The 72,089-nt window shown below is 34.2% G+C and overlaps 5 protein-coding genes across 6 annotated transcripts; 4 read left to right on the top strand and 1 right to left on the bottom strand.

The window, feature by feature from the left end:
• The first annotated feature begins 17,873 nt into the window (after positions 1-17,873).
• LOC128953513 (uncharacterized) lies at positions 17,874-19,335 on the top strand. The gene is made up of 2 exons (XM_054298997.1): positions 17,874-18,961; positions 19,315-19,335. The coding sequence occupies exons 1-2, from the start codon at positions 17,874-17,876 to the stop codon at positions 19,319-19,321; spliced, it is 1,095 nt and encodes a 364-aa protein (XP_054154972.1). The 3' UTR covers positions 19,322-19,335.
• A 32-nt stretch (positions 19,336-19,367) lies between these two features.
• LOC128953489 (hornerin-like) lies at positions 19,368-20,311 on the top strand. The gene is made up of 2 exons (XM_054298971.1): positions 19,368-19,402; positions 19,522-20,311. The coding sequence occupies exons 1-2, from the start codon at positions 19,368-19,370 to the stop codon at positions 20,309-20,311; spliced, it is 825 nt and encodes a 274-aa protein (XP_054154946.1).
• An 828-nt stretch (positions 20,312-21,139) lies between these two features.
• Positions 21,140-23,996, top strand: LOC128953488 (uncharacterized). The gene is made up of 4 exons (XM_054298970.1): positions 21,140-21,212; positions 22,058-22,121; positions 22,233-22,621; positions 23,728-23,996. The coding sequence occupies exons 1-4, from the start codon at positions 21,140-21,142 to the stop codon at positions 23,994-23,996; spliced, it is 795 nt and encodes a 264-aa protein (XP_054154945.1).
• Positions 23,997-34,922: 10,926 nt separating this feature from the next.
• LOC128953563 (uncharacterized) lies at positions 34,923-38,848 on the top strand. Of its 2 annotated transcripts, none has more exons than XM_054299052.1 (2): positions 34,923-37,859; positions 37,893-38,848. In XM_054299052.1, exons 1-2 carry the CDS (start codon positions 35,006-35,008, stop codon positions 38,672-38,674), a joined length of 3,636 nt encoding a protein of 1,211 aa, XP_054155027.1. In that variant the 5' UTR covers positions 34,923-35,005; the 3' UTR covers positions 38,675-38,848. The 2 variants fall into 2 exon arrangements, with proteins under 2 accessions (XP_054155027.1, XP_054155028.1); XM_054299053.1 differs by having other exon boundaries at positions 34,923-38,048; positions 38,082-38,848.
• Positions 38,849-50,997: 12,149 nt separating this feature from the next.
• On the bottom strand, positions 50,998-51,728 carry LOC128953487 (uncharacterized). Its single transcript, XM_054298968.1, has 2 exons — positions 51,678-51,728; positions 50,998-51,591 (listed from the first exon to the last, which is right to left on the bottom strand). The coding sequence occupies exons 1-2, from the start codon at positions 51,726-51,728 to the stop codon at positions 50,998-51,000; spliced, it is 645 nt and encodes a 214-aa protein (XP_054154943.1).
• Between the last annotated feature and the right edge of the window lie 20,361 nt (positions 51,729-72,089).

Raw genomic sequence — 72,089 nt, 5'->3', positions numbered from 1 at the left:
AACAATATTTGTGTTGTTGTTTTATTTATATATATATATATATACAGTATGTACTTATATTATATTTAGACACTATAAATCAATTTTATGTTTATTATGCAATTAAAATTAATTTTCTGTTACTTTTTTGTTGTTGTTTTTTTTATAAAAAATTTTAATACTAAAATTTATTTCTTATTTTTTTTAAACAAAATTTCAGAAAAAATAAATATTAAAATATATTATAATTTAAATCAGATAAATAATATTTAATATATAAAAATTTGTATATAAAATAGTAAATTTGTTTTAATGAGTTATCAACATTAATAATAAAATAATAATAATAATATAGTATAGTAATAACATATAATATAATATATAATGATTTTTGAATTACTATAGTTTTGTTTATTTATTATAAAAAAATAAAATTTATATATATTTTTCGTTTAATGATTTATAGCTAATAATAATGTATGTGTTTATCTCTTTTTACATTATATATGCAATAATACAGTATATAATATATTTTAATGCATATTATTTTATTATTATTATTATCATTATTATTAGTACAGTATTAAAGTATAAATTATCTTAAAAATATTAATATATATATATATATAAAATAAATAAATATATGTAAACACATTGTAATCATAAACTTTGTTTATATTCATATAATTATATACAATATCTATATAAATGTATTTATAAAGTATTCATATGATATTTAAAAAAAAAGTTTTTAAAACACATACAATAAAATAATAATATATACTTTAAAATAAATAACTATATAATTTGTTTGAAAAACAAATAAAAACTTTTTTTAAAAAAAAAATAATAATAATAAAATTTATCTCAAATGGTATCACGTTTGTTATTTAAGCAGAGCACCGGTAGTTTTTTTTAATAGCCATACTATGATATAAATTATGATATAATATTAGCATTTATTGACCCGAAATCGATAACTAAGATAAGTATAACTTATTTTATTTTTTTATTTGACTCAAATTTAATGTATAAAATTTTAGGACATTGACAGAGAGAGAGAGAGAGAGAGAGAGAGAGAGAGAGAGAGAGAGAGAGAGAGAGAGAAATTAATTGATAATAACATATATATATGTGATAATACAGTAATTGTTTGAAACATTGGTAACTAACTATTATATATTCAATATATAATATATATATATTTAGTGTATATATTGTTAGGTCAAGTGGTATATACTGTATATATATATAAATATATGATACATATGTAAGTTATTCTACAATATATATGTGGCATAAGTGTATATATATATGTTTGTCATTGTGGGTATAAGTGCTGATTATGAGTGAGTGAGTGAGTGAGAGAGAGAGAGAGAGAGAGAGAGAGAGAGAGAGAGAGAGAGAGAGAGAGAGACCGTAAACCGGGTGCCCTAAAAGTGTCACAACAATAATAACACAATAATAATGACACAGAGGAAGCACATGTAGTTGACTATGACAGGCCCTGGATTGTCAATATATACAGTATATATAGTATATATATATATATATATATATATATAGTATTGTCAATAATATTGAATGGCAATGGGAAACGTGTGTCAAACAAACAAACAAAAAAAATATCAAACGATAATATTTATAACACAAAATCAGGCATTTTTTTGTTAACAGTTTTTATTTTTCTTTTTGAAGAGTCGACAGTTTTTTTTGTGAATGTATTAATATATTATATATATTGCATTTTGGGTGTGAATATTATTTTTAACAAAAAAAAACAAAAAATTCAAAACGAAATGTTATTTAAATTTTTTTTTTGGTGACTAAAAATTTCTTTTTTTTATTATTATTATTACTATAAGTTTATGATAGATATATGACAACAAAAAATTATTTTTTTTTATTTGTGTGATAATAATAATAATTATTATTTATTCAATGATTCATAACATCACATGTATATTTATCCAAACGGTATATACAGTATAGTATGTATTGATATAAAAAAAATAGTTAACACACACACACACACACACACACACATATATATATATATATATATATATACATACATACATATACACACATACATACATACATACATACATACACACACACACTCATACATAGACAAAATAATAGTGATATCAAACAAACTAGTAGTAGTAGTAGTGACAGTAATTGTGATAAATTTGTGACACTTTTTCTCAATTATAATATATGTTATTAAGGGCTCAGTTATGTTGACACTAAACACACACACACACATCCAATCTCACACACAAATTCAAGTGACTGTACAAAAAAAAATTATGACTATCTTTCTCTCTATCTATATATATATACAGTATGTGTATGTCGTGTCAATTGTAACGCCTATCGGCTATCATGCAAAGGAAATGTCACATTTATCATCATTTTTTATTGACGCACTCACTCACTCACTCACATTAATACATACATACATACACTCACCCACTCCACTTAGGCAAACACTAACTGTCCTCCCCTTCCCATTCAAGTCATACTCTATCCATAAAATACTGTCAATTGTTTAGCTATCTGTTTATATATACAGTATATTTGACAGGACTATGATATGTATGTGTGTGTGTCTATGATTTTAGTTTCATAATTAATATGGGGATAGTTTCATATACACTGTATATATTGTATAGTATATGGTATAGCAATTTATTTTTAAAAAATTCATTGACACTACACATACACCCCATACATCCCCACACTTACTGTAATAAAATTGAAAACATTTGAAAATAATTGTATTATTTATTAGTTGGAAATAAAAATATATTTCTAATATTCAACTGAATCAACAAAATAATAAGTTTAATCTAAATATATATATAATATATCATATAATGTATTAATCACCAGAATATTCCATCTAATATACAGTTTATATACAGTTTTTTTCATATAAACAAAATAAATCAAAAAAAATATTTAATCAAAAATTTTTATGTTTATCAATTTTTTTTTTTTGAAGAGTTAATATTACAGTAAAAGTTAATTTTGTTAAAACAGAGAGAGAGAGAGAGAGAGAGAGAGAGAGAGAGAGAGAGAGAGAGAGAGAGAGAGAGAGACCACCAGCACTGGGAAAGTCAGTGTCTGAATATAAATAATTATTATATAATATATATATTTATATCAAATGCCGACATGAGTCCCCCTTCCGACCCCTCCTCTCTCTCTCTCGTTATATATTAAATCCAATATCTCATTACGATATGATAACTCGTAAATCGTTTTTTTTGTTTGTTTCTACATATACTATCAGTTATGATATTGTATATGATATATAAATTATATATATATAAATTATATATATATATATATATGATATATGCTGTATATATGGTTATGTTATGTATGTTAATTGGTATGTATAGTTTGAATCTCGTATCGCTATTATCATCGATACCACCGACTGTGGAGGTCTACGATATGATATGTCCGACACAGTCGACTGTCGGCACAGTTATCTATTAATTTTATTTTTCATTTATATATATATATTACTGATGATAATGGTGTTTAATGGCATTTAATTTATTTGATAAATTTTTTAATCATTAAAATTTCAAGTAATTAATATATATATTTATTTAAGAGGACAGACACTCCTCTAGAAATTAATATATATTTTTTTAAATGTCTCGGTTTATCACATAATTTGTTTTAGTTTTACTGTCAGTCAAATAAAATAAAAAAATTACGATAAAATTCATACTATACGACAATGCCCAATAATTTCCAGTATATATGTTATCTATTGGGCACATGTATGTATAGTGGGTGGGTGGGTGAGTGTGTGTATGTGTGATCCTCTATTAGTTTATGTTGTTGTTGTTGTTGGTTAAATTGTATTATAACATATATAAACACACACACACACACACAACATTATCAAGACAATTATGATAAAAATAAACTACCAGTGCGTAGGTCGGCACCTATCGATTAAATACCAAAAAATGTTTTATTAGTATTATTATTATATGAGATTATTAGGTCCTGGGCTATGTGTGATATACCGTACCATTTACCCCCCCCCCCCCCAATACCAATAAAAATAAAAAATTATTGCCAGACTAGATTTTATTTTTTTTTATTTAAACTTATATATATATATATATAAAACTTAAATAATAGTATTATAAAAAATATAATGTTATTTATTTTAAAATTGTTGTTTAAATTTTATAGTTATTACAAATAGTTTTTATATATTATTTAAAAAATTTCTAACTATCTATAATATAAACTAATAATAATAATAATAATGTTGATAAAAATAATATAAAATAATTAATAAATAAATAAACAGTTTATTTATTTCAAAAATAAAATATAAAAAAATCATATAGAAATTTATATATATAGTATATAAATTATTTTATAATAATTTAATATTTTATTTTACTTATTTTTGTTAATTTTATTAAAAAAAACAATAATAGTTATAATTATATGATATTATTAACCATTTTTTTGGGTACATTATATATAATATAATATATTATAAATATATATACTGTATATACAGATAGACTCGGAGACGGTATGTATTTTTTTAAATAAACAAATAAATCAAAAATAAATATTATTTTTTTATGATATGAAATTTGTCGTCCAAAAAAAAATACAGATAATGTGTACGGATTGAACAAACAAATAAAAAAATCAAAAAACATTAAACAAAAAATATTATCTCAAAAAATATATATATATATACTCTTAATATATGATATAAATTAACTGATATTTATATTCAAAGCCATACAACAACAACAACAAAAAAATTTTTTTATGTGGCATATAATCGTTTGTAAGGATCGGTACTTTATATTTTACCAGTCCTTATGTATGTACAGTATGTGTGTGTGTGTGTTAGTGTATTAAATGATAAATAATATATATATAAATATATTTTTTTAAAAATAATATTTATTTATAATATATATGTATTGATGTATAATATTGATATACATATATATATATATACAGTAAATTTATAGTATATCTCAAACACATTATGAATATATTGATCATAAGTATTGGTCATAAAAAATATTATATAAATATATATAAATAATAGATAAATACTGAACTGATATAAAAATGCAATAATATTTAGATTAATGACTACTAGTACACACACACACACACACACATTAATGAGTAGTCATAAATTTTTATATCCCTGTCCCCTTATGGGAGACAATTTAGTCTATGAGATAGGTAGTTCCACATACAGTATATATATATATGCTAAAAATATTTTTATTATTTTTGTTGTTGTTGTGGTCGGTTTATATATACTGTATATGAGAGGTCTCCGTTAATAATAATAATACTACTATAAAAAAAAACTAACATAACATAAGTTACCCGATAAATCATTGCCCCGAAAAAAATAAATATATATATAAAGCACTTATATAAATAAGTCAATACCGGAGTCAATAATAATAATAATAATGTGTGGGTACGGTATCTGATGAGGTAATGCCTACTACTATCATAGTATATGCCTTCCAGATATCATTTAGACTGTTATATATATATRTRTGTATAATATTGGTCTCCTCTTTTAGTTATCAAAACTATRTATATATATATATATTATTTTTATGTGGTGTTTCTATGTATAGTATATATATTATTAAGGGATCAGCTATCAGACACATACCTACTGGCAACCTAACGATGCTCTAGATATTATAGACTATGTGTTTATATATATAATTTATATATAAAGTACTGTATATATCAATCAATGATATTTATTATTGTGATTTATATATATACAATATTAGGCTTACGACATACATATTTATAGTTAACAAATATATATATATCTATCATAGTTGTTGTTGTTTTTTACATGATAGATAAGGTACAGTATATATATATATATATATATATTATGATTTGGTATAGGAGCTCACACAGGTATATTAATCTAGTAGTTAATAACTAAACAACTACAGTATATATTGATATATATATATATATATATATATATATGTCTGTAAATATTTTGTTGGCAATGTATCCGTAATGTCAGTATAGAAATATAGGTATATATATATATATATATATATATAAGATATATTGTATACAATAATTAATGATATATATTGACAAAATAATTGTGATTTATTAGTCGACTAGTTTTGTGTTGCGCACCCTTACTGTACATACTGTACCCTAAGCGCCGTTAACACATTTACTATGCTAACTGTCCACCAACTCAATAGTGTTATTTATAAAAATTAAAAAAATATATATTATATATTGATATATAGTTTTTATTATATAATGTCTTACTTGAATATATATATATATATATATATATATATATATATATATAATAGCCAATTATCAAAATTAGGTGATCTATACCTATATATACTCTATTATATACATATTAATTTTAATCATAATAAATCATAATCATATTGATATATATTGATATATATATTTTTAAAATCAAAATTGTTAATCAAAATTGATTAGTATATAATTATTTATTTTTTTTAAAACTAAAATTATAAATTATATTTATTATTCGTTGATTATAATAATAATAATAATATAGTATAAATAATTATATATATTAATATATTATTTATTTATGCATATATCAATTTAAAAAAAATTGCCTAGCTAAATGATTTATTAGTTTTTATTTTATTTTTTTCTCTCTATAAATTGTATGCAAATGTACAGTAATTTTATTTTCTAGACATTAATAATTATAATTATAGTAATTATATAATTATTATTTTGACATTTGAATATAATGTTGTCGTTTTTTTTAATTATAATTGTGAAATAGGATATAACCCAATATATATATATAATATATATATATTTATAAAGATTTATTAATCAAAAAATCACATCAATGACTGTCAAATTGTATAAATAAATATATATATATAAGTTATAATTTATTTAGATTATAATTGATTGCATTGTTATTTAAAATAAAATATTATTTATTTTTTTTAAAGACAAATAGTATATTAATAACATTTTTAAAATAATTGTATCAATAAAAACATTTAGGCAAATGTCAAAAAAATAAAACAATTGAATTATAAAAAAAATATTTAATTTATTATATTATTATATTATTAATAAAATATAATTTATTTAGTAAAATCGTAGTAATTTATTATACTAAAAAAATTTTTAATTAAAAAACATTTATATATTTTTTTAAAATAAAAGATATTTTTTACTAATTTATAATTTATTAATTTTGCATCAATGTAAACTATTTTAATTTAATTTAATTACATTTTATATCCCAAATACAAATACAATATAAAATTTAAATAATTGTTACATTTTAGATTATTATAAATATATATATATATACTGATATTCAAAATTGATTATTTTGTTATTTATAATAAACAATACATTAACTTAAATATCAAATCATCAAAAAAAATAACATTATCGACAACAACAACACCAAAAATAATTTTTTAAAAAATAATTTTGTATTCAATAAAAATTTACAAACATTTTTTTGTGAAAAATAATTATAATTACTAACATTAAAATTGATGGGAAAAAAATCTATGTTTAGATATTTTTTTTTAATTTTGAATTTGAATTATTTAGACCTATGGCCTGTCATTAATTATTTGTGAGTATGTTTTTTTTTTGGTGGGCCATAGCTTTATCGATCCCCGATTGATATGCCGTTCCCTAATATGTCCTAACCATACAATTAGTATGGATATCACTAAAAACACACACATATATTATACTAGAGTGCTTATGTAGATATTTAGGTAATATATCGATAAATATATGTATGTTTTTTTTTGCCAGAAAATTTTTATTAATTAATCCTAAAGTATGTTAGTAGTAGTAGTAGTAGTAGTCTAAGGGAATGATAGATTATAGAGCACATACATACAGACACTGGTAGATATAGATTGATGAATAGGATAGACAGATAAATTGTAGGAGTATGTAATACTGGAGGGGGGAGGGGGTGGTGAAGAGGGTCATCATAGAGTAGGGTATGGCATATATATTTTTGGAGCAGCATCTCTCTCTCTCTCTCTCTCTCTCTCTCTCTCTCTCTCTCTTAATTTATTATACTGTGCCAGATATCTACCGTTCCCCACAACATACCCGTGAGAGAGAGAGAGAGAGAAAAAAAATCAAATAAAAACAAATGATTAGTTGAATTCCTGTTGAAAGCCATTGATTAATAATCTTATAAACAATGATCTCTCTCTCTCTCTCTCTCTCTCTCTCTCTCTCTCTCTCTCGTGATATTATTAGAGAGATAGATAGATAGATAGATAGAGAGAGAGAGAGAGAGAGAGAGAGAGTAAGCTGAGCACTGGTGGCTGTGTTCACAGTTTGATCAATGATCCACTGGCTGACTGACATCACTGTTCATTATAAGCACTGGTAGATGGGATCATCAATTTATTATATATACCGTATATACACACAATATATACCGGCATAATCTTATATACTGTATATATATATATATATTGTATATAATGCCGTCTGAGACCTTGCTTATTGTTAACTGAATTAATAACGAAAAAAAACTGTATATTATATTTATTATTGTATAATATATATACTAAACAATAAGAGAGAGAGAGAAAGAGAGAGAGAGAAAGAGAGAGAGAGAGAGAGAGAGAGAGAGAGAGAGAGTCTTAATATTCATGGGAATCATTAATAATGATAATAAATTATAGTTGACTATCATTTAATATTATTTGATAATTATTTATTATTAGTTAAGTTTTTTTTTTGATTGTTTAAAACAAATTGTTTAGTATTATAATAACAACACCAACAAAGTCAGAGTAATTAATTGTTAATAAAAAAATATTTATTATTTTTTTTGTTAGTATAAAATGTTGAGTTGTTTTTTTTTAAATATATTATAGTATGCGTTTTGATAATACATAAAAAAAGCTATTAATTTTGTTTAATGTTTTTTGTGTTAATATTTTTTAAAATATTATTTTTAATTATTAGTTTAATATGTATACTCTTGTATAAAACAAAAAAAAAACAAAAAATTAATTTATTATTAATTATTATTATATATATTTAATAATTAATGATGATGTTGATGCTAAATATAAACAATTAGTATCATTAATATCACCAACAAATAATTAATTTTGTTTAATTAAAAAAAAAAGTTTTAAATTAAAAAATATATATTTTTTAAATAAATATTTCTACAAATTATTTGACTAAAAACTATACAAACATCAAAATTTTCTCACACGCAATCAAATAAATATCATTTAAAAAAATCATTAATATATATATAATTATATATATATATATATACTGTATATGTGTATATAATTTTATTATAATAATAATAATAATAATAATAATATATTTTTAGCATTAAGCAATGAGATACATAACAAGTTGTATTCATAAATAATGATTATACATTGAAAATTTCATATAAATAATTTACAAATTTTTTATAATTAGATTCGTTTCTAATATACATTGGTAATGAATTAAATAAATTTATACAATAATTGAAAAAATGTTTATCAATTAACACAATACGTTTAAAATTTGTTTTAATTTTTATACCATTACGTGATGTGTTATAAAAGTTTAATATATTAAACCAATTGTTAGGTACAGTGTTGGACATAGATTTGATTTGAAAAACATGTTTTAATATTTTAATTTTATTTCGATTATCTAATGTGTTTAAACCTAAAATTTTTAATCTATTTTCATAATCTATATTAACATAACCTAATTTATAACATATATATCTAGTAATCTTTCGTTGTATTGACTCAATTAAATTTGATTGTGTTTTAGTTGGAGTCCAACACATATTTGAATACTCAATGATCGGAAGTATATATGTTTTATACATATTTAAAAATGTTTTTCCGTTTACTTTTTTACAAATATATTTTAATGTATAAAATTTAGAAAAAGCTTTTTTATGTAAATCATTACAATGAGAGCTAAAAGTCATTTTATTATCATAGGTAACCCCTAAATGTTTGTGTGTTATAACAGTATCGATAGATATATTATTCATATAATATGTATTTAATTTACAGTTTTTTAATGTAATTCTCAAGTGTTTTGTTTTATTTACATTTAATTTCAAATGTTTATCATTACAATAATTTTCAAAGATATTCAAATCATTTTGTAATAAATTAATGTCATTTGTATTTTTAATAATCTTAACAAATACCGTATCATCAGCCCATTGAAATGTAGGACAGTTAATATAATTAGGTAAGTCTGATACATAAAGATTATATTCAATAGGACTTAATACACATCCCTGGCCTACACCACTACCAACTTTATTAGGAATTGTATATAAATTATTATATTCTACAAACTGTTTCCTATTTGTTAAAATATCTTGTATTATAGATAAATATTGTCCAGTTATTCCTAATTCACTTAATTTATTTATTAGTTTATCATGTGGTACTGTATCGAAACAATTAGATAAATCTGTAAATATTAAATCTACACAGATACAATTTTTATCATTTAAACCATTAAATATTATATTTTGTATATCAATGTGTTGGTTATGTAAACTTATATGTTTTTTATAACCGTACTGTTCGTACGGTATCAAATTATTAGCAATAATATAAGGTTTAATTTTGTTTAATATAATAGTTTCAAACAGTCTTAATATGTTGGGTAATACGGTAATAGGTCTATAAGATTCAAACAAATGTTTATTTTTTTGTTTTTTTAAAATAGGAGTTACTTTTGCTAACATCATATTTTTGGGCATTTTATTGTAAAAAATAATTTTATTATATAAAAAATATAACAATTTTGTCGACCCATTCAAACAATTTTTTAGAATTTTGTTGTTAATAAAAGTAATACCATTTGATTTGTTAAATTTAAAAGTTTTATAAGCATTTAATATATCGTTATATGATATGTCAATGTCTGGTAATTCATTATATGTATTAATATTTGCAATAATTGTATCGTTATTTATATCAGAATTATAGTTAGAGTTAAACTGTTTATTAAAATTTTCAATAATCTCTTTGATTTCTATTATGTTTTTTGAATCTTTTTTAAAAATAATATCATTGTTGTTATCTGTGTTTATGTTTTTTATATGTTTGTAAAAACTTGAAAAACTTTTTGATTTATTTATTAAATTATTAATTTTCTCTGTTTCATAAATCTCTATTTGTTTATGTATATCATTGTTTAGTTTTACAATAGTAGATAAATGTTTGTGTTTTTTGTTAACTTGATATAGCTTAGAAAGTTTACGTTTTTTAATAATTAATTTATGTATATATTTTGGATATTTAGTATTATTTCTACATTTTATAACTTTTATTGGAAATGATTTATCAAATAGTAATTGAAAATGCATTTCAATTTTGTTATAAATTTCATTAATGTTTATACAGTCAATACAAACTGTTTCCCAATTAATCTCATATAATAATTCATTAAATTTTAATAAATTATTTTCATTGATAATATTAATTATTTGAGTTTTAATAACTGTATTTTTAACTTTCTTAACATTAATATTAAAATTTAAAGCTAAATGATCACAATTTTGTGAAATATTTTCAACAGTATTTACATTAAAAATATGATTTGAATTACAAAAAATAAGATCTAAGATATTATTACTTTTTGGATATGTTATGTCATTTACGTATTGTTTGAAACCATAACTATTAAACAATTGATTGATTTTTATCGCAAAATTATTTGATTTTAGATCATAATTAATATTCAAATCTCCAACTATTACTATACTATCATATTTTGTTAATTTTTGTAATTTATTTATTTCATTATCTAAATTATTATATAGATCTAAATTTGATTGTTTATTTGGAGGAATATATACCGTAATTAACAAAATTTTCAAATTTTTAATTATAAGTTCAATTGCAATACTCTCTTGTTTATCAAATAAATTAAAAATTTCTATACATTTATATATATTTTTAACAGCTATTAGACATCCGCCGCCTTTTGTTTTTTGTCTATCTTTACGAAAAATTTTATAATTAGTAGAAATAAGATTATTAGGAAAATTGTTTGTAAACCAAGTTTCATTAACTATTAATATATCTATATTTAGTTCAATTAATTTATATTTTAGTAAATTAATTTTGTTGCATAAACTCCGAGCATTAGTAAAATATACATTTATGTTATTATTGCTTACATTTTTGTTTAATTCATTGGATGTAACGTTTGTGGGCTTATGTATTGAAAAACTTGAGGATTGATAGCCGACATCACTGATTGATTTGGAAGATATGACATGTTTGGTACATATTGTTGAAACAATTGATTGTTTTGAAACGGCATCACTTGATATGGTTTTGTGTTTTGATTGTGAAACACACGAGTGTTGGGCAAAAAATCCTGTTTTTGATTACCATATCTGTTGAAGTTTTGTTTGAATTGATTTATGTTTTGTCGTCTATTGTGATAATTATCTCTTGAATCATGTCTTGAATCATGTCTTGAATCAGGTCTTGAATCAGGTCTTGAATCAGGTCTTGAATCAGGTCTTCGATCATGTCTTAGATTATGTCTTGAACTTGAATTTAAAGTACTTCTGCATTGATTAGCTTTGTGTCCAAATTTAAGACATCTGTAACATTGAAATGAATGTCTTCTGGTGTCTTGTTTTTGGCTATACTTTGTCTTGAAATTCAATAGTATTTTCTCTAATGTCTTAAGTCTGTCATCAATGGTGTCAATGTTTACCACTCTTTGACTAGAAATCACTTCAATTTGGCTGTCGATGTGGTTATTGTCTTCGAGGTCGTTAAAATCATTGTCTTCTATTGATTGGGATATCACTGGTGTTTTGTTGACCGTATTTAATGTCATATTTATCTCTGTTTCTTCATATTTAGTCTTCTCATTGATGGCAATGTTTACCATTTCAGTGATATATGTCTTGATATCATCCTTCTTAATGTTACCACTCTTTTTGTCGATGACATCAAACAATTCATTGCATTTAGTTTTATCTCTCATTTAGTTTATTATAATAATTTATAAATTTTTATGTATCAAATCAAACATGAAATAATTATTTTTTGCGCAAATATTAACACTTGATTTATAAGCCACACACACACACACACACACACACATATATATATATATATATATATATATATATATATATATATATATATATATATATATATATATATATATACACAAACATACATACATACAAATACATACATATACACACACACACACACACATACATACATACATACATACATACATGAGTTTACAATTTAATGATAAATAATTTTTTTTTCTGACAAAATTTAATCTAATTTAATCTAACATTTTATTTCTCAAATAAAAATTAATTACTCAAACATTTATTTATTACACATATAAAAAAATATTTTTTTTTTATAGATATTTAAACTAAAAACAGCGATAATTAAAACTTCGTTAAATAAAATACATCGAAAAAAGTATACCAACAAAAAAAATCGTAAAATAATCATAAATTAAAAGCAATAAAATTGATAAGACATTTTGATGTTTTAAGTAATAATATTATATATATATATATATATATATATATATATATATATATATATATCTAAATACTGTATAAATATTAGTTTTAAAAAACTTTATTTACGATTTTGTTTGTCAAAAAAATAACTACCTCTTAATAATTATTATTATTTTTTATAAATTTCAGTTTATAAATGATATCATATATACAGTATATATATATATATATAAAGAAGTATTTCATTAATTATGTCCGAGCGGTTTTCTAAATAACTTTTGATCTGGTAGAGATAAATTATTTCTGTAAAAAGTTTATAATTTAGTTATTTACGCGTGATAATAACCACTTTTCATTTTTAAATTTAAATCACGTGATCACATTTTTAACGGGATGTTTGCAAACCACTATGTCAAAACCTAATATATAAATGATAAGATAAAAATTTTATAGCAAATTTGTAAAGCTTAAATTGATAATTTATGGGAAGAAAATTTTTTTGAAATTGGTCAAAGAATAAATTTTCTATGGCTTTTCAAATTTGTGGAAAAACACATTATATAAAATATTCGAAAATAAAATGACTTTATTTATGGATAGTAGACAATTATTAGATAAAGATTTTAATACTATTACTTTTTCTAAAAACAAAATTTTTTTATGTCGAATATTTTTTTAGATAATCAAATTTAAATAAAAATTACATTATCATATTACAATGTTGCGTTTTTTAGTATAATTTAATTATCTGAAAAAATATTTGACATAAAAAAATTTTGATTTTAGAAAAAGTAATAGTAGTAAAATCTTTATCTAATAATTGCCTACTATCCATAAATAACGTCATTTTATTTTCGAATATTTTATATAATGTGTTTTTCCACAAGTTTGAAAAGCCAAAGAAAATTTATTCTTTGACCAATTTCAAAAAAATTTTCTTCCCATAAATTATCAATTTAAGCTTTACAAATTTGCTATAAAATTTTTATCTTATCATTTATATACTAGGTTTTGACATAGTGGTTTGCAAACATCCCGTTAAAAATGTGATCACGTGATTTAAATTTAAAAATGAAAAGTGGTTATATCACGCGTAAATAACTAAATTATAAACTTTTTACAGAAATAATTTATCTCTACCAGATCAAAAGTTATTTAGAAAACCGCTCGGACATAATTAATGAAATACTTCTTTATATATATATATAATAGTAATATAACAGATTAAGCGCTCATTAAAAATGTTATGGTTTTTACAAAATTAAAAAAAAAATTCTTTTAAATAAAAATGTCAAATAATTTTTAAATGTTTGTATTAAATAAGTGCTATAATAAAGTTAAATGCAAATAAATATATGCAAAAATAAATTATTATTATTGTATATAAATTAGAAACTAAAATATATATTAGTAAATAGTAAATGTATTTATAAATTTAAATAAAAATAATAATGTTTAAAAATTTAAGTGTATTTTATGTCATAATATTTATTATAAATTTTTTTTTCAGTATTGAATTGTCATTAATTTTTTTATTGGTTTTTTAAACGATAAATAAAATTTATAACTTAACAAAATTTGAAGTATAACTTATAATATGAATATAATATAAAAAGTTTTATAATAAATTAAATTAAATTATATTATTTTTTGTTTTATTAAAAAAAAACAGACACTTAAAAAATAATGAAATTTCTTAATAGGTATTATTAGTTTATTTGGTTTATTAAATTTAAAAATAAAAAAAAATACAACTCATATATATATATATATATATATATATATATATATATATATATATATATATATATATTAAATATTAATTTATAATAATAAATAGTAAAGTTTTTATTATTCAATAAATTTTTATCAAAAATTATAATTCAAAAGCAAAACTTTAGTATTATTTTTTTATTAATATTTTCATACAAATACAGTTATATAACTCTCTCTCTCTCTCTCTCTCTCTCTCGCTCTCTCTCTCTCTCTCTCTCTGTCTTTCTTTCTTTCTTTCTTTCTCTCAATATTTATAATTTATAAATTTAATAAAAAAAACAATTAATTTAAATAAAAACCAAAATAATTTTGTTTTTGTTTGGATACATGTACTATATATTGATACATTTTTTCTATTAATTTATAATAATTAACTAATAAATATATATTTTTGAATGTCTATTGAATATTATAGACTAAAATAATACCTGAAATTTTTTTATTTAAATTATTAATTTTTATTTATTTAAACATTAAATTAATGACATGTATTTTCTCTGTATGAAAATTGGATAAAATTTAATTTCAATTAATTACAATATGTTATTGTATTATAGATAATACTATTGTTGTCTTAAACTTATTGTTGTAAAAAAGATTAAGACAATAGTTATATATAAAGTACTATAAAACTTAACGATTTTTAATTTTATTGTTTATTTAACCTTTTTTTTATAGATAACTACTACTATAATATAATCGGTTAGTATTACGGGCCAGTAGTGGCCAATAATACTGATCTGTATTATATAGATACAGTAAAAATGATTAATTTAAATCTTAAAAAAAAAATTTACAAATTAAACAATTTTAATAAACGCGATAAAAAAATATTTAAAATTCAATTGTTTAGTTTGTTATTTTATTTTTTAAAAATTTGAAAGTAATTTACTAATAGGAAAAACCAACCGTTGAATTTAAATACCATTTTTGTTTATTGTTGAATACTACCACCTAATAGTCAAAAACCATACATTCCCATTGCATACCTTTCCCGCTAGCACTGTACAAACGGACACACACACACACAGACAAACCAATCACACATTCAATCAGACCATACAAACTCATACACAGATACACAATACCTAACGATAAACTGATTGAACACCACCACCACTACCACCACCGCTGCCATCATCAGCCAGTGACTGGCCTATGAATCCGATCGTAAACAATATGGCTGACAACGATTGGCGATACAATTACTTCAACCTAAACAATGAAACAGATATCTGGATACGGGAGACACACTTTGTGAACGATGCGGGACAGTCGGATTTCTGGACACAATCGGCCTATCATCGGGTGTTCGGTTTGTATGTCAGACGTGCGAAAATCCGTAAACAACAAAAGACATACATGTTGTCCGTGTGTACTGTTAGTTATAAGCGATTACTTCCCGGCGACTATCATCGGTACGCCTTGTATTGGCCATACTATGTTAGCTATCCGGCCGATCCACTTAGGTATTACTATGACGACACGGATCAGATAAAATTAATGCCAAAAGGTTCGGTATCGGAATCCACTTTCCATCAGTCGATAACATCGATGCTAACCATGTCTGGACTACGGGGCAATCTAGAGATCAATAGTCATCAACAACAACAACAACAACAACAACAACTACAACAATCAGATCCAAATATACAGATCGACCAGCACAGGGAATACTTTAGGCTATCGGCTCGCAAACAACTGGGCCAACACGTGTTTATCAGTACAGACGGCTTCATAAATACGGTCTACTGTTCAATTTATTTGTCCGGCAATAGACAATACGACTATTTTGTTGGTCCCCGAACCGGTACGACTGCCATCTATCCGACCGTACGTAACGAATGGTACGAAAGAAAACCGAATACCGCCGATGAATGGGAAGTGATTTGGTCACCGAACGGTTTAGATCTAGTACTGGTCCGACAAGTATTTACAATGGGTCTGGCATTCAGACGATTCGGTCCGAACCAAGAATCGCTTATCTATATGGTCCGCGAAACCGGTCAATCGGGTACTACTGATCGGTGGAGAGGACCTGAATCGGCTGAACAGACATACGAATCATTCCTATGGAACCATTCGCCAGACGGACGAAATGATAATCGTTTGTATACACGATTTCTTGGCGAACGCAGATGGCATCGGTTTGGCGGTGGCTATGATATGACACAGGAGTTGTTTAGTAAGATTAGCAAACAGTACGACACTGACACTGACAACGACGATGGACAGGCAGTGCTGCCGGCGGGTGCTGTCGGCGGAACCATAGCTGATCAAGCGTTAGCCGATAACACTGTATTTGCAGTCTATGTGTGTGCCGGCGCTAAACTAATAGTTACCGACAACTACCAGGAAGATATTAATATTGAAAATCATAATCGATCGCTGTTTGAACAGGGATCGGTAGTCATTGTCGAGGATCAACTATGGATGAATGTGCCCTACAATACAAAAAAAAGGTATTAGACTAATCAAATGGCCGGAATTTTGCAACAACTATATGACCACTGAAATGTCTGAACGGGCAAACAAGTTCAAAAATCCGGTACTGTTTTTGGGGGCCAATGAGTCCGACTATAATACTATTGCTTGGAATTTGATGATCGAGAATATGGGCGAAAAAATAAGTAGCCAACCGATCGTAGATCCACAGTCACCGCAGCAAAAATATTTGGTTGGATTTGAACGCCGATGCTTTTTGGAAGTACCCGAAGGCGGTTATATTGTCGGAGTCGAAGACTGGCCGGACGGTATCAGAGAGATTGAGTACCGACACCGATACGAACAGTTGCATCGGGCAATTGTCAAACATCAGATGCCCGAACGGAACCGATACACTGGTCCTCACTCGTATGAGTTACCGCCCGAAGTGAAGTGGCTAAACAAAATTATATTGAATATCAATACGGATATAATTACAATCGTAGATCGACTGACAGGTCAACCTATACATCATCCCGATAGATACGAACGGGACATCCATATCGATATTGTTGACAATACACCACAGATTAGACAGGCCTACAGTGAACTGATTGGGCAACGGTTCGTTGAAAGTGGACACTCTATTCGGCCAAAAGAATTCAATTTTAGCCGATTTTCGGGACTACCACTGGATCCGTTGAATCCGGCCTTCGACACAATTATCGAAATGTTCAAAATATCGCCGCCAGCCTATCCGCCCGTCAAGATTCAGACCAATCAATCGGGCGATCAGTATCGGCTGTTTTATTTGCCACAGTCGATACGTTTCAAACGACAACTATACGATAATACCGGCGCTGTCACCGTCGGCCAAGATATTATCGATTTGAATCTGTTGACTGTCTTCAACAAATATCACATCCATCCGATTACCTATAAAACTGTTTACAACGATACGGCTATATATCCGACCCCAGCCGACGACCATAATTTTAAACAATTTAAACTAATATTAAACAATTGTAAATTTAAATTCCCGGAATACGATTGGTGGTGGCGTTACCCGAATCCCTATCTCGACAAACATCGACTTACGAATGTCGAAAACATACGGCTAGGAGTTGATGGACACTTCTACGAGAAATCAGGGAGCCGATCTATGTTGTAAGCACCGTTTTTTATATTATTTACACGCGCTATTGTTTCAATCATTTTAATTATATTTCACGCGATATTTACACGTATTTTTATAATTAATAAATTAAAAGTAAATAAGTTTAAGCAAAAATAAGATCATTTTCTATTTAACTAACCTAACCTATTTACACAATTGTTAACATAACCTAATCTATTGTATTAGTGTTCGCTCCGTTACCTAACCTGGTGTTCGGACCGCAACCTTAACCTAATTATAATGGTAGTAATGTATTATAATGTCAATAGCGCGTGAAATATAATTAAAATGATTGAAACAATAGCGCGTGTAAATAATTTAAAAAACGGTGATTACAACATAGATTTTAGCCGAAATCAGGCCAAACAACTATCGGTTACATTCAAAGCTCGTACTATGAGTTATTTGATTGTCGGACTAGAACTAAGATTGTGGCCAACTTTGATGGTATTCTGGATGAGCCGACAAATTCTGGACAATCGGACATTGGTTTCGATCGGATATCTGATACAGAATTGTATGATTTAGTTTACAACAATCCAAATGGCAGAGTATATCCGTTTGTTCCCAATCCATGGTCACAAGTGGCAACCAGTGCAAGTAGTCAACCAAGTGGTCACCCAAGTACTCAACCAAGCGGTCAACCAAGTAGTCAGCCAAGTGGTCGCCCAAGTATTCAACCAAGTGGTAAACCAAGTGGTAGTGGTAACCAAAGATATAGACAATCACGAGGTGGCAGTGGTCGCAATAAAAACCAATTCACAGGAAGCAGCGGTACTCAGAYCAGTGCTAGCGGTAAATCAAGTACTCAATCAACTGGTCAACCCAGTGGTCCCAGCGGTAACCAAAGTGGTCAATACAAACAATCTAGAGGTGGCAGTGGTCCCAATAAAAACCAATTCACTGGACGCAGCGGTTTACAACAAGGCAACAGYAGTGGTGGTGGTGGTGGTGGTAGTGCTAACCAAACACGAGGCCAATCCAGACAATCTCAAGGTAGCCGAGCCGGTACCAGCAGATACCAGACCACATATGGTCAACAAACTGGTGGCTCTCGAACTGCTGGTCAACAACAACAACGACAACAACGACAACAACGACAACAACATCATAATCCTCCTCCACCTCCTGTTAGTCCAATAGTAGATTCCCAAGGGTTTACAGTTGTGGAAAATCGGAAGAAAAAGAAAGAACGTCAGTATGGAAGTGATGGCGGCTGTTCCGACACAAACAAACCCAGAGATCCTGGAGATGGTAGGKGTGGTGGTGGTAGAGGTGGTGCTGGTGGTATAGGTAGTGGTGGTACTTGTGGTGGTAGATCTAAATCAAAATACAATTGACGGCATATTATGGTCTATATGTGTATATACAATATGTAAGTATCAATCAGTCAATCAGTCAAACAGTCAAACAAAAGCACTGGTCATTCAAATTCAATTGACTCCTAATATATATATATATATATRTAAACATCTGATATCAGTGTAATTTTGTTAAAATAAAAAAATATATAATGTTTTTAAATATAGTGTGAGTGAGTTAGCCACCCTTAACCCCTAACTTTAGTTAATAAAAAAAAAATTTTTTTTAGTAAATATTGAAATTTGTAAATCAAATTCAAAGACACAATAATATACATGTAATATATTGTAATAAAATAATAATAATTTCAATAATAAACTAAATAGACTTAATAGAAAAATAAAAGTTATTAATTAATTAAATCACTAATAATAATAATATGCTTATAATTTTTGATCATTTTTACATTTGATTAAATATTTTAAACAGTTGTTAAATAATTTATATAAAATTTTAATGGCTTTAATTTTAAAAATTTAAGCAAACTTATAATTTTTATTATTTTTTGCAAATTGTTTTTTACGTGTAACAATAAATATTTTTTTTTTAAGTCACTGTTTAGTCAACAATATATTTTTATTTAATCTATAAATTAATATAATAGTTCTGTCTGTTTGTATGTATGTGTGCACATTTCATCAACAACCATTTTTTAATTCAAAGCTAAAAATATTTTGTTATATTTTCAATTTTTATTTAAAGCCATGCTATTTCTATGGGAAATTTTTAATGATTATTAAGCTCAGGTAGGTTTTAGGGACAGGTAGGCTGGTGTTGTGTAATTAAACTTTGCTATATTGAAACAAATGGTGATCAACAACAACGACGGTGACGGTGAAGACGATGAAGAAGAAGAAGAAGAAGACAACGGAAGAAGTGGTAATCAAAATATATTTATTTAATAATAATAATAATAATAATTTTCATTTGATTGATAGGGAGAGGGAGTCAAAGACTGAGAGAGAGAGCACATGTCAATGTCTGCCCTTTTTATAGAGCGCTGAAGTGCTCTCTGAGCTGTTGTGAACAGTGGCGCCTTTACTGGGCGTCAATATTATATGAGTCACAGGGCACCGGGAGGTAAGCTACCTGTGCTAAATTTTTGTAAAATTTTCTCAAATGCAAAAATTTTCAATTTGTGTTAAAATTTTCAATTTTTATTTAAAGCAATGTTATTTCTATGGGAAATTTTAAATGATTATTGTGCATTGGTAGGTTTTATGGACATGTAGGCAGGTGTTGTGTTATTATACTTTACTATATGAGTCACAGGGCAACGGCAATGTGTTTTTTAATTGCAACAATAAATAATTTTTTTTTTTTTTAAATCACTGTTTAGTCAACAATATATTTTTATTTAATAGTTATTTAATAATAATTTTTTTTTAAACTTTAATATCGAGCTAAAAGTAATTGTTTGATAATAATAAAAAAAATTGATAAAATAAATTGTTATCAAACCGTTTATTAAAGTAATTGACTAAATCAGGAAAAACCAACCGTCAAATTGAAATATCATTTTTTTTTTGTTGGATACCACCACCTAATAGTCACCACAAAACAAGACAACCACATTACCATTGCATACCTTTCCGCTATCACTGTGTCATAAACACACACATAAATCATATACTCAATCACCTCACCTGACACACACACACACACCTAGTTTAGTAATCAACAGATCAATACCTAAAAACCAGATTGAATACCAACACCGACAGCACCGACAGCACCGACAGCACCGACAGCACCGACAGCACCGACACCACCAACACCACGGCTGTTGTATAGTATAGCTGCCACTTGTTGGCACKCGATTAATATTTCTATATATTTTAGTTAAGTTTAGGTTAGGTTAGGTCGCGCGACAATAAATATTTACCGTTAAATATATAGAAATATTAATCGCGTGCCAACAAGTGGCAGCTATACTATACAATACCCACCACCACCGACACCACCGACACCACCGACATCACCGACACCACCGACACCACCGACACCACCGACACCACCGCCACCACCGACACCACCGACACCACCGACACCACCGACACCACCGACACCACCGACACCACCGACACCACCGACACCACCGACACCACCGACACCACCGACACCACCGACACCACCGACACCACCGACACCACCGACACCACCGACATCACCGACACCACCGACACCACCGACACCACCGACACCACCGCCACCACCGACACCACCGACACCACCGACACCACCGACACCACCGACACCACCAAAGCCAATACCTATCCAGACACAGAGTAGACCCGATCCCCTCCAAACAACACAAACAATATCACTGTGTCATAAACACAAAAAAAACACAAATCATATACTCAATCACCTCACCTGACACACACACACACCTAGTTTAGTAATCAACAGATCAATACCTAAACACTAGATTAAACACCGACACAACCAAAACCAATACCTAACCAGACCCAAAGTGATCACCACCACCACCACTACGACAGCCTTTAAAAAAAGCCAGTAACCTAAATAGACCCGATCCACCCCCACCAACCAAACAAACAATATGGCCAACGATTGGCGATACAATTACTTTAGGAACAAATCTATATTATAGACAGCCACTAGAAATTTATTTGACCCAAAAATTTTTTTTTAGTAAATATTGAAATTTGTAAATCAAATTCAAAGACACAATAATATACATGTAATATAGTGTAATAATATTAAAAAAAATGTTATTCAATAATACAATAAAAAACTAAATAGACTTAATAGAGAAATATAAATCTAAAATATAAAATCTAAATATAAAAATTATTATTTAAATCACTAATAATAATTATATGCTTATAATTTTTTATAATTTTTACATTTGATTAAATATTTTAAACTGTTGTTAAATAATTTATTTAAAATTTTAATGGCTTTAATWTAAAAAAAAATTATTATACAATATATAATTAATAATTTTGAACATTTTTTATGCAACTTGTTTTTTACGTGCAAAAATAAATAATTTTAAAAAAATTCATTGTTTAGTCAACAATACATTTTTATTAAATAGTTTTTTAATAATAATATTTTTTTTGACTTTAATATCGAGCTAAAAGTAATTGTTTGACAAACAAAATAAATTGTTATCAAACCGTTTATTAAAGTAATTGACTAAATCAGGAAAAACCAACCGTCAAATTGAAATATCATTTTTTGTTGTTGTTGTTGGATACCACCACCTAATAGTTACCACAAAACAAGACAACCACATTACCATTGCATACCTTTCCGCTATCACTGTGGTATAAACACACACACACACAATTGAAAATATCACCTTTTTAGTAATCAACAGATCAATACCTAAAAACCAGTTATTGAATACCACCACCGACAGCACCGACAGCACCGACACCACCGACACCACCGACACCACCGACACCACCGACACCACCGACACCACCAACACCACAGTCACCACCGTCACCACCGACACCACCGACACCACCGACACCACCGACACCACCGTCACCACCGTCACCACCGACACCACCAACACCACCGACACCACCAACACCACCGACACCACCAACACCATTACCTAACCCGATCCCTCCCCCACCACACAAACAATATGGCCAACGATTGGCGATACAATTACTTTAATAAAACAAACGAAACGGATCTATGGATACGCGAGGCTTACTTTGTGAACGATTCGGGAAATTTCGATTTCTGGACCCAATCGGCCTATCATCGGGTATTCGGACTGTATGTCAAACGTATGCAAAAGCCGGGACACAAAGGTGAAAGTGCCTTCACATTCAAGTTGACCGCTTCAGTGAAAAGTAAACTGACCAACGATTTTCATATGTACCTCATGTATTGGCCAATAGATCCAAGCTATCCGTCCCGTCTACATAAATATTACTATGACGACCAAGGTCAGAAGCATAGATTATATTCAAAACAGACAGGTTATGCCCGGGAATGTATGTTCTATCAGACAATAACATCGATGCTTGTAATTGGTAAACATATACCCGGTGAGGAGGACAACCAGACACAACAACAACAACAGTCCACACAGCAGTCGTCAACGAAAGATACAGACTATTATAATTGGCTATACTTTCATCTAACTGTTCGCGCACAACTGGGCCAACACGTCTATCTCACTAAAGAAGCTCACATATCAACTATCTATATTAGCTTCATATTGTTGCCACCGACCACCACTACTGGCCAACAACAACAACGGCTATACAATTATGAAGTAATGCAAACAAATACCGTGTGTGCCATCTTTCCGACCATACGTAACGAATGGCACGAAAAAGATCCGAATACCGATAAGTGGACAGAGATTAGAGATCCGGACAAATCCATAATAATGGTCCGACAAGTGTTTACAATGGGTCTGGCATTCAGACGATTCGGTGAAAACGGCGAATCGCTTATCTATCTTAGCCGTAATCCCCGTACTGGCCGTCTAAAAGCGCCGAACTCCTATGAAAAGCCTATGAATACATTCTATTGGAACAACTCTAAAGACAATCGAAATGATAATCGATTGTATACTAGATTTACTGGTGAATCCAATTGGCATAACYTTGGCGGTGCCTATGATCTGACTCAACAGTTGTTTGATRATATTAGAGATCAGTACGACAACAACAACAACAGCGCACAGTTAGCAGCAGGCGGTGCTGTCGGCGGTCCTAATCAAGCGTTGGCCAAAAACACAGTATTTGCAGTGTATTTGTGTGCCGGCGCTAAACTAATAGTAATCGACAGCTATCACAAAAATTTAAACATTAAACATCACAATCGATCGTTGTTTGAACAGGGATCAGTGGTCATTGTCGAGGATCAACTATGGATGACTGTGCCGTACAATACAAAACCAGATACCCTATTGCAAGTACTACTGAATTGGCCAGAGTTTTGCAACAAATATATGACCCGTGAAATGTCTGAACGGGTAAAAGAGTTTGAAAATCCGGTACTGTTTTTGGGCGCCAATGAGTCCGACTATAATACCAGTGCTTGGAATTTGACCATCGATTATATGGGCAAAGAAATGAATATCAAAAGTCGCCGAAAAAGACAAAAAAATTTGGTTGCATTTGAACGCCGATGTTATTTGGAAATACCCGAAGGCGGGTATATTGTTGGCGTCGAAGACTGGACGGACGGTATCAGAGAGATTGAATACCGACACAAATACGAACAGTTGCATCGGGCAATTGTCAGACATGAGAGGCCCGAACGGACCCGATTTACTGGTCCTCATGCCTATGAATTACCGCCCGGTGAAGTGTGGCTAAACAAAATTATATTGAACACCAATACGGATATCATTACAATCGTTGATCGAAATACAGGTCAACCAACCCAACGTCCCGATGGATACGAACGGGACATCCATATCGATATTGTTGCGCAAACACCAGAAATCAGTGAGGCCTACATTGAACTGATGGGACCGTATTTCAATCAAGAGGATCACACTATTCATCCGAAAGAATTCAATTTCAGCCGATTTGCTGAACTACCACCGGATCCGATGAATCCGGTAAACAGCGAACTAATGAAAACATACAGAGTATCGCCAGCGGCTTATCCACCCGTAAAGATTCAGACCAGTCAATCGGGCGATAACTACCGACTATTTTATTTGCCGCAAAACATACGTTTCATTGTACAGCTGTACGATGGCGTTGAAGAAGTTGTTGACTGGAATTTGTTGACTGTCTTCAAAAACTATGCAATGGATCCGATCAGATACAGTACTGAAGACAACAATACTAATATATATCCCAATAACGTCGCCAATCCGGACAGTCCTATTATACTAAAGCTAAGCGAAACTAAATATACATTTCCTGAATACGAGTGGAACTGTTTGGACAATCCGTTTATCCGCAAACATCTCATAGAGAATGACGAATACATTCGGCTGGGAATTGACGGACACTTCTATGAATTGGTAAAAAATCTAAGTAATAGTCAACCAGAAGCCGGACCGACACCTATTGGTTACATTCAAAGCTATTACTATGAATTGTTTGACAAACGAACCGGTAATAAAATTGTGGACAACTTTACTTTTATTGAAGTAAAATCTGAACAACCGGTCATTGGTTTCGATGAGATTACAGACAATCAGTTGAATGATTTGGTGAACAACAATCCAAACGGCGTATTTCCATTTGGTCCAAATCCATGGAAACGCAGTGGTAGTAGTGGTGGTAGTGGTGGTAGTGATGGTTGTGGTGGTAGTGATGGTAGTGATGGTAGTGATGGTAGTGATGGTAGTGGTGTTAGCCAAAGTGACGAATCCATACACTCTCAAGATAGCAATGATTACAATACAACACAACTTCAAGGAGTCGGTGGTTCACCACAAAGTGGTCAATCCTTACGATCTAAAGGTGGCAGTGCTTGGCAACAACAAAGTGGCCAAAACACTGGTAGACGTAACCGAAGAAGAGGTCAATCCAGACAATATCGAGGTGGCGGTGGTTTAAACACATACCAATATCAAGGTGGCGGTGGTTCACAACAAAGTGGCCGAAACATTGGTAGTGGTTACCGAGGAGGAGGACAATCCAGTCGATCTCGAGGTGGCGGTGGTTCAAATACATACCAATATCAAGGTGGCGGTGGTTCACAACAAAGTGGTCAAAACAGTGGTAGAGGTTACCGAGGAGGAGGACAATCCAGTCGATCTCGAGGTGGCGGCGGTTCACAACAAAGTGGCCAAAACACTGGTAGAGGTTACCGAGGAGGAGGACAATCCAGTCGATCTCGAGGTGGCGGCAGTTCACAACAAAGTGGCCAAAACACTGGTAGAGGTTACCGAGGAGGAGGAGGACAATCCAATCGATCTCGTGGTGGCGGTGGTTCAAACACACACCAATCGCCAGGAGACGATGGTTCACAACAAAGTGGCCAAAACACTGRTAGATCTAACCGAGGAGGAAGAGGCCAATACAGACAAAATCGAAGTGGCGGTGGTTCACAACACTGGTAGTGGTAATTTTTGATATTGATTTATAAAATTTATTAAAAAAAGACAACTAAAAAAATTCAATCATTTCTATTGTTTGTTTTTTTTTAAAAATATAYATGAAAATTAAAAATTAAAAATATTTAAATTTAATTGTTGAATAACCGTTTAAAGTAATCTACTGTAAGTGAAACCAACAGTCAAATTGATATATCATTTATATGATTGGTTACCACTTAATAGTCAAAACCAGATGCATTTCCCATTGCATACCTTTCCACTATCACTGTATTGATTATTATTTTTTACTTTAGTTGTAGTAATAGTGTGAGTGAGTTAGTTAGCTATTAAAATCCAATTAATATTAAATGACAATCAATACTAATAAAAAAAAATTTATTAGGGAATTATATCCCTTGCCTTTTTCCTAACAAACCAACCACACCCCCACCCCACCCCTAACTATTGATCCAAAAATTAGTTATAGATATTAAGTATTTAGTTAATAAAAATTTTTTTTTTTAGTAAATATTGAAATTAGTAAATCAAATTCAAAGACACAATAATATAATGTAATATATTGTAATAATAATTATAAAAAAAAATAATTATTCAATAATTCAATTAAAAAAAACTAAATAGACTTAATAGAGAAATAAAAGTTATTATTTAAATCACTAATAATAATAATATGCTTATAATTTTTGATCATTTTTACATTTGATTAAATATTTTAAACAGTTGTWAAATAATTTATATAAAATTTTAATGGCTTTAATTTTAAAAATTTATATTTAAAAAATTTATTATACAAACTTATAATTTTTATTATTTTTTGCAAATTGTTTTTTACGTGTAACAATAAATAATTTTTTTTAAAAATTACTGTTTAGTCAACAATATATTTTTATTTAATAGTTATTTAATAATAATTTTTTTTGACTTTAATATCGAGCTAAAAGTAATTGTTTGATAATAAAAAAAATTGATAAAATAAATTGTTATCAAACCGTTTATTAAAGTAATTGACTAAATCAGGAAAAACCAACCGTCAAATTGAAATATCATTTTTTTTGTTGTTGGATACCACCACCTAATAGTCACCACAAAACAAGACAACCACATTACCATTGCATACCTTTCCGCTATCACTGTGTCATAAACACACACATAAATCATATACACAATCACCTCACCTGACACACACACACCTAGTTTAGTAATTAACAGATCAATACCTAAAAACCAGATTGAATACCAACACCGACAGCACCGACAGCACCGACACCACACACCACCGACATCACCGACACCACCGACATTACCGACACCACCGACACCACCGACACCACCGACATCACAGACACCACCGACACCACCGACACCACCGACACCACCGACACCACCGACACCACCGACACCACCGACACCACCGACACCACCGACACCACCGACACCACCGACACCACCGACACCACCGACACCACCGACACCACCGACACCACCGACACCACCGACACCACCGACACCACCGACACCACCGACACCACCGACACCACCGACACCACCGACACCACCAAAACCAATACCTAAACGGATCCCCTCCCCCCACCACCGATACACACAAACAATATGGCAGACGATTGGCGATACAATTACTTTAATAAAACAAACGAAACGGATCTATGGATACGCGAGGCTTACTTTGTGAACGATTCGGGAAATTTCGATTTCTGGACCCAATCGGCCTATCATCGGGTATTCGGACTGTATGTCAAACGTATGCAAAAACAGGGAAAGACCGGTGTAAGTACCTTCAGATACAAGTTGACCGGTTCAGTGAAAAGCAATCTGACCAACGATTTTCATCAGTACCTCATGTATTGGCCACTAAATACAAACTATCCGTCCCGTCTACACAAATATTACTATGACGACCAAGGTCAACTCCAAACATTTTATTCACAACAGACAGGTTATGCCCGGGAATGTATGTTCTATCAGACAATAACATCGATGCTTGTAATTGGTAAACATATACCCGGTGAGGACAACCAGACACAACAACAACAACAGTCGACGACACAGCAGTCGTCACCGTTAGATACAGACTATTATGATTGGCTATACTTTCATCTAACGGCTCGCGAACAACTGGGCCAACACGTCTATCTCACTAAAGAAGCTCACATATCAACTATCTATATTAGCTTCATATTGTTGCCACCGACCACCACTACTGGCCAACAACAACAACGGCTATACAATTATGAAGTAATGCAAACAAATACCGTTTGTGCCATCTTTCCGACCATACGTAACGAATGGCACGAAAAAGATCCGAATACCGATAAGTGGACAGAGATTAGACATCCGGACAATTCAATAATAATCGTCCGACAAGTGTTTACAATGGGTCTGGCGTATAGACGATTCGGTAGAAACGGCGAATCGCTTATCTATCTTAGCCGTAATCCCCGTACTGGCCGTCTAAAAGCGCCGAACTCCTATGAAAAGCCTATGAATACATTCTATTGGAACAACTCTAAAGACAATCGAAATGATAATCGATTGTATACACGATTTACAGGCGAATCCAGTTGGCATAACTATGGCGGTGCCTATGAGCTGACTCAACAGTTGTTTGATGATATTAGAGATCAGTACGACAGCGCACAAGCAGTTGGCGGTGCTGTCGGTGGTGCAGTTGGTGGTGCTAATCAAGCGTTGGCCAAAAACACAGTATTTGCAGTGTATGTGTGTGCCGGCGCTAAACTAGTAGTAATCGACAACTATCAGGCTAATTTAAACAATAAACATCACAATCGATCGTTGTTTGAACAGGGATCAGTTGTCATTGTCGAGGATCAACTATGGATGACTGTGCCCTACAATACAAAACCAGATACCCTATTGCAAGTATTAATAAATTGGCCAGAGTTTTGCAACAAATATCTGACCCGTGAAATGTCTGAACGGGTAAAAGAGTTTGAAAATCCGGTACTGTTTTTGGGCGCCAATGAGTCCGACTATAATACCAGTGCTTGGAATTTGACCATCGATTATATGGGCAAAGAAATTAATATCAAAAGTCGCCGAAAAAGGCAAAAAAATTTGGTTGCATTTGAACGCCGATGCTATTTGGAAATACCCGAAGGCGGGTATATTGTTGGCGTCGAAGACTGGACGGACGGTATCAGAGAGATTGAATACCGACACAAATACGAACAGTTGCATCGGGCAATTGTCAGACATGAGAGGCCCGAACGGACCCGATTCACTGGTCCTCATTCCTATGAATTACCGCCCGGAGATGAGTGGCTAAACAAGATTATATTGAATACCAATACGGATATCATTACAGTCGTAGATCGAAATACAGGTCAACCTACACAACGTCCCGATACATACGAACGGGACATCCATATCGATATTGTTGCGCAAACACCAGAAATCAGTGAGGCCTACATTGAACTGATGGGACCGCATTTCAATCAAGAGGATCACACTATTCATCCGAAAGAATTCAATTTCAGCCGATTTGCTGAACTACCACCGGATCCGTTGAATCCGGTAAACAGCGAACTAATGAAAACATACAGAGTATCGCCAGCGGCTTATCCACCCGTAAAGATTCAGACCAGTCAATCAGTCGATAACTACCGACTATTTTATTTGCCGCAAAACATACGTTTTATTGTACAGCTATACGATGGCGTTGAACAAGTTGTTGACTGGAATTTGTTGACTGTCTTCAAAAACTATGCAATGGATCCGATCAGATACAGTACTGAAGACAACAATACTAATATATATCCCAATAACGTCGCCAATCCTGACAGTCCTATTATACTAAAGCTAAGCCAAACTAAATATACATTTCCTGAATACGAGTGGAACTGTTTGGACAATCCGTTTATACGCAAACATCTCATAGAGAATGACGAATACATTCGGCTGGGAATTGACGGACACTTCTATGAATTGGTAAAAAATCTAAGTAATAGTCAACCAGAAGCCGGACCGACACCTATTGGTTACATTCAAAGCTATTACTATGAATTGTTTGACAAACGAACCGGTAATAAAATTGTGGACAACTTTACTTTTATTGAAGTAAAATCTGAACAACCGGTCATTGATTTCGATGAGATAACAGACAATCAGTTGAATGATTTGGTGAACAACAATCCAAACGGCGTATTTCCATTTGGTCCAAATCCATGGAAACGCAGTGGTAGTAGTGGTGGTAGTGGTGGTAGTGRTGGTAGTGATGGTAGTGATGGTAGTAGTGTTAGCCAAAGTGACGACTCCATACACTCTCAAGATAGCAATGATTACAATACAACACAACTTCAAGGAGTCGGTGGTTCACCACAAAGTGGTCAATCCTTACGATCTAAAGGTGGCAGTGCTTGGCAACAACAAGTGGCCAAAACACTGGTAGACGTAACCGAAGAAGAGGTCAATCCAGACAATATCGAGGTGGCGGTGGTTCACAACAAAGTGGTCAAAACAGTGGTAGTGGTTACCGAGGAGGAGGACAATCCAGTCAATCTCGAGGTGGCAGTGGTTCACAACAAAGTGGTCAAAACAGTGGTAGTGGTTACCGAGGAGGAGGACAATCCAGTCGATCTCGAGGTGGCGGTGGTTCAAATACATACCAATATCAAGGTGGCGGTGCTTCACAACAAAGTGGCCGAAACATTGGTAGTGGTTATCGAGGAAGAGGACAGTCCAGTCGATCTCGAGGTGGCGGCGGTTCACAACAAAGTGGCCGAAACATTGGTAGTGGTTATCGAGGAAGAGGACAGTCCAGTCGATCTCGAGGTGGCGGTGGTTTAAATACATACCAATATCAAGGTGGCGGTGGTTCACAACAAAGTGGCCGAAACATTGGTAGTGGTTATCGAGGAGGAGGACAATCCAGTCGATCTCGAGGTGGCGGTGGTTCCAATGCAAACCAATCTCGAGGTGGCGGTGGTTCACAACAAAGTGGCCAAAACACTGGTACTGGTTATCGAGGAGGAGGACAATCCAGTCGATCTCGAGGTGGCGGTGGTTCAAATACATACCAATATCAAGATGGCGGTGGTTCACAACAAAGTGGTCAAAACAGTGGTAGAGGTTACCGAGGAGGAGGACAATCCAGTCGATCTCGAGGTGGCGGCGGTTCACAACAAAGTGGCCAAAACACTGGTAGAGGTTACCGAGGAGGAGGACAATCCAGTCGATCTCGAGGTGGCGGCGGTTCACAACAAAGTGGCCAAAACACTGGTAGAGGTTACCGAGGAGGAGGACAATCCAGTCAATCTCGAGGCGGCGGTTCACAACAAAGTGGCCAAAACACTGGTAGAGGTTACCGAGAAGGAGGACAATCCAGTCGATCTCGTGGTGGCGGTGGTTCAAATACATACCAATCGCCAGGAGACGATGGTTCACAACAAAGTGGCCAAAACACTGATAGATCTAACCGAGGAAGAGGCCAATACAGACAAAATCGAAGTGGCGGTGGTTCACAACACTGGTAGTGGTAATCAAAGCTGAAGTCCATCCAAAACGTAAATGATATTTCAATTTCAACCATTTGTTGGCAGTTATGATGTGTTTGTGTGTATTAGTCAAACAAACAAAAATAGTTGTATAGTATTATTAAAAAAAACAAAAAGATTTAATAAATTTTTGTAATTTGTAAATCAAATTCAAAGACACAATAGTTTTATACAATTATATATTGTATTAAAAAAAACGAGAAAAGTATTTCAATAAAAAAAATAATTATAAAATGTATTCACTTATTAATACTTAATATTTAGTACTATATAGTAATAATAATTAGTAATTATTGTAGTAATAAACAATAGTTATAGTCTATAAAGTAATAATTAATTAATTACTAATATTTATTAAAAAAAAAATTATTTTTATCTTCAATTTATTTTATTTTGTTAATAAATTATTTCTATAAATTTGTCGCAATGTTGTATTTTTTAATAGTTTTAATAACTCTATTAATATACAGTATATAAAATTCAATTTTTGATATTGATTTATAAAATTTATTAAAAAAAGACAACTAAAAAAATTCAATCATTTCTATTGTTTGTTTTTTTTTTGAAAATATATATGAAAATAAAAATAAAAATATTTAAATTTAATTGTTGAATAACCGTTTAAAGTAATCTACTGTAAGTGAAACCAATAGTCAAATTGATATATCATTTATATGATTGGTTACCACTTAATAGTCAAAACCAGATGCATTTCCCATTGCATACCTTTCCACTATCACTGTATTGATTATTATTTTTTACTTTAGTAGTAGTAATAGTGTGAGTGAGTTAGTTAGCTATTAAAATCCAATTAATATTAAATGACAATCAATACTAATAAAAAAAAAAATTTATTAGGGAATTATATCCCTTGCCTTTTTCCTAACAAACCAACCACACCCCACCCCACCCCACCCCACCCCACCCCTAACTATTGGTCCAAAATTAGATATAGATATTAAGTATTTAGTTAATAAATTTTTTTTTTTTTAGTAAATATTGAAATTAGTAAATCAAATTCAAAGACACAATAATATAATGTAATATATTGTAATAATAATTATAAAAAAAAAATAATTATTCAATAATTCAATTAAAAAAAACTAAATAGACTTAATAGAGAAATAAAAGTTATTATTTAAATCACTAATAATAATATGCTTATAATTTTTGATCATTTTTACATTGATTAAATATTTTTAACATTTGTTAAATAATTTATATTAAATTTTAATGGCTTTAATTTTAAAAATTTATACTTAAAAAATTTATTATACAAACTTATAATTTTTATTATTTTTTGCAAATTGTTTTTTACGTGTAACAATAAATAATTTTTTTTTTAAATTACTGTTTAGTCAACAATATATTTTTATTTAATAGTTATTTAATAATAATTTTTTTTGACTTTAATATCGAGCTAAAAGTAATTTTTTGATAATAAAAAAAATTGATAAAATAAATTGTTATCAAACCGTTTATTAAAGTAATTGACTAAATCAGGAAAAACCAACCGTCAAATTGAAATATCATTTTTTTTGTTGTTGGATACCACCACCTAATAGTCACCACAAAACAAGACAACCACATTACCATTGCATACCTTTCCGCTATCACTGTGTCATAAACACACACATAAATCATATACTCAATCACCTCACCTGACACACACACACCTAGTTTAGTAATTAACAGATCAATACCTAAAAACCAGATTGAATACCAACACCGACAGCACCGACAGCACCGACACCACCAACACCACCGACATCACCGACACCACCGACATTACCGACACCACCGACACCACCGACACCACCGACATCACAGACACCACCGACACCACCGACACCACCGACACCACCGACACCACCGACACCACCGACACCACCGACACCACCGACACCACCGACACCACCGACACCACCGACACCACCGACACCACCGACACCACCGACACCACCGACACCACCGACACCACCGACACCACCGACACCACCGACACCACCGACACCACCGACACCACCGACACCACCGACACCACCGACACCACCAAAACCAATACCTAAACGGATCCCCTCCCCCCACCACCGATACACACAAACAATATGGCAGACGATTGGCGATACAATTACTTTAATAAAACAAACGAAACGGATCTATGGATACGCGAGGCTTACTTTGTGAACGATTCGGGAAATTTCGATTTCTGGACCCAATCGGCCTATCATCGGGTATTCGGACTGTATGTCAAACGTATGCAAAAACAGGGAAAGACCGGTGTAAGTACCTTCAGATACAAGTTGACCGGTTCAGTGAAAAGCAATCTGACCAACGATTTTCATCAGTACCTCATGTATTGGCCACTAAATACAAACTATCCGTCCCGTCTACACAAATATTACTATGACGACCAAGGTCAACTCCAAACATTTTATTCACAACAGACAGGTTATGCCCGGGAATGTATGTTCTATCAGACAATAACATCGATGCTTGTAATTGGTAAACATATACCCGGTGAGGACAACCAGACACAACAACAACAACAGTCGACGACACAGCAGTCGTCACCGTTAGATACAGACTATTATGATTGGCTATACTTTCATCTAACGGCTCGCGAACAACTGGGCCAACACGTCTATCTCACTAAAGAAGCTCACATATCAACTATCTATATTAGCTTCATATTGTTGCCACCGACCACCACTACTGGCCAACAACAACAACGGCTATACAATTATGAAGTAATGCAAACAAATACCGTTTGTGCCATCTTTCCGACCATACGTAACGAATGGCACGAAAAAGATCCGAATACCGATAAGTGGACAGAGATTAGACATCCGGACAATTCAATAATAATCGTCCGACAAGTGTTTACAATGGGTCTGGCGTATAGACGATTCGGTAGAAACGGCGAATCGCTTATCTATCTTAGCCGTAATCCCCGTACTGGCCGTCTAAAAGCGCCGAACTCCTATGAAAAGCCTATGAATACATTCTATTGGAACAACTCTAAAGACAATCGAAATGATAATCGATTGTATACACGATTTACAGGCGAATCCAGTTGGCATAACTATGGCGGTGCCTATGAGCTGACTCAACAGTTGTTTGATGATATTAGAGATCAGTACGACAGCGCACAAGCAGTTGGCGGTGCTGTCGGTGGTGCAGTTGGTGGTGCTAATCAAGCGTTGGCCAAAAACACAGTATTTGCAGTGTATGTGTGTGCCGGCGCTAAACTAGTAGTAATCGACAACTATCAGGCTAATTTAAACAATAAACATCACAATCGATCGTTGTTTGAACAGGGATCAGTTGTCATTGTCGAGGATCAACTATGGATGACTGTGCCCTACAATACAAAACCAGATACCCTATTGCAAGTATTAATAAATTGGCCAGAGTTTTGCAACAAATATCTGACCCGTGAAATGTCTGAACGGGTAAAAGAGTTTGAAAATCCGGTACTGTTTTTGGGCGCCAATGAGTCCGACTATAATACCAGTGCTTGGAATTTGACCATCGATTATATGGGCAAAGAAATTAATATCAAAAGTCGCCGAAAAAGGCAAAAAAATTTGGTTGCATTTGAACGCCGATGCTATTTGGAAATACCCGAAGGCGGGTATATTGTTGGCGTCGAAGACTGGACGGACGGTATCAGAGAGATTGAATACCGACACAAATACGAACAGTTGCATCGGGCAATTGTCAGACATGAGAGGCCCGAACGGACCCGATTCACTGGTCCTCATTCCTATGAATTACCGCCCGGAGATGAGTGGCTAAACAAGATTATATTGAATACCAATACGGATATCATTACAGTCGTAGATCGAAATACAGGTCAACCTACACAACGTCCCGATACATACGAACGGGACATCCATATCGATATTGTTGCGCAAACACCAGAAATCAGTGAGGCCTACATTGAACTGATGGGACCGCATTTCAATCAAGAGGATCACACTATTCATCCGAAAGAATTCAATTTCAGCCGATTTGCTGAACTACCACCGGATCCGTTGAATCCGGTAAACAGCGAACTAATGAAAACATACAGAGTATCGCCAGCGGCTTATCCACCCGTAAAGATTCAGACCAGTCAATCGGGCGATAACTACCGACTATTTTATTTGCCGCAAAACATACGTTTCATTGTACAGCTATACGATGGCGTTGAACAAGTTGTTGACTGGAATTTGTTGACTGTCTTCAAAAACTATGCAATGGATCCGATCAGATACAGTACTGAAGACAACAATACTAATATATATCCCAATAACGTCGCCAATCCTGACAGTCCTATTATACTAAAGCTAAGCCAAAATAAATATACATTTCCTGAATACGAGTGGAACTGTTTGGACAATCCGTTTATACGCAAACATCTCATAGAGAATGACGAATACATTCGGCTGGGAATTGACGGACACTTCTATGAATTGGTAAAAAATCTAAGTAATAGTCAACCAGAAGCCGGACCGACACCTATTGGTTACATTCAAAGCTATTACTATGAATTGTTTGACAAACGAACCGGTAATAAAATTGTGGACAACTTTACTTTTATTGAAGTAAAATCTGAACAACCGGTCATTGGTTTCGATGAGATAACAGACAATCAGTTGAATGATTTGGTGAACAACAATCCAAACGGCGTATTTCCATTTGGTCCAAATCCATGGAAACGCAGTGGTAGTAGTGGTGGTAGTGGTGGTAGTGATGGTAGTGATGGTAGTGATGGTAGTAGTGTTAGCCAAAGTGACGACTCCATACACTCTCAAGATAGCAATGATTACAATACAACACAACTTCAAGGAGTCGGTGGTTCACCACAAAGTGGTCAATCCTTACGATCTAAAGGTGGCAGTGCTGTGCAACAACAAAGTGGCCAAAACACTGGTAGACGTAACCGAAGAAGAGGTCAATCCAGACAATATCGAGGTGGCGGTGGTTCAAACACATACCAATATCAAGGTGGCGGTGGTTCACAACAAAGTGGTCAAAACAGTGGTAGAGGTTACCGAGGAGGAGGACAATCCAGTCGATCTCGTGGTGGCAGTGGTTCACAACAAAGTGGTCAAAACAGTGGTAGAGGTTACCGAGGAAGAGGACAGTCCAGTCGATCTCGAGGTGGCGGTGGTTCAAATACATACCAATATCAAGGTGGCGGTGGTTCACAACAAAGTGGCCGAAACATTGGTAGTGGTTATCGAGGAGGAGGACAATCCAGTCGATCTCGAGGTGGCGGTGGTTCCAATGCAAACCAATCTCGAGGTGGCGGTGGTTCACAACAAAGTGGCCAAAACACTGGTACTGGTTATCGAGGAGGAGGACAATCCAGTCGATCTCGAGGTGGCGGTGGTTCAAATACATACCAATATCAAGATGGCGGTGGTTCACAACAAAGTGGTCAAAACAGTGGTAGAGGTTACCGAGGAGGAGGACAATCCAGTCGATCTCGAGGTGGCGGCGGTTCACAACAAAGTGGCCAAAACACTGGTAGAGGTTACCGAGGAGGAGGACAATCCAGTCAATCTCGAGGTGGCGGCGGTTCACAACAAAGTGGCCAAAACACTGGTAGAGGTTACCGAGAAGGAGGACAATCCAGTCGATCTCGTGGTGGCGGTGGTTCAAACACATACCAATCGCCAGGAGACGATGGTTCACAACAAAGTGGCCAAAACACTGATAGATCTAACCGAGGAAGAGGCCAATACAGACAAAATCGAAGTGGCGGTGGTTCACAACACTGGTAGTGGTAATCAAAGCTGAAGTCCATCCAAAACGTAAATGATATTTCAATTTCAACCATTTGTTGGCAGTTATGATGTGTTTGTGTGTATTAGTCAAACAAACAAAAATAGTTGTATAGTATTATTAAAAAAAACAAAAAGATTTAATAAATTTTTGTAATTTGTAAATCAAATTCAAAGACACAATAGTTTTATACAATTATATATTGTATTAAAAAAAACGAGAAAAGTATTTCAATAAAAAAAATAATTATAAAATGTATTCACTTATTAATACTTAATATTTAGTACTATATAGTAATAATAATTAGTAATTATTGTAGTAATAAACAATAGTTATAGTCTATAAAGTAATAATTAATTAATTACTAATATTTATTAAAAAAAAAATTATTTTTATCTTCAATTTATTTTATTTTGTTAATAAATTATTTCTATAAATTTGTCGCAATGTTGTATTTTTTAATAGTTTTAATAACTCTATTAATATACAGTATATAAAATTCAATTTTTGATATTGATTTATAAAATTTATTAAAAAAAGACAACTAAAAAAATTCAATCATTTCTATTGTTTGTTTTTTTTTTGAAAATATATATGAAAATTAAAAATAAAAATATTTAAATTTAATTGTTGAATAACCGTTTAAAGTAATCTACTGTAAGTGAAACCAATAGTCAAATTGATATATCATTTATATGATTGGTTACCACTTAATAGTCAAAACCAGATGCATTTCCCATTGCATACCTTTCCACTATCACTGTATTGATTATTATTTTTTACTTTAGTAGTAGTAATAGTGTGAGTGAGTTAGTTAGCTATTAAAATCCAATTAATATTAAATGACAATCAATACTAATAAAAAAAAATTTATAAGGGATTATACAAACAAACCAACCACACCCCACCCCTAACTATTGGTCCAAAATTAGTTATAGATATTAAGTATTTAGTTAATAAAAAAAATTTTTTTTTAGTAAATATTGAAATTAGTAAATCAAATTCAAAGACAAAATAATATAATGTAATATATTGTAATAATAATTATAAAAATAATAGTTATTTCTATGGGAAATTTTAAATGATTATTGAGCACTGGTAGGTTTTAGAGACATGTAGGCAGGTGTTGTGTTATTATACTTTGCTATATGAGTCATAGGGCAACGGTAGGTTAAATACCTGTGCTAAATTATTGTAAATTTTTCTCAAATGCAAAATTTTCAATTTTTATTTAAAGCAATGTTATTGCAATGGAAATTTTAAATGTTTATTGAGCACTGGTAGGTTTTAGGGACAGGTAGGCAGGTGTTGTGCAATTACACTTTGCTATATTGTGTGAGTCTTAGGGCACTGGGAGGTTAGCTACTTGTGCTACATTTTTGTAAAATTTTCTCAAATGCAATTTTTTTTCGCAAAAATGATTAAATTTTAAATTTTTATTAAAATTATTTAAATATATATAAAAACTAAAATTTCTCAAAAGTTTAGACGAATTAATGTGTATTGGTTCTGTAGTTTAGTTACATTAGGTTAAGTAGTTTGTTGTATAAAATAAATTCAAATTAGTTTGATAATTTATAAATTATAATTAATAAAAGAATTACACCAGTATATATGTTCCGCGGGGAAACTAGTAGTTATTTAATAATATTTTTTTTTGACTTTAATATCGAGCTAAAAGTAATTGTTTGATAATAAAAAAATTGATGAAAATAAATTGTTATTAAACCGTTTTAAAAAGTAATTCACTAAATCAGGAAAAACCAACCGTCAAATTGAAATATCATTTTTTTTTGTTGGATACAACCACCTAATAGTCACCACAAAACAAGACAACCACATTACCATTGCATACCTTTCCGCTATCACTGTGTCATAAACACAATAACACAAATCATACACTCAATGACCTCACCTGACACACACACACCTAGTTTAGTAATCAACAGATCAATACCTAAACACTAGATTTAATACCACCACCGATACCACCGATACCACCGACACCACCGACACCACCGACACCACCGACACCACCGACACCACCGACACCACCGACACCACCGACACCACCGACACCAATACCTAACCCGATCCCCCTCTCCAACCACACAAACAATATGGCAGACGATTGGCGATACAATTACTTTAATAAAACAAACGAAACGGATCTGTGGATACGCGAGGCTTACTTTGTGAACGATGCGGGAAATTTCGATTTCTGGACCCAATCGGCCTATCATCGGGTATTCGGACTGTATGTCAAACGTATGCTAAAACGTGGACAGAAAGGTGAAAGTATTTTCACATTCAAGTTGACCGCTTCAATGAAAAGTAATCTGACCAACGATTTTCATCAGTACCTCATGTATTGGCCACTAAATACAAACTATCCGTCCCGTCTACATAAATATTACTATGACGACCAAGGTCAGAGGTTAAGATTGTATTCAAAACAGACAGGTTATGCCCGGGAATGTATGTTCTATCAGACAATAACATCGATGCTTGTAATTGGTGTACGTATACCCGGTGTGGCCAACAACCCGACACAACAACAACAACAACAGTCGACACAAATAGAAACAGACTATAATAATTGGCTATACTTTCATCAAACGGCTCGCCCACAACTGGGCCAACACGTCTATCTCAGTAAAGAAGCTCACATATCAACTATCTATATTAGTTTCATATTGTTGCCACCGACCACCACTACTGGCCAACAACAACAACGGCTATACGATTATGAAGTAATGCAAACAAATAGCGTGTGTGCCATCTTTCCGACCATACGTAACGAATGGTACGATAGAGATCCGAATACCGGTGAGTGGACGGAAAAAAAACGATCGGGCGGTAAATCAATAATAATGACCAGACAAGTGTTTACAATGGGTCTGGCATTCAGACGATTCGGTCGAAAAGGCGAATCGCTTATCTTTCTGATCCGTAATCCCCGTAGTGGTCATCTAAGAGAGCCGAACTCCTCTGAAAAGCCTATGAATACATTCTATTGGAACAACTCTAAAGACAATCGAAATGATAATCGATTGTATACTAGATTTACTGGTGAATCCAATTGGCATAACTATGGCGGTGCCTATGATCTGACTCAACAGTTGTTTGATGATATTAGAGATGACTACGACGATGACAACAACAACAACAACAGCGCACAGTTAGCAGCAGTCGGTGCTGTCGGCGGTCCTAATCAAGCGTTGACCAAAAACACAGTATTTGCAGTGTATTTGTGTGCCGGCGCTAAACTAATAGTAATCGACAGCTATCACAAAGATTTAAACAATAAACATCACAATCGATCGTTGTTTGAACAGGGATCAGTGGTCATTGTCGAGGATCAACTGTGGATGACTGTGCCCTACAATACAAAACCAGATACTCTATTGGATGTACTAATGAATTGGTCAGAGTTTTGCAACAGATATATGACCACTGAAATGGCTGAACGGGTAAAGGAGTTCGAAAATCCGGTACTGTTTTTAGGCGCCAATGATTCCGACTATAATACCAGTGCTTGGAATTTGACCATCGATTATATGGGCAAAGAAGTGGATATCAAAAATCGCAAAAAAAATAATTTGGTTGCATTTGAACGCCGATGCTATTTGGAAATACCCGAAGGCGGGTATATTGTTGGCGTCGAAGACTGGGCGGACGGTATCAGAGAGATTGAATACCGACACAAATACGAACAGTTGCATCGGGCAATTGTCAGACATGAGATGCCCGAACGGACCCGATTTACTGGTCCTCATGCCTATGAATTACCGCCCGGTGAAGTGTGGCTAAACAAGATTATATTGAATAGCAATACAGATATCATTACAGTCGTAGATCGAAATACAGGTCAACCAACACAACGTCCCGTTACATACCAACGGGACATCCATATCGATATTGTTGCGCAAACACCAGAAATCAGTGAAGCCTACATTGAACTGATGGGACCGTATTTCAATCAAGAGGATCACACTATTCATCCAAAAGAATTCAATTTCAGCCGATTTGCTGAACTACCACCGGATCCGATGAATCCGGTAAACAGCGAACTAATGAAAACATACAGAGTATCGCCAGCGGCTTATCCACCCGTAAAGATTCAGACCAGTCAATCGGGCGATAACTACCGACTATTTTATTTGCCGCAAAACATACGTTTCACTGTACAGCTATACGATGGCCAAGAAGTTGTTGATTGGAATTTGTTGACTGTCTTCAAAAACTATGCAATGGATCCGATCAGATACAGTACAAAAGACAACAATACGAATATATATCCGACTAACGTCTTCAATGCCAACTGTCCTATTATACTAAAGCTAAGCCAAACAAAATATCCATTCAAAGAATACGAGTGGAAGTGTTTGAACAATCCGTTTACCCGCAAACATCTCATAGAAAATGACGAAAACATTCGGCTGGGAATTGACGGACACTTCTATGAATTGGTAGAAAATCTAAGTAATAGTCAACCAGAAGCTGGACCGACACCTATTGGTTACATTCAAAGCTATTACTATGAGTTGTTTGACAGACGAACCGGTGATAAAATTGTGGACAACTTTACTTTTATTGAAGAAAATTTTGAAAAACCGGACAATGGTTTCGATGAGATAACGGACAATCAATTGTATGATTTGGTGAACAACAATCCAAACGGCGTACTTTCATTTGGTCCAAATCCATGGGAATCCAGTGGTAGTGGTAACCAAAGTGTCCAATCTATACAACCTCAAGGTGGCAGTGGTTCCAATACAAACCAATTCGCAGGAAGTTGCGGTACTCAGACCAGTACTAGCGGTAAACCAAGTACTCAGACCAGACCTAGCGGTAAACCAAGTGGTCAACCAGGTGGTAGTGGTAACCAAAGTGGCCAATACAGACAATCTCGAGGTGGCAATGGTCCCAATAAAAACCAATTCACTGGACGCAGCGGTTTACAACAAGGCAACAGTAGTGGTGGTAGTGGTAGTGCTAACCAAACGCGAGGCCAATCCAGACAATCTCAAGGTAGCCGAGCCGGTACCAGCGGATACCAGACCACATATGGTCAACAAACTGGTGGCTCTCGAACTGCTGGTCAACAACAACAACGACAACAACGACAACAACATCATAATCCTCCTCCACCTCCTGTTAGTCCAATAGTAGATTCCGAAGGGTTTACAGTTGTGGAAAATCGGAAGGAAAAGAAAGAACGTCAGTATGGAAGTGGTGGCGGCTGTTCTGATACAAACAAATTCAGAGGTCCTGGAGATGGTAGAGGTGGTAGTGGTGGTGGTGGTAGAGGTAGTGGTGGTTCACAACAAAGTAGTCAAAACACTTGTAGAGGTTACCGAGGAGGAGGAGGACAATCCAGTCGATCTCGTGGTGGCGGCGGTTCAAACACACACCAATCGCCAGGAGACGATGGTTCACAACAAAGTGGCCAAAACACTGGTAGATATAACCGAAGAGGAGACCAATACAGACAATCTCGAGGTAACGGTGGTTCCAATGCAAACCAATTTCAAGGATACAGAGGTTCACCACAAAGTGGCCAAAACACTGGTAGAGATTATCAAAGAGGAGGCCAATACAGACAATCTCGAGGTAGCGGTGGTTTTAACACAAACCAATCCCCAGGAGACGATGGTTCACAACAAAGTGGCCAAAACACTGGTAGATCTAACCGAGGAGGAAGAGGTCAATACAGACAAAATCGAAGTGGCGATGGTTCACAACAAAGTGGCCAAAAACACTGGTAGTGGTAATCAAAGCTGAAGTCCATCCAAAACGTAAATGATATTTCAATTTCAACCATTTGTTGGCAGTTATGGCAGTGTTTTTATGTGTATTTGTTAAACAAAAAAAATAAATATTTGTCCAAATAGTTGTATAGTATTATTAAAAAACAAAAAAATTTAGTGAATTTTAATTACTATATATTGTACTAAAAAAAACGAGAAAAGTATTTCAATAATAAAAAATAATTAAAAAATGTATTCAATTATATAGTTATTTATTCTATAGTAATAAACACTAGTTATACTCTATAAAATAATAATGATTTTTTTTTTAATTAAATTAATTAATTAATAATATTTATTAAAATAAATTTATTTTTACCTTCAATTTATTTTATTTTGTTGATAAATTATTTCTATAAATTTGTCGCAATTTTGTATTTTTTTTTAATAGTTTTAATAACTCTATTAATATACTGTATATAAAATTCAATTTTTGATATTGATTTATAAAATTTATTAAAAAAAAGATAACAACAAAATTCAATCATTTCTATTGTTTGTTTTTTTAAATATATATGAAATTTTTTTTAAAAAAATATTTAAATTTAATTGTTATCAATCGTTTAAAAGTAATTTACTGTAAGAGAAACCAACTGTCAAATTGATATATCATTTTTTATTTGATTGGATACCACTTGGATAGTCAAAAACAACGCATTCCCGATTGCATACCATTCCTCTATCACACTGTAAACACATACATACACAAACACACCACTCATACCATCAATCAGACAAATCAATTATCTGAACAACATATCACAAGACACTGACATTTAGAGTAATCTTATAGATCGCTGAATACCTGACTGAGTGAACACTACAGCCCACCACCACTACCATTACCACCACCACCACCACCACCACAACCACTACTGTACCTATCGCTGACCTATCACTGACCTATCGACCAACAATATGGACAACGATTGGCGTTACAATTACTTCAACCTAAACAAAGAAACTGATATCTGGATTCGCGARACTTACTTTGTCGACGACAACACCGGTAACTCGGATTTCTGGACACAATCGGCCTATCATCGGGTATTCGGATTGTATGTCAAACGGGTTAGAATACCACATGAAATAGTCAGACATCGTTTCGTATACAAGTTGATGGCTTCAATGAAAAGTGATAAAACATTACTACCCGGCGATTATCATCAGTACGCCATGTATAGGCCGTATAACTATCCGGCCATATGTGCCAGATATTACTGTAACGATCAAAATGATATCGAAATATTATGGACACCCCGTACGGGTTATGCCCGGGAATGCCTATTCTATCAGTCAATAACATCGATGCTGATAACTGGCCGTATTAGTGATAGTAATCCAACAATTCAGCAACAGTTTGTCGAGCAGTTACCGGAGCCGGATAATGAGGCAAACAATGAAATGCATTACTTTTGGCTATCGGCTCGCAAACAACTGGGCCAACACGTGTACATTACTAAAGACGGTTACTTAAATACTATATATATTGGCTTTCATTTGTTGCCGAACTCTGGCCACCGACAACAAGAGCTCTACGAGTATACAGTAAACCCCAGGAGTACTATGACTGCCATTTATCCGACCATACGTAACGAATGGTACGATAGAGATCCGGCAACCGATGACTGGATAGAGATTAGACATCCGGACAACAAATCTAAAGTACAGGCCCGACAAGTGTTTACAATGGGTCTGGCATTTAGACGATTCGGTGAAAACAACGAATCGCTTATCTATCTGATACGTGTCGGTAATAAGGTTGGCCTAAGACCGCCAGCAATCTATGAAAAGGATTTGAATACATTCTATCGGAACCAATCAGATAATGGACGAAATGATGACCGAATGTATACACGATTTAAGGATGAAACCGATTATCATAACTATGGCGGTGGCTATGATCTGACTCAACAGTTGTTTGATGATATTAGAAATCAGTACGACGACAACAACAACAACAACAGCGCACAGTTAGCAGCAGGCGGTGCTGTCGGAGGTGCAGTCGGTGGTAGTCATGATCCCAATCAAGCGTTGGCCAAAAACACAGTATTTGCAGTCTATATATGTGCCGGCGCTAAACTAGTAGTAATCGACAACTATCAGTACAACTTAAAAAATGAACATCACAATCGATCGTTGTTTGAACAGGGATCAGTGGTCATTGTCGAGGATCAGCTATGGATGACAGTGCCCTACAATAAAACACCGAAAACACTTTTGCAAGTATTACTGAATTGGCCAGAGTTTTGCAACAAATATATGAGCCATAGAATGGCTAAACGGGTCAAGAAGTTCGAAAATCCGGTACTGTTTTTGGGCGCCAATGAGTCCGACTATAATACCAGTGCTTGGAATCTGACGATCGAATATATGGGCAAAGAAAAGACTAATCATCGTATCGGATATTACCGAAAACAAAAAAAATTTTTGGTTGGAATTGAGCGCCGATGCTATTTGGATGTACCAGAAGGCGGGTATATTGTTGGCGTCGAAGACTGGGCGGACGGTATCAGAGAGATTGAATACCGACACAAATACGAACAGTTGCATCGGGCAATTGTCAGACATGAGAGGCCCGAACGGATACGATTCACTGGTCCTCATGCCTATGAAGTACCGCCCGGTGAAGTGTGGCTAAACAAGATTATATTGAACACCAATACTGATATCATTACAGTCGTAGATCGAAATACAGGTCAACCAACACAACGTCCCGATGGATACGAACGGGACATCCATATCGATATTGTTGCGCAAACACCAGAAATCAGTGAGGCCTACATTGAACTGATGGGACCGCATTTCAATCAAGAGGATCACACTATTCATCCGAAAGAATTCAATTTTAGCCGATTTGCTGAATTACCACCTGATCCGTTGAACAACAACTTAATGGAGACATACAGAGTATCGCCAGCGGCTTATCCACCCGTAAAGATTCGGATCAATCCTAATAGCGATGAGTACCGACTATTTTATTTGCCGCAAAGATTACATTTTAAAGTAAAGCTTTACAATGAAACCGGTGTTGTTGTCGGTGATGAAGAAGCTATTGACTGGAATTTGTTGACTGTCTTCAAACACTATGCAATGGATCCGAACAAATACAGTACTTATGACAACTATACGGATATAATTCCGACTAACGGCGCCAATACCAACAATCCCGATCACTTTATACTAAAGTTAAGCCAAACAAAACATCCATTTCCTGAATACAAGTGGAAGTGTTTGGACAATCCGTTTATTTACAAACATATAATAGAGAATAGCGATTACTTTCGGTTGGGAATTGACGGACACTTCTATCAATTTGTAGAAAATACTGATCAACAAAATAATGATCGGATACCTATTGGTTATATTCATAGCTATTACTATGAGTTATATGACAATTGGACCGATTATAAAATTGTGGCCAACTTTCCTTTTATCGAAGAGTATTCTGAACAATCGGTCAATGGTTTCGATGAGATAACGGACAATCAATTGTATGATTTGGTGAACAACAATCCAAACGGCGTATTTCCATTTGGTCCAAATCCATGGGAATCCAGTGGTGGTAGTGGTAGTGAAAGTGGCCAATCCATACAATCTCAAGGTAGCAATGATTCAGAACAAAGTGACCAAAACACTGGTAGAGGTAACCAAAGAGGAGAYCAAACAAGACAATATCGAGATGACAGTGGTTCCAATACAAACCAATTCACAGGAAGCAGCGGTACTCAGACCAGAGCTAGCTAGCAACACAGTGGTAAAACCAAATGGTCAATACAGACCAACCAAGTGGTCAACTAGTGCTAGCGGTAAACCAAGTACAGTGGTAGTGCTAACCAAACACGAGGCCAATTCAGACAATCTCAAGGTAGCCAAGCCGGTACCAGCGGATACCAGACCACATATGGCAGCCGAACTGCTGGTCAACAACAACGACAACATCGTAGTCCTCCTCCTCCACCTCCACCTCCTATAATAGATTCCGAAGGGTTTACAGTTGTGGAAAATCGGAAGAAGAAGAAAGAACGTCAGTATGGAAGTGGTGGCGGCTGTAGTTCCGACACAAACAAACCCAGAGGTCCTGGAGATGGTAGAGGTGGTGGTGGTAAAGGTGGTGGTGGTGGTGGTGGTGGTGGTGGTGGTGGTGGTGGTGGTGGTACTGGTGGTAAAGGTGGTGGTGGTGGTGGTGGTAGACCTAGGTGGTGGTGGAATAGACAAAAAAAGTAAATTCGGTATTTTATTATCAAAATACAATTGACGATTTTAGTATAATTTATATTATCATATCGTTTTAATCCGAAGTTAGTTTCTTAGTATACAGATTATGATCTATATGTGTATATACAGTATGTAAGTGTCAATCAGTCAAWCAGTCAAACAAAAACAYTGGTCATTCAAATATTCATTTGGACTCTAATATATGTAAACATCTAATATCAGTGTAATTTTGTTAAAATATAAAAAATACAATGTTTTTTAAATAATATCGATTAAAAAAACAAATTATTATTATTATTTTTTTACTTTATTATAGTATGTATCAATTGTATATATCAATCAAAAACAGTGGTCATTCAGAAAAAAAAATCAATTAAACAAAAAAAATACAAACAAAAAGACTAAAACTAAAAAATAAATAAAATGAAAAAAAAACATTTTTGATAACAACGTGTCTTGTGCTATATAATATAGTATATATATATATCAGGGCTAAGTAAGGGAGGGGGGGGTAGGGGGTAAGGCCAAAATACCCCCCTAAGATCGAGAAATTGGGATTTTACCCCCAGACTTTTTGACCAAATCGACCCCCTCCCCTAAAATTTCAGCACCGAAAATTTTAATTTTAGTTTATACTATTTTAGTAAGTGTTTTTATGTTTTTAATTTTTATAAGAATCTAATTATTGATTAAAAATAGTTAAAATAACGTTAAAATTCATCAAAAAATAACATTATTTTAATTAAAATAAACTAAAAAAATTTAAAAATTACCTATCTGTTGAAAAGAGTAATCATATTACAATTTAAATATAAGTTTAAGATTGTTTAAGAAGTTAATAAAACAATAAATATTTATATTATAAGTTTATTATTAATAATTTTTAAATTTTAAATAAAAAATTTAAAATAATTTCCAATTTTATACTTAATATAACTAAAACTTTAACGAAAATTGAGTTAAATAAGTAGTATTCAGTCAGTATTTGTATAAAAATAACATTTAAAAAATAAAAATATATAACAAACTATAAACATTAAGTATTATTTAAAAAATTATTATGTTAAAAATTAAAAATTATTAAAATACTAAAAATAACTAATAGTGTGTCATTAATGCTTTTATCAACTATTTTTAAATTTTAAATACATTATTTTATTTTTTGTTAAAATTTAAGTTTTTATTAAATTTTAAATTTATTTTTTGTTAAAATTTAAGTTTTTATTAATTTTTAAGTTTTTTTAAGTTTTAAGTATATTTTTGGAAATTTTACCTATTTTCCTGGGAATTTATACGGGAACTTTTGGGAATTTTTAGGGAATTTTCTCTTGCCTTTGATTTTGGATTTTTGAAAAAATTGCCGTTTAAAAATGCAATAAAAATCTTACCCCAAATACCCCCCCCCCCCCCCCCAATATTTTTCGAGAATTTTGTAAATTTTACCCCGACTGTATATAATATCCCCCCTCCTAAAATCCAAAACCTTGCTATTATATCTAATAGATAATGAAAATCTATAAAATGTATACTAAACTAGATAAAAAATAATTTGATACGTGTTTCAGCAATTTTCAAAAAAATTAATAAAGTTAGTATCAATTTTTGAAAGAGAAAAGTAATATATTATTTGTAAAATATTATATTACATTTTTTTATATTTAATTAAAGTAGTTTATTTTTTTCTTTCAAAAATTTATAAAAACTGCTGAGACACATGTCAAGTTATATTTTATCTAGTTTATTATACATTTAATAGATTATCATTATCTACTATAGATTTTATGTTATTATATTATTTTGATCATTTCTATCTTAGAAATTTTATAAAAAAATTGGTCACACTATTTTGTAGGTTCCATGAAGCCATAGTATCATATTGAATATCTTTGTCCTAGGTCTTTTAGTTTTTGAGATATAACAAAAATATTAGTTCCGCCTATTTTGTCCCTGATTTTATATAAAATTCAATTTTTGATATTGATTTATAAAATTTATGAAAAAATAAAGTCAACAAAAAAATTCAATCATTTATATTGTTTGTTTTTTTTAAATATATATGAAAATTAAAAATAAAAATATTTAAATTATCAACCGTTTAAAGTAATTTAATTTAATTGATATATCATTTTTTGATTGGATACAAATTATAATAGTAAAAAACCAGACATTTACATTGCATACCTTTCCCGCTATCACTGTACTCATACACCCACTCATACCACTCAATCAGACCAATCAATTATCTCAACAACAACACATCAAAGACATCTTATATATCACTGAATACCTAATCAACTAACTAAGTGAACACTACAACCATCACCACTACCATCACCACTACCATCACCACTACCATCACCACTACCATCACCACTACCATCACCACTACCATCACCACTACCATCACCACTACCATCACCACTACCATCACCACTACCATCACCACTACCATCACCACTACCATCACCACTACCATCACCACTACCATCACCACTACCATCACCACTACCATCACCACTACCATCACCACTACCATCACCACTACCATCACCACTACCATCACCACTACCATCACCACTACCATCACCACTACCATCACCACTACCATCACCACTACCATCACCACTACCATCACCACTACCATCACCACTACCATCACCACTACCATCACCACTACCATCACCACTACCATTACCACTACCATCACCACTACCATCACCACTACCATCACCACTACCATCACCACTACCATCACCACTACCATCACCACTACCATCACCACTACCATCACCACTACCATCACCACTACCATCACCACTACCATCACTACTACCATCACCACAACCACCACTAAAAAAAGCCAGTGACCTATCGAGACCCGATCCCTTCAAAATAAAATATGGACAACGATTGGCGTTACAATTACTTCAATCTAACCGAAGAAACTGATCTCTGGATTCGCGAGACTTACTTTGTCAACGATAACAATAACTTGGATTTCTGGACACAATCGGCTTATCATCGGGTATTCGGTTTGTATGTCAAACGGGTAAAAAAACCGATAGAAAAGACCAGAAATGATTTCATGTACAAATTGATGGCATCAATAAAAAGTGATAAAACACTACTACCAGGCGATTATCATCAGTACCTAATGTATTGGCCGTACAACTATCCGGCCGTAAGTCCTAAATATTACTCTAACAATCAAAATGATATGGAAATATTATGGACACCCCGTACGGGTTGTGCTCGGGAATGCCTATTCTATCAGTCAATAACATCGATGCTGATAACTGGTCGGATTAGTAGTGATAATAATCTAGTAATTCAGCAACAGTTTGTCGAACAGCTACCGGAGCCGGATATTGATGTAAACAATGAATTGTATTACTTTCTGCTATCGGCTCGCAAACAACTGGGCCAACACGTCTATATAACTAAAGACGGTTTCCTAAATACTATATATATTGCGTTTAATTTGTTGCCACCGAACTCTGACCCCCACCACCAACAGCAACACCAACAGCAACAACAACAACAACAAGACCTCTACGAGTATACAGTAAACCCCAGGAGTACTATGACTGCCATTTATCCGACCATACGTAACGAATGGTACGATAGAGATCCGATAACCGATGACTGGATAGAGATTAGACATCCGGACAACAAATGTAAAGTACTGGTCCGACAAGTGTTTACAATGGGTCTGGCATTTAGACGATTCGGTGCGAACAACGAATCGCTTATCTATCTGATACGTGTCGGTAATAAAGTGGGCCTAAGACCGCCTGAAATCTATGAAAAAGATTTGAATACATTCTATAGGAACCAATCAGAAGATGGACGAACAGATGACCGAATGTATACACGATTTAGGCCGGAAACCGATTGGCATAACTATGGCGGTGGCTATGATCTGACTCAACAGTTGTTTGATGATATTAGAGATAAGTACGACAACAACAGCGCACAGTTAGCAGCAGGCGGTGCTGTCGGAGGTGCAGTCGGTGGTAGTCATGATTCCAATCAAGCGTTGGCCAAAAACACAGTATTTGCAGTGTATATATGTGCCGGCGCTAAACTAGTAGTAGTCGACAGCTATCAGCACAGCTTAAAAAATAGACATCACAATCGATCGTTGTTTGAACAGGGATCAGTTGTCATTGTCGAAGATCAACTATTGATGACTGTGCCCTATAATAAAAGATTGGATACACTATTGCAAGTATTACTGAATTGGCCAGAGTTTTGCAACAAATATATGAGCCATAAAATGGCTAAACGGGTTAAGAAGCTCAAAAATCCGGTACTGTTTTTGGGCGCCAATGAGTCAGACTATAATACCAGTGCTTGGAATCTGACGATCGAAAATATGGGCAAAGAAAAGACTCACCATTGTATTGGATATTACCGAAAACAACAAAAATTTTTGGTTGGAATTGAACGCCGATGTTATTTGGAAGTACCCGAAGGCGGATATATTGTGGGCGTCGAAGACTGGGCGGACGGGATCAGAGAGATTGAATACCGACACAAATACGAACAGTTGCATCGGGCAATTGTCAGACATGAGATGCCCGAACGGAACCAATTTACTGGTCCTCATGCCTATGAGTTACCGCCCGGAGATGAGTGGCTAAACAAGATTATATTGAATACCAAAACCGATAGCATTACAGTCGAAGATCGACTGACAGGTATACCTATACAACAAACGTACGAACGGGACATCCATATCGATATTGTTGCGAAAACACCACAGATTAGACAGGCCTACAGACAACTGATGGGACAGACCTTCAATGTGAAAGATCACTCGATTTTGCCAAAAGAATTCAATTTCAGCCGATTTGCTGAACTACCACCGGATCAGTTGAATCCGGTGAACAACGAACTAATGAAGACATACAGAGTATCGCCAGCGGCTTATCCACCCGTAAAGATACGGACCGGTACTAATAGTGATGATTACCGACTGTTTTATTTGCCGCAAACTCTACGTTTCAAAGTACCGCTTTACGATGCTGTCGGTGGCGAAGATGTTATTGAATTCAATTTGTTGACTGTCTTTAAAAATTATGCAATGGATCCGATCAAATACAGTACTTATGACAACAGTACTGATATATATCCGACCAAAGCCGGCAACGCCAACACACTTAACAACATTAGGCTAGTGTTAAGCGAAACAAAAGATCCATTCAAGGAATACGAGTGGAAGTGTTTGAAAAATCCGTTTATCAACAAACATATAATAGAGAATAACGAATACTTTCGGCTGGGAATTGACGGACACTTCTATAGATTAGTAGAAAATACTGATCAACAAAAAGATCCGCAACCTATTGGTTATATTCATAGCTATTACTATGAGTTGTTTGACAGACGGATCAATGATACAATTGTGGCCAACATTCCTCTTATCGAAGAATACACTCAACAATCAGACATTGGTTTCAAACATATATCGGACAATCAATTGTATGATTTGGTTCAACAAAATTCATTTGGTCCCAATCCGTTCCAAACAACAAATTGTCCCGAAAGTGGTCCAACCAGTGCTAGTGATTACCAGTTATCGGACAATGGTTTCCAACAGATATCAGACAATCAATTGTATGATTTGGTGCAACAAAATCCAAACACTGTATTTCCATTTGGTCCAAATCCATGGGAACCCAGTTGTAGTGGTAGCCAAAGTGGCCAACAATCCATACAATCTCAAGGTATCAGTGGTTACAATACACCCCTATTTCCAGGAGTCGGTGGTTCACCACAAAGTGGCCAACAATCCATACAATCTCAAGGTAGCAGTGGTTCAAACACAAACCAATTCCTAGGATACAGTGGTTCACCAGAAATTGGCCAAAACACAGGTAGAGGAAACCGAAGAAGAGGTCAACAATACAGACATCCTCGAGGTGGCGGTGGTTTCCATACTAACCAATTCCCAGAAGACTATGGATTACAACAAAGTGAACAAAACACTGGTAGACGTAACCGTCGAAGAAGAGGTCAATCCAGACAATCATCTCAAGGTGGCAGCGGTTCCAATAGAAACCAATTCCAAGGATACAGTGGTTCACAACAAATTGGCCGAAACACTGGTAGTGGTAATCAAAGCTGAAGTCCAACCGAGACGTAAATGATATTTCAATTTCAACCATTTGTTGGCAATTATGGTGTGTTTTTATGTGTATTTATCAAACAAAAAAATATTGGTCCAAATAGTTATATAATTTTATATATATAATTTATAAATCATTAGTTTTATATTGTACTTAAAAAAAATAATATATAAAAGTATTTCAATAAATAGAAAATAATAAATGAAAAATGTATTCAATTAATAATACTTAATAATAGTTAGTACTCTACAGTAGTTGTAGTTAATAGTAAACTATTATACTGTAGTTATAGTTTATAAAATAATAATGATTATTTATTATTGATTAAATTAATTTATTATTTTATATTTTTTTAACTTAAATTTGTTTTTTGTTATTGTATTTAAGTTACTTATAAATTTGTTTTTGTTAATTAAATTATTTTATTTATAGTTTTAATAACGCCTATATATATGAAATTTAATTTTTGATATTGGCTTATAAAATATATATTTTTTTTAAAAAACAACAACAAAAATTCAATCATTTCTATTGTTATTTTTTAAAAAATATATATAACAATAAAAAAAATATTTAAATTTAATTTTTGAATAACCGTTGAAAAGTAATTTACTGTAAGACAAAACCAACCGTCAAATTGATATATCATTTTTTTTGGAGACCACTAATAGTTAAAAAACAACACACATTCCCATTGCATACCTTTCCGCTAACACTATACACACACACACATACACCACTCAGACACTCAATCAGACAATTATCAACTAATTGTTAAGTAATAACAACAACAACAATATGGACAACGATTGGCGACACAATTACTTCAACCTAAACAATGAAACCTATGTCTGGATTCGCGAGACTCACTTTGTCGACCCAAACACCCGTTGCACGGATTTCTGGACCCAATCGGCCTATCATCGGGTGTTCGGACTGTTCGTCAATCGGATGACAAAACCTGACAAATCTTTTTACTATTTGAGAGTCACTATGAGTAGCGATATATCCATATTGCCCGGCGATTATCACCAGTACGCCATATTTTGGCCACATATGGCTAACTATCCGTCAGTAATGCCTATGACTTATATTAGCGACCAAAATGTCCCAAAATTATGTTATACATCGGCTAATGGTAGCGAACCTGAATGCAGTTTCTGTCAGTCGATAACATCGATGCTTATAACGGGTCGGGTTCGGGGAAATCCATTAAATAGTCAACAATTTGAACAACAAGACCAGTATGCGGGCGAAGAAATTGATTGGCTATACTTTAGCCAATCGAGTCGCAAACAACTGGGCCAACATGTATTCATCAGCAAAGACGGTACCATAAATACCATTTGTGTCCTAATTGATTCATTGTCGATCAACTCAACTGGCCAACAACAACAACAACAGTACCACAGTGGCGGTAACAGCTACGGCCACCATCACCAGCAGCAGCAGCAGCAGCAGCAGCAGCAGCAGACATATGAGTTTCACTATACAGCCAGAAGTTCACTGAATGCCATCTATCCGACCATACGTAACGAATGGCACGAAGAAAATTCGCCGGGAATTTGGTCAGAATCCAAACCGATAGCAATTACCCGTCAAGTGTTTACAATGGGTCTGGCATTTAGACGATTCGGCAATAATAATGGCGAATCGGTTATCTGTTTAACATGTTTAGGCGATCCTAAAAATGGTCAGTTAGTGGAGCCGACTCTGAAGGAATGGAATTGTAAAAGATTTTATAGAAACCTATCAACCGATGGACGACTAAATCATCGGCTGTACCACCGATTCGATAACGAACTTTCGTGGCATTGTTATGGGGGTGTCTATGAACTGACTGAACAATTGTTTAGAGATATACGCAAACAATACAAGAAGGACAACACCATCACCAGCAGCAGCAGCAGCGCACAGGCAGCTGTCGGTGCTGTCGGAGGTAGTGGCCATCAACAACCGCACCATCAAAAACAAAAAGCGTTAGCCGACAATACCGTATTTGCATTGTACATGTGTGCCGGCTCAAAACTGGTAGTTGTCGACAATTATCAGCAGGACATAGCCAATCAACATCACAATCGATCGCTGTTAGAACAGGGATCAGTGGTCATTGTCGAGGATAAACTATGGATGACTGTGCCCTACAATTTAAAATCAGATAACATTTTGAATTGTCTAATAAGTTGGCAAGCATTTTGCTACAGATATATGAGCCCTGAAATGATAGAACGGGTAAAAAAGTTCAAAAATCCGGTACTGTTTTTGGGCGCCAATGAGTCCGACTATAATACCATTGCTTGGAATTTGACGATCGACAGTACGGCTGAAGAACGGAATTGTCGACATATCGGAAATACAGTAATCGGAAAGTCAGTACAGAAAAATTATTTGCTTAGATATAAGCGCCGGTGCTATTTGGAAATACCCGAAGGCGGGTATATTGTGGCCGTCGAAGATTGGCCGGAAGGGATCAAAGAGATTAAGCTCCGTCACCGATACGAACAGTTGCATCGGGTAATTGTCAGACATCAGATGCCCGACCGGAACCGATATATTCGTCCATCTGATTATGCTTTACCGGATGACGAAGATTGGCTAAAAAAGATTATACTGAATACCAATACAGTTATAGTCGATGATCAACACAATCGACAACAATATACAGAAACATACGAACGGGACATCCATATCGATATTGTTGAGAAAACAGCAGAAATCAGTGAAGCCTACAGAGAACTGATGGGACAACAATTCAATGAAAAGGATCACTCGATTTTGCCAAAAGAATTCAATTTCAGCCGATTTGCTGAACTACCACCTGATCCGCTGAATCCGGTGAACAACGAACTAATCAAGACATACAGAGTATCGCCAGCGGCTTATCCACCCGTAAAGATACGGACTGATCCTAATAGCGATGACTACCGACTGTTTTATTTGCCGCAAACTCTACGTTTCAAAGTACAGCTTTACGATGAAGTCGGCTCTGCCACAGTTGGCGAAGATGTTATTGAATTCAATTTGTTGACTGTCTTCAAAAACTATGCCATCGATCCGATCAAATACAATACTTATGACAACAAAACGGATATATATCCGACTAAAGCCGGCGACGCCAACACACTTAACCACATTAGGCTAGTGTTAAGCGAAACAAAACATCCATTCAAGGAATACGAGTGGAAGTGTTTGAAGAATCCGTTTATCGAAAAACATATTATAGAGAATAACGAATACATTCGGCTGGGAATTGACGGACACTTCTATAGATTAGTAGAAAATACTGATCCACTACTAGATCCGCAACCTATTGGTTATATTCAAAGCTATTACTATGAATTATTTGACCAACGGATCAATGATACTATTGTGGCCAACATTCCTCTTGTTGAAGAATATTCTGAACAACCAGCCATTGGTTTCAAACAGATAACAGACAATCAATTGTATGATTTGACGAACAACAATCCAAACGGCGTATTTCCATTTGGTCCAAGTCCTTGGAAACCCAGTGGTGGTAGTGGTAGTGAAATTGGCCAATCCATACAATCTCAAGGTAGCAATGGTTCACAACAAAGTGACCAAAACACTGATAGAGGTAACCAAAGAGGAGACCAAACAAGACAATATAGAGGTAGCAGTGGTTCCAATACAAACCAATTCACAGGAAGCAGCGGTACTCAGACTAGTGCTAGCGGTAAACCAAGTACTCAACCAAGTGGTCAACCCAGTGGTAGTAGTAACCAAAGTGGTCAATACAGACAGTGGTCTCGAGGTAGCAGTGGTTCCAATACAAACCAATTCACAGGAAGCAGCGGTACTCAGACTAGTTCTAGCGGTAAACCAAGTACTCAACCAACTGGTCAACCCAGTGATAGTGCTAACCAAACACGAGGCCAATTCAGACAATCTCAAGGTAGCCAAGCCGGTACCAGCGGATACCAGACCACATATGGCCGCCGAACTGCTGGTCAACAACAACGACAACATCGTAGTCCTCCTCCTCCTCTTCCACCTCCTATAATAGATTCCGAAGGGTTTACAGTTGTGGAAAATCGGAAGAAGAAGAAGAAAGAACGTCAGTATGGAAGTGGTGGCGGCTGTTCCGACACAAACAAACCCAGAGGTCCTGGAAATGGTAGAGGTGGTGGTGGTAAAGGTGGTGGAGGTAGAGGTGGTGGTACTGGTGGTGGTGGTAAAGGTGGTGGTGGTAAAGGTGGTGGTGGTGGTGGACCTAAATCAAAATACAATTGACGGCAGATTATGATCTATTTGTGTATATACAGTATGTAAGTGTCAATCAGTCAAACAGTCAAACAAAAACACTGGTCATTCAAATATTCATTTGGACTCTAATATATGTAAACATCTAATATCAGTGTAATTTTGTTAAAATAAAAATAAAATCAATTAAAAAAAAACAAAATATTATTATTATTTTTTACTTTATTATAGTATGTATTATAATTTATAGTATATGTCAATATATAAACAATGGTCATTCAAAAAAAAAAAAATCAATTAAACAAAATAATACAAACAAAAAGACTATTAAAATTAAAAAATCCGGTACTGTTTTTGGGCGCCAATGAGTCCGACTATAATACCATTGCTTGGAATTTGACGATCGACAGTACGGCTGAAGAACAGAATTGTCGGAATATATCGGAAGTACAGCAATCGGACAGTCAGTAAGGAAAAATTATTTGCTTAGATATAAGCGCCGGTGCTATTTGGAAATACCCGAAGGCGCGTATATTGTGGCCATCGAAGACTGGGAGGACGGGATCAGAGAGAGAGAGAGATTGAATACCGACACCGATACGAACAGTTGCATCGGGCAATTGTCAGACATCAGATGCCCGAACGGAAACGATATATTGATGGACCATCAGATTATAAGTTATCGGATAATAAAAAGATTGGCTAAAAAAGATTATACTGAATACCAATACAGTTATAGTCGATGATCAACACAATCGACAACAATATACAGAAACATACGAACGGGACATTCATATCGATATTGTTGACAACACACTAGAGATTCAGTGAGGCCTACAGTCAACTGATGGGTCAGCGGTTCAATCCAATGGACAGTTTGTACTCAATCTCTCTCTCTCTCTCTCTCTCTCTCTCTCTCTCTCTCTCTCTCTCTCTCTCTCTCTCTCTCTGATATCGTCCGCCCAGTTTTCGACGGCCACAATATACCCGCCATCGGGTATTTCCAAATAGCATCGGCGCTCAAATTCAATCAAATATTTTTCCTGTTGTTGTTGTTGTTGTTGTTGTTGTTGTCTGATATCGACTCTGGTATCGACCCAAATGTTGTTGCAATTGATTTACAATAAGTTGTCTACTCTACCAATATTCTCGATCGTCAGACCCCCAAGCGTATAGTCGGCGGACTCATTGGGGCCCAAAAAAAAAATAGTACCGGATTTTCAAACTTCTTTACCCGTTTGTTGCAAAAATATATTTTCCAATTAGTCATAATTGCATGATTGCAATAAATCAATAGTAATTATTATTTTATAAACTATAACTGTATAATAGTATACTGTATTACTACTACAACTACGGTAACGAATTATAATACAGTACTAACTAAGTATTAATAAGTGAATACATTTTTTTTAATTATTTTTTTTATTTAAATACTTTTCGTTTTTTTTTAATACAATATATTGTATTATACTATTGTGTATTTGAATTTGATTTAAAAAATTTATTTTAAATATAATACTTAATATATATATAACTATTTGGACCAATATTTTTGTTTGACAAATACATACAAAAACACCATAACTGCCAACAAATCGTCAATTGATATATCTTTTAGTAGTTCGTCTACTTCTTGGATGAACTTCTTCTTTGGTAACCTCTACCAGTGTTTTGTCCACTTTGTGGTGAACCACTGTATCCTTGAAATTGGTTTGCATTGGAACCACCGCCACCTCGAGATCGTGTGGATTGACCTACTTTTTGGTTACCTCTACCAGTATTTTGGCCACTATGTTGTGAACCACCGTCACCAGGGGATTGGTTTGTGTTGGAACCACCGCCACCTCGAGATCGTGTGGATTGACCTACTCTTTGGTTACCTCTACCAGTGTTTTGGCCACTTTGGCTACCACAACTACCACCACTGGGTTTCCATGGATTTGGACCAAATGGAAATACACCGTTTGGATTGTTGTTCACCAAATCATTCAACTGATTGTCTGTTATCTCATCGAAACCATTGCCCGGTTGTTCAGAATTTTCTTCAATAAAAGTAAAGTTGTCCACAATTTTATCACCGGTTCGTCTGTCAAACAACTCATAGTAATAGCTTTGAATGTAACCAATAGGTGTCGGTCCAGCTTCTGGTTGACTATTATTTAGATTTTCTACTAATTCATAGAAGTGTCCGTCAATTCCCAGCCGAATGTATTCGTCATTCTCTATGAGATGTTTGCGAATAAACGGATTGTTCAAACACTTCCACTCGTATTCTTTGAATGGATATTTTGTTTGGCTTAGCTTTAGTATAATAGGACAGTTGGCATTGAAGACGTTAGTCGGATATAGATTCGTATTGTTGTCTTCAGTACTGTATCTGATCGGATCCATTGCATAGTTTTTGAAGACAGTCAACAAATTCCAGTCAACAACTTCTTGACCATCGTATAGCTGTACAATGAAACGTATGTTTTGCGGCAAATAAAATAGTCGGTAGTTATCGACTGATTGACTGGTCTGAATCTTTACGGGTGGATAAGCTGCTGGCGATACTCTGTATGTTTTCATTAGTTCGTTGTTTACCCGATTCAACGGATCCGGTGGTAATTCAGCAAATCGGCTGAAATTGAATTCTTTTGGCAGAATCGAGTGATCCATTGGATTGAATCGCTGACCCATCAGTTGACTGTAGGCCTCACCGATCTCTAGTGTGTTGTCAACAATATCAATATGGATGTCACGTTCGTATGTTTGTCTATATTGTTGTCGATGTTGTTGATCATCGACTATAACTGTATTGGTATTCAGTATAATCTTCTTTAGCCAATCTTCGTCATCCGGTAACTTATAATCTGATGGACGAATATATCGGTCCCGTTCGGGCATCAGATGTCTGACAATTGCCCGATGCAACTGTTCGTATTGGTGTCGGTACTCAATCTCTCTGATCCCGTCCACCCAGTCTTCGACGGCCACAATATATGCGCCTTCGGGTATTTCCAAATAGCACCGGCGCTTATATCTAAGCAAATAATTTTTCCGTACGTACTGTCCGATTGCTGTACTTCCGATATAATGACATCTCTGTTCTTCAGCTGTACTGTCGATCGTCAAAKTCCAAGCAATGGTATTATAGTCGGACTCATTGGCGCCCAAAAACAGTACCGGATTTTTGAATTTTTTTACCCGTTCTATCATTTCACGGCTCATATATCTGTTGCAAAATGTTGGCCAACTTATTAGACAATTCAAAATGTTATCTGGTTTTGTATTGTACGGCACAGTCAACCAGAGTCGATCCTCGACAATGACCACTGATCCCTGTTCAAACAGCGATCGATTGTGATGTGGATTGGCTATGTCCTGCTGATAATTGTCGACAACTACCAGTTTTGAGCCGGCACACATGTACAATGCAAATACGGTATTGTCGGCCAATGCTTGTTGTTGCAGTTGATGGCCACTACCGCCTACAGCACCGCCAACAGCACCGCCAACAGCACCGCCAGCTGCCTGTGCGCTGTTGTTGTCGTTATTGTATTTTGTTTGTATATTACTAAACAATTGTTCAGTCAGTTCATAGACACCCCCATAACAATGCCAGGCGAGTTCGTCATCAAATCTGATGTACAGCCGATGATCTTTTCGTCCATCGGTTGATTGGTTTCTATAAAATCGTTTCCAATTCCATTCGGACAAAGTCGGCTCAACTAACAGACCATTTTGAGCACCGCCTAAACGAGTTAAACAGATAACCGATTCGCCATTATTGCCGAATCGTCTAAATGCCAGTCCCATTGTAAACACTTGTCGCCTAATGGCTTTCGGCAGTGGTTCTGACCAAATTCCCGGCGAAATTTCTTCGTGCCATTCGTTACGTATGGTCGGATAGATGGCAGTCATGTTACTTCTGTCTGAATAGTGAAACTCGTATGTCTGCTGCTGCTGCTGGTGGTGGTGATGGTGGTGGTGGCGGTAGCTGTTACGGCCACTGCGGTACTGTTGTTGTTGTTGTTGTTGGCCAGAAGATATGGTCGCTAATGAATCGAAGCGGACACTAATGGCATTTATGGTACCGTCGTAGCTGATGAATACATGTTGGCCCAGTTGTTTGCGACTCGATTGGCTAAAGTATAGCCAATCAATTTCTTCGCCCGCATACTGGTCTTGTTGTTCAAATTGTTGACGATATAATGGATTTCCCCGAACCCGACCCGTTATTAGCATCGATGTTATCGACTGACAGAAACTGCATTCAAGTTCGCTACCATTAGCCGATGTATAACATAATTTTGGGACATTTTGGTCGCTAATATAAGTCTTGGGCGTTACTGACGGATAGTTAGCCATATGTGGCCAAAATATGGCGTACTGGTGATAATCGCCGGGCAATATGGATATATCGCTACTCATAGTGACTCTCAAATAGTAAAAAGATTTATCTGGTTTTGTTATCCGATTGACGAACAGTCCGAACACCCGATGATAGGCCGATTGGGTCCAGAAATCCGAGCAACGGGTGTTTGGGTCGACAAAGTGAGTCTCGCGAATCCATATATAGGTTTCATTGTTTAGGTTGAAGTAATTGTGTCGCCAATCGTTGTCCATACTGTTGTTGTTTAGGATGGGGTTTATAGGACCAACTTTTTTTTTTTTTTTTTTGGTGACGATGCTGTTCACTCAGTTATTTGGTTAGGATCTGTATATCACTAAACAATTAGTTGATAATTGATTGGTCTGATTGAGTGTATGAGTGGTGTGTTTGTGTGTGTGTGTGTGTGTATAGTGATAGCGGAAAGGTATGCAATGGGAATGAGTTTTTTTTTTACTATTAGTGGTCCAATAAAAATATATATCAATTTGACGGTTGGTTTCAATTACTTACACAACAATTAAATTTAAATATTTTTTTATTTTCATATATATTTAAAATATAACAATAGAATTGGATTGAATTTTTTGTTGTATTTTAAAAAATAATATATTTTATAAGCCAATATCAAAAATTCAATTTCATATACAGTGTATATTAATAGCATTATTAAAACTATAAATAAAATAATTAAGTTAACAAAAACAATTTTATATGTAAATTAAATATAACAAAAAAACAAATTTAAGTTAAAAATAAAATAATTTATTATAATAAATCAATAATCAATCTTTATAATTTTATAAACTATAAATATAATAGTTTACTATTACTACAACTACTGTAGAGTACTAACTATTAAGTATTAATATGTGAATACATTTTTTTTGGTATATTTTTTATTGAAATATTTTTCGTTTTTTTTAGTACAATATATTGTATAATACTATTGTGTCTTTGAATTTGATTTACAAATTTTAAATTTACTAATTTTTTATTTTAAATATTATACTTAATATATAAATATTTGGACCAATAATTTTTTGTTTGACAAATACATACAAACACACCATAACTGCCAACAAATCGTCAATTGAAATATCTTTTAGGAGATCGTCTACTTCTTAGATGATCTTCCGCTTTGGTAACCTCTACCAGTGTTTTGGCCACTTTGTTGTGAACCATCGCCACCTCGAGGTTGTCTGTATTGTCTTCCTCTTCGGTTAGATCTACCAGTGTTTCGGCCACTTTGTTGTGAACCATTGTCTTCTGGCGATTGATATGTGTTGGAACCACTGCCACCTCGAAATCTTCTTGATTGGCCTCCTCTTCGGTAATTTCTATCAGCGTTTTGGCCACCTTGTTGTGAACCACTGTATCCTTGAAATTCATTAGTATTTGAACCACCGCCACCACGGGGTCGTCTGTATTGACGTCCTCTTTGGTTACCTCTACCAGTGTTTTGTCCACTTAGTTGTGAACCATCGTCTACTGGGAATTGGTTAGTATAGAAACCACCGCCACCACGAGGTCGTCTGTATTGACGTCCTCTTTGGTTACCTCTACCAATGTTTTGGTCATTTTGTTGTGAACCATCATCTACTGGGAATTGGTTAGTATAGGAACCACCGCTACCTCGAGATTGCCTGTATTGTCCTCCTCTTCGCGTAGATCTACCAATGTTTTGGCTACTTTGTTGTGAACCATCGTCTTCTGGGAATTGATTAGTATAGGAACCACCGCTACCTCGAGATTGTGTGTATTGTCCTCCTCTTCGGTTAGATCTACCAGTGTTTTGGTCACTATGTTGTGAACCATCGTCTACTGGGAATTGGTTAGTATAGGAACCGCCGCTATCACGAGATTGTGTGTATTGTCCTCCTCTTCGGTTAGATCTACCAGTGTTTTGGTCACTTAGTTGTGGACCATCGTCTTCTGGGAATGGGATTCTGTCAACATGGGATTCTGGACCACTGTCATCATCAGATTGTCTGTATTGGCCACTTTGGCTACCAGTGGGTTCATTTGGATTTGGATCAAATGGAAATTCGCCGTTTGAAGTGCTGTTCACCAAATCATACAATTGATTGTCTGTTATCGGTTCGAAACCAATGGCCGATTGTTCTGTATTGCCGCCAATATTATCAAAGTTGGCCACAATTACATCATTGATCAAATTGTCAAACAATTCATAGTAATAGCTTTGAATGTAACCGATGGGTCTTATTCCAGCTGATCCAGTATTACTTGAATTGTCTACTAATTCATAGTAGTGTCCATCAATTGCCAACCGAAAGAATTCGGTATTCATTAGTCGATATTTGGTTACATACGGATTGTCCCGACATTTCCATTCGTATTCATTGAATGTATGTTTTGTTTCGCTTAACTTTAGCCTAATATGATTAGTACCGCCGGTATCGGTGGCGTTAGTCGGATATATATCCCTAATGTTGTCATAAGTACTGTATCTGTTCGGATCCATTGCATAGTGCTTGAAGACAGTCAACAAATTGAATTCAATAATATCTTCGCCAGCACCTGTGTTAGCGCCTGTGAATGGTTTGAAACGTATAGTTTGCGGCAAATAAAACAGTCGGTAATCATCACTGTTAGGATCCGTCCGTATCTTTACGGGTGGATAAGCCGCTGGCGATACTCTGTATGTTTTCATTAGTTCGTTGTTTACCGGATTCATCGGATCAGTTGGTAGTCCAGCAAATCGGCTAAAATTGAATTCTTTCGGATGAATAGTGTGATCCTTCTGATTGAAATGCTCTCCAATCAGTCCACTGTAGGCTTCACCGATTTCTGGTGTTTTCTCAACAATATCGATATGGATGTCCCGTTCGTATCTATCAATATATTGTATAGGTTGACCTGTCAGTCGATCTACGACTTGAATGCTATCGGTATTCGTATTCAATATAATTTTCTTTAGCCACACTTCACCGGGCGGTAACTCATAGGCATGAGGACCAGTAAATTGGTTCCGTTCGGGCCTCTCATGTCTGACAATTGCCCGATGCAACTGTTCGTATTTGTGTCGATATTCAATCTCTCTGATACCGTCCGCCCAGTCTTCGACGCCCACAATATAGCCGCCTTCGGGTACATCCAAATAGCATCGGCGTTCAAATTCAACCAAATATTTTTCTTTTTTTCGGAAATATCCGATACAATGGCTATTCATTTCTTTGCCCATATAATTGATCGTCAAATTCCAAGCAATGGTATTATAGTCGGACTCATTGGCGCCCAAAAACAGTACCGGATTTTCAAATTCCTTTACCCGTTCAGCCATTTCAGTGGTCATATATTTGTTGCAAAATGTTTCCCAATTCACTAGTTGTTGCAATAGGTTATCTGTTGTTTTATTGTAGGGCACAGACATCCATAGCTGATCCTCGACAATGACCACTGATCCCTGTTCAAACAACGATCGATTGTGATGTTTATTGTTTAAGTTTTTCTGATAGCTGTCGACTACTACTAGTTTAGCGCCGGCACATATATAGACTGCAAATACTGTATTTTTGGCCAACGCTTGATTGGGATCATGGCTACCACCGATTGCACCTCCGACAGCACCGCCTGCTGCTAACTGTGCGCTGTTGTTGTAGTACTGATCTCTAATATCATCAAACAACTGTTGAGTCAGATCATAGCCACCGCCATAGTAATGCCAATCGAGTTCAGACCGGAATCTTGTATACAATCGATTATCTTTACGCATATCCTCTGATTGATTCACATAGAAGTCATTCAAATCCATTTCATCCATTTTCGGAGCTTTTAGGTTAACACCATTACCGATTCGGATAAGATAGATAAGCGATTCGTTGTTCGGACCGAATCGTCTAAATGCCAGACCCATTGTAAACACTTGTTGGACCAGTACTTGCAATCTGTCTTTCTTTTTCTCCGTCCACTTATCGGTTGACTGATCTCTTTCGTACCATTCGTTACGTATGGTCGGATAGAGGGCAGACATTGTACTTACTTTCGATACTTTATATTCGTAGCGATTCTCCTGTTGTTGTTGTTGTTGGTGTTGGTGTTGGCGACGTCCAGATTTCGGCGGCAACAAATTGAAGGCAATATAGGCAGTACTTATGAAACCGATTTCAGTGATATAGACGTGTTGACCCAGTTGTTTGCGCGCCGTCTGATGAAAGTATAGCCACTCTTTGTCTAACTCAATATCAGTCGCCGGTGTCGGAGTCGGCACCACTGAATCGTCGTCGTCGTCGTCTCTCTGGATCCGACCAATTACAAGCATCGATGTTATGGACTGATAGAATATGCATTCCCGGGCATAACCTGTCTGGTCTGACCAGAATCTTTCGATATGATTTTGATCGTTAAAATAATAGGCATTCATAAAGGCCGGATAGTTGGCATTGATTGGCCAATACAGGGCATAATTATGATAATCGCCGGGCAATATTGATTTATAGGTTTTTATCGAAGTGGTCAACTTAAACGATAGCGAATCCTTGTCATTGGGTTGACCAGTTTTTTGTACTTTTTTCATCCGTTTCACATACAATCCGAACACCCGATGACAGGCCGATTGTGTCCAGAAATCGTATTTTCCCGCAACGTTCACAAAGATAGTCTCGCGAATCGACATTTGAGTTTCATTGTTTAAGTTGAAATAATTTGATCGCCAATCGTTTGCCATATTGTTTTGTGTTGTTTGGGGGGGGGGGGGGGGATCGGGTCTATTTTGGTCACTGGCCAATTGGTGGTGATCACTCTGGGTTCTGGTTAGGTATTGATTTTGGTTTAGGTGGTGGCGGTGGTGGTGGTGGTGGTGTTCAATCTGGTTTCTGGTTACTAAACTAGGTGTGTGTGTGTGTGTGTGTGTGTGTGTGTGTGTGTGTGTGATGTGATTGAATGTATAATTTTTATCTGTTTACACAGTGATAGCGGAAAGGTATGCAATGGTAAAGGAAATGGCAATGGCAATGGAAAGGTGTGTTTTTTTCTGGTGACTATTAGGTGGTGGTATCCAACAACAAAAAAATGGTATTTCAATTTGACGGTTGGTTTTTCCTGATTTAGTCAATTACTTTTTAAAACGATAGCAATTTATTTTATTAATTTAATTTTTGGTCAAACAATTACTTTTAGCTCGATATTAAAGTTTATTTTTTTTTATTAAATAACTATTAATTTTTAAAATGTATTGTTGACTAAACAGTGATTTTTAAAAAAAATTATTTATTTTTTGTTTATTCTTATATATATTTTTATTGTGCTTTTAAATTTTTCTTTAAACTTGTGTTAGTTTGTCGTTAATTTTTAATTAATTTTTATTTACTATCAACTATTGTCAACAATTACATTTAAATATTTTTTTTAATTTTCATATATATTTTTTTTAAAAACAATAGAAATGATTGAATTTTGTTGTTTTTTAAATATATTTTATAAATCAATATCAAAAATCGAATTTCATATATTAATATATATTACTAACGTTATTAAAACTATTAAAAACTAATATAATTAACAAAAAAAATTTAAGTAACTTATTAAAAAACAAATTGAAGTTAAAAATAAAATAATAAATTAATTTAATCATTAAATCATTATTATTTTATTAACTATATCTATAATAGTATACTATTACCACAATTACGGTAATTATAATACTAACTAAGTATTAATAAGTTAATGCATTTTTTTTAATTATTTTTTTATTGAAATACTTTTCGTTTTTTTTAGTACAATATATTGTATTATATAATACTATTGTGTCTTTGAATTTGATTTACAAATTTTAAATTTACTAATTTTTTTTTAAATAAAACACTTAATATATAACTATTTGGACCGATATTTTTGTTTGACAAATACATACAAACACACCATAACTGCCAACAAATCGTCAATTGAAATATCTTTTAGGAGATCGTCTACTTCTTGGATGATCTTCCACTTTGATAACCTCTACCAGTGTTTTGGCCGCTTTGTTGTGAACCATCGTCACCTGGGGATTGGTTTGTGTTGAAACCACCGCTACCTCGAAGTTGTCTGTATTGGCCTCCTATTTGATAACCTCTACCAGTGTTTTGGCCACTTTGTGGTGAACCACTGTATCCTTGAAATTGGTTTGCATTGGAAGCACCGCCATCTCGTGATTGTCTGTATTGGCCTCCTCTTCGGTAAACTCTACCAGTATTTTGGCCACTATATTGTGAACCATCGTCTCCTGGATATTGGTATCTATGGGAACCACTGCCACCTTGAGTTTGTCTGTAATGACCACTTTGGCTACGACTACCACCACTAGATTCCCATGGATTTGGACCAAATGGAAATACGCCGTAAGGATTGTTGTAAACCAAATCATGCAATTGAGTGTCTATTATCTCTTTGAAACCATTGTCCGATTGTTCAGAATTATCTTCGACAAGAGGAAAGTTGGCCACAATTTTATAATTAGTCCAATTGTCATATAACTCATAGTAATAGCTATGAATGTAACCGATGGGTGTCGGTCCAGTTGCTGGCTGAGTATTACTTGAATTGTCTACTAATTGATAGAAGTGTCCATCAATTCCCAGCTTATAGTTTTACTTATTCAGTATTAGATGTTTGCGGATAAACGGATTGTCCAAACACTTCCACTCGTATTCAGGAAATGGATATTTTGTTTGGCTTAACTTTAGCATAAAATGATCGGGAGTGTCGGTATGGGCGCCGTTAGTCGGAATTATATCCGTATAGTTGTCATAAGTACTGTATGTGTTCGGATTCATTACATAGTTTTTGAAGACAGTCAACAAATTCCAATCAATAGCTTCTTCATCACCGACAACAACAACACCGGTTTCATCGTAAAGCTTTACATTGAAACGTAAAGTTTGGGGCAAATAAAATAGTCGGTAATCATTGCTATTAGGATCGGTCTGAATCTTTACGGGTGGATAAGCCGCTGGCGATACTTTGTATGTTTCCATTAGTTTGTTGTTCAACGGATCAATTGGTAAATAAGCAAATCGGCTAAAATTGAATTCTTTTGGATGAATAGTGTGAGCCTTTAGATTGAATGGCTGTCCCATCAGTTCAATGTAGGCCTCACTGATTTCTGCTGTTTTCTTAACAATATCGATATGGATGTCCCGTTCGTATCTATCAATATCTTGTGTACGATCGGGTCCGGTCTGTCTGTCTTTGCTATTCAATATAATCTTGTTTAGCCACTCTTCACCGGGCGGTAACTCATATGGATGAGGACCAGTGAATCGGATCCGTTCGGGCATCTCATGTCTGACAATTGCCCGATGCAACTGTTCGTATTTGTGTCGGTATTCAATCTCTCTGATACCGTCCGTCCAGTCTTCGACGCCAACAATATACCCGCCTTCGGGTATTTCCAAATAACATCGGCGTTCAAATGCAACCAAATATTTTTGTCGATTTCCGAAATATCCGATACGATGGTTAGTCTTTTCTTTGCCCATATAATCGATGGTCAAACTCCAAGCAATAGTATTATAGTCGGACTCATTGGCGCCCAAAAACAGTACCGGATTTTTAAACTCCTTTACCCGTTCAGCCATTTCACGGCTCATATATTTGTTGGAAAATTCTTTCCAATTCAGTAATACTCGCCAAAGTTTATCCGATTGATTAATGTACGGCACATTCATCCATAGCTGATCCTCGACAATGACAACTGATCCCTGTTCAAACAACGATCGATTGTGATGTTTATTGTCTAAATCTTCCTGATAGTTGTCGACTACTACTAGTTTAGCGCCGGCACACAAATAAACTGCAAATATTTTGTTTTTGGCCAACTTTTTTGTATTCATTTGATTGCCGCCGCCGCCGCCGCCGACAGCACCGCTAACAGCTAACTGTTCGCTATTGTTGTACAGTTCGCTAATCTCTTTAAACAACTGTTCTGTCAGATCATAGCCACCGCCAAAGTAATGGCAATCGGTTTCACTATTAAATCTGGTATACAATCGATTATCTTTTCGATTGTCGTCCGGTTGGTTCCGATAGAATATATCCATATCCTTTTCATTAGCTACCGGCGCTCTTAGGCTACCATAACGGCCAACACGGATAAGATAGATAAGCGATTCGCCGTTTTCACCGAATCGTCTAAATGCTAGACCCATTGTAAATACTTGTCGGACGGTTACTTGTGTATCAATACCTTCTAGATTGATAATACACTTTTCCCAGACATCGGTATTAGGATTTCTATCGTACCATTCGTCACGTATGGTTGGATAGATGGCACATACGCTACTCCTATCCATTACTGTATACTCGTATAGCTGTTGTTGTTGTTGGTGGTGTCGGTGGTGTCGGTGTTGGCCAGAGTTACTCAACAACAATTTGAATCTAATATAGACAGCATTTACTAAACCATTTAGACCTATATAGACGTGTTGGCCCAGTTGTTTGCGGGCCGTTAGCTGAAAGTATTGGCAAGAATTATCTATCTGTAGATTCTGTTGACGTACCACTGGTTCATCTATCAGCCGGCCATACATTAGCATCGATGTTATCGACTGATAGAATAGGCATTCCCTGTCGATACCTGTTTGTTCTGACCAGAATTTTCTAATAATATTTTGGTCGCAATAGTAATATTTATTGTTATAGCACGGATAGT

The sequence above is a fragment of the Oppia nitens genome, unplaced genomic scaffold (assembly GCF_028296485.1).
Source record: "Oppia nitens isolate AA-2021 unplaced genomic scaffold, nextdenovo-longstitch-racon4-pilon3 scaffold22_pilon_pilon_pilon, whole genome shotgun sequence".
Lineage (NCBI taxonomy): Eukaryota > Metazoa > Arthropoda > Arachnida > Sarcoptiformes > Oppiidae > Oppia > Oppia nitens.
This window is presented reverse-complemented; position numbering and strand designations above follow the sequence as displayed.

Bases quoted from the DNA above. Each gene is read 5' to 3' on its own strand.
- LOC128953563 (XM_054299052.1), top strand. From the start codon at position 35,006: ATGGCAGACGATTGGCGATACAATTACTTTAATAAAACAAACGAAACG. The intron at 37,860-37,892 runs GTGGCGGTGGTT...ACCAATATCAAG, and splicing joins TCAATCCAGACAATATCGAG to GTGGCGGTGGTTCACAACAA.
- LOC128953487 (XM_054298968.1), bottom strand. From the start codon at position 51,728: ATGATAAGCCGATTGTGTCCAGAAATCCAAGTTATTGTTATCGTTGAC. The intron at 51,592-51,677 runs GTAAGTCTCGCG...TTTATTTTGAAG, and splicing joins TTATTGTTATCGTTGACAAA to GGATCGGGTCTCGATAGGTC.
- LOC128953513 (XM_054298997.1), top strand. From the start codon at position 17,874: ATGACCACTGAAATGTCTGAACGGGCAAACAAGTTCAAAAATCCGGTA.
- LOC128953488 (XM_054298970.1), top strand. From the start codon at position 21,140: ATGGTGATCAACAACAACGACGGTGACGGTGAAGACGATGAAGAAGAA. The intron at 22,122-22,232 runs GTATAGTATAGC...TTAAATATATAG, and splicing joins CCACCAACACCACGGCTGTT to AAATATTAATCGCGTGCCAA. The intron at 22,622-23,727 runs GTAGACCCGATC...CACCACCGACAG, and splicing joins AATACCTATCCAGACACAGA to CACCGACAGCACCGACACCA.